General features: G+C 37.8%; 1 protein-coding gene across 2 annotated transcripts; it reads right to left on the bottom strand.

Annotated features, from left to right (window-relative positions):
* Positions 1 to 26219: 26219 nt before the first annotated feature.
* Positions 26220 to 46659, bottom strand: LOC137251096 (aminoacylase-1-like). 2 transcript variants are annotated; one of them, XM_067785083.1, is made up of 7 exons: positions 46640 to 46659; positions 43639 to 43734; positions 34700 to 35044; positions 32066 to 32212; positions 31714 to 31997; positions 28591 to 28724; positions 26220 to 26776 (listed from the first exon to the last, which is right to left on the bottom strand). In XM_067785083.1, exons 2-7 carry the CDS (start codon positions 43721 to 43723, stop codon positions 26572 to 26574), a joined length of 1200 nt encoding a protein of 399 aa, XP_067641184.1. In that variant the 5' UTR covers positions 43724 to 43734; positions 46640 to 46659; the 3' UTR covers positions 26220 to 26571. The 2 variants fall into 2 exon arrangements, with proteins under 2 accessions (XP_067641184.1, XP_067641183.1); XM_067785082.1 differs by having other exon boundaries at positions 46629 to 46653.
* Positions 46660 to 72089: the final 25430 nt, after the last annotated feature.

The following is a 72089-nucleotide window of genomic DNA, read 5'->3' as shown; positions in this document are numbered from 1 at the left end:
TTATTTGCTCAAAATATTTACCAAATGTTGCCTGAAAACGTATATAAGTATGCGATAAAAAGCCCAACTTTCACAGTTATATATTAACCACTTCCGCGCTATACTTACTATCAACAAAAATAAACAAATAAAAATAAAAATGAGACAGTTTTTGATCACTCTGCTAATTTCATTTTTGGTCGCGCAAGAAGCTGCTGCACAAATTAATACTGAAGGAGGCGCGGGTTTGGATTACATTTATACCCAGGATAACCCAGATGGTCTTGATTACATTTATACCCAGGATAACCCAGATGGTCTTGATTACATTTATACCCAGGATTACCCAGATGGTGTTGATCAAAAAATAAATGTTGATACACTTGAGGTTGAACGCGGCGCTCCTCCAGCTTTCCCGAGTATAGCAAGGGATGCTCCCCCCAGTGAAGAATGAGAGATGCTACCCTCTTAAAATCTGGCTCAACAGTGTTCCAATCGTATTTATATTGTCTTGTTTTGCTTTCAAAATTTGGTGCTTTATGAAGTGAAATATTAATACTTCAAATATAAAATTTTTAAATGTTTTTCAATTTGTTTCATGTTATTTTAAGCAAGGATTTATAGATTTTTTCCCAGTAGTTTGCAATTGTTGGTTAAAATGTCTCACACATTCATAGAGTTGGATCAAGTCTGTAACGTTACTGCGAAACAATAAACAGTAAATAAAAATAGTAAAACGTATAAAATTCTTGTCATTGTGGATGATCGCTTAGTGATCTTCAAAGATGTCTGTCCAATTTCGTGAGCAAAGAGATCTTCTCAAACTTGGTGAAATAAAACTTTTATCGAACTTACTTCAAACCGTATGAGTGCCCTCAAGTGTAGAAAAGAAAGAAGAAATCAGAAAGCAGCAACCGTATAGGTAAACAAATTATTTAGCCACAGCCACTTTCTCATACGAATAGCAGGAAAAGAAGCTAACTAAAAGCTAACTACAAGTTGGGATCATATACACCAACGTCATATATGTAATCATCATATGTGACCCGGTCTATGAAAAGGTGGCTTATGACTCAAAAAAAAATTACTACTACTAAGAAACTGAAGAAATGCATTGTTTATCTTTAACAGCTGTTTATCGCAATTTCTTTTTTGAGTCATAAGCCACCTTTTCGTAGACCGGGTCACATATATATTATTTCTTATTGCTGTTTTTATGTACGGGTCCCTTTTTCGCTCTTATTTGGAATCCAAATCTATAAATTAAGTTTTGGTTGTAAAGATGGAGGTTCGGGCTATTAGCGAGCTTTGGGCAATTTTGGTCGTAGAGCTTTTGTTTAGCTATATTTTGTTAAAATAATTTGTTGAAAATAAAGGATTATGAGCACAGAAAGAAATCCATTTGTCCTATGACGCTATTGTCAATATTTGCACTGCATTACCGGCAGTTGCTGCCATACGCCAGATGACAACGCAAGCTGTAAGTTTTAATTGATTGATAGAACAGCTGATTTCTGTTGATATTTGAGAAGAGACTTTTATATTGGATGCGCAAGATGCGCATGGGTCCGGCTCGTACTCCTATATTGCTAATAGAAAATGCTAGCAATGTGTTTGACAAGACAACCTATAAAATTTTTGTGATTGTAGCAGTATAAGTGTGACAAGAGAAAATTTAAATTTATCGGCACTTTGATGTTTGGGAATGTACCTAGCCTTTTGTAGCAATATAGGAGTATTACATATACATATGACCAACGTGCACTATCTCAATCTTATATCTATATTTCTTCTGTCCTTGTGTTTGTGACTGAACCCCTCCTAAACGACTGGACTTATTTTGATGAAATTTTGTGTCTGTGTGTACAAAGGGATGGATGTACAAGGGTACCTAGATTCATAATTTTGTCAGTTTTATTTCTTACCTTGCCGAGGGCTGACCTATATTAAATCAAAATTATTTATGGTGCAATTTTCTTGAAATTTTTTTGACTAGGTTATTATCTGAGAAACAATTCTTTATGGAAATTGGACAAGGGACCGACCTCTTCCAAAAAATCTAATTTATAGGGGCGATTTGCTTGAAATCTGTGCAGGGGTACGTACCTCTTTGACTTTTTTATTAATTAAGAAGCTTTTCTTTCTGGAATGGGGACCTAATATTTTGTAATAAATCGTATTAATAGTGCGGTTCGCTTCAAGTTTAGTACAGGAGTTCCTTCTTCGCGGCGGTAAAGCACGTGCCAACTACTTCCAAGAAATATTATTCATGCTTCGATTTGCTTTCCTATCTATCCCTCGTACTTTCTTCATTTGTATCTACTCGCAGATTTTTCCTTCTCCCGCACTTTCCCTTATCTTTCTTCCCTCTCCAACTCCCACTCCTATCTCTAATTTTTCTCTTTCGAAAGGCTGCCAAAACAACACATTTCAAACTATTCGCTTTGAACCATAACAAGATTTTTTGGTATAGATTCGACCCTGTCGACGTACCGGAAAGCAAATTTTCCAAATATAAAGCTTGTGAAAGAGTAACAAGAACAGTATTCCTGCCAAGATTCCAAGGCCTTTTGATTTCGTCCTGCAGAAAATTTTCATTTTCTTCTACTTAATATGGCAGGTGTCACACCCATTTTACAAAGTTTTTTCTAAAGTTATATTTTGCGTCAATAAACCAATCCAAATGCCATGTTTCATCTCTTTTTTCATATTTGGTACAGAATTATGGATTTTTTTTCATTTTTCGTAATTTTCGATATCGGAAAAGTGGGGGTGGTCATAGTCGGATTTCGACCATATTTTATACCAAGATAAAGTGACTTCAGATAAGTACGTGAACTAAGTTTAGTTAAGATATATCGTTTTTTTGCGCCAGTTATCGTGGAAATTTTTTTTTTAAAGTGGGCGTGTTCGTCATCGGATTTCGCTAATTTTTATTTAACACACATATAGTAATAGGAGTAACGTGTCTACCAAATTTCATCATGATATCTTTAACGACTGCCAATTTACAGCTTGCAAAACTTTTAAATTACCTTCTTTTAAAAGTGGGCGGTGCCACGCCCATTGTCCACAATTTTTCTAATTTTCTATTTTGCGTCATAAGGTCAACGCACCTACCAAGTTTCATCGCTTTATCCGTCTTTGGTAATGAATTATCGCACTTTTTCGGTTTTTCGAAGTTTTCGATTTCGAAAAAGTGGGCGTGGTTGTAGTCCGATTTCGTTCATTTTAAGTAGCGATCTGAGATGAGCGCCCAGGAACCTACATATCAAATTTCATCAAGATACCTCAAAATTTACTCAAGTTATCGTGTTTACAGACGGACGGACATGGCTAAATGAATTTCTTTTTTCACCCAGATCATTTTGATATATAGAAGTCTATACCTATCTATCTCGATTAGTTTATGCCGTTACGGATTACCGTTATGCGAACAAAGTTAATATACTCTGTGAGCTCTGCTCAGCTGAGTATAAAAACTAGTCACCTTATTTTTAAATTGCAGTGTAATAGAGAGGTCTTAAACTAACTGGAAGTGAGTTCCAACGACGTACCGCATTAGTAAAGGATTGACGTTCAGATGTCAAAGTTCTGAGCTGAGCTGACCTTGATGATCGTAGGAACTGAAGCCTCTGGTATAAATAGTTAGGTTCCTTCGTATGAATAACTTTGTATATAAGCAACAGTGTTCGGACTTTTAACAAATTATCGAAAGAAATATTTAGCAACTTTTCAGCAAACGCAGACACATGATCAAGTCTTTTTAGCCCAAATACATATCTGGCAATGTTGTTATAAACAACATTAACTTTGTTTTTACATACAGAGTCACAATTAGCATACATCTCACAGCCATACAGTAGTGTAGGTATTAAGCACGCTTTTGCAAGAAGAATGTGTAAAGGAGTGAAATACTGAGCTAGCCACAGTGTACGAAGCATTCCATACACTTTACCAACTGCACTAATGATGTGGTTATTCCATGTCAGAGTTTTGTTAAATACTAAACCAAGATTTTTCGCTGTGTCAACATATTCAATAACTGCTCCGCCCAACAATACTGTTACGAATATTAGCAAAACTAAGGGGTGCTGCTATCTCTAAGCCGATGCTAAACAGTGATATCATGCACATCCATAGATCAATCATTATGTATCTACATAAACGAAACAATAATTGCGTATACACATATGTACCATGTACGTATACGAGCAGCGGAGAATCAATGCGCAAACACATGCATATATCTGAGATACTCCTGAAAGTATACAATGAGAAAAGCTATAAAATCGTGCAATTGTAGTTACAAATAGTTGTTTGTGAATTAAAATTACGATTGTTTGAAAAATTTCTTGATCTTGAAAAATTTCGAGATTTAGATCTATTTCTATCTTTAGATCTTGAACGGATTTGTAATTGATTAATATCATTAGAAATTTTATTTAAATTTTGATAAATAGCCGTAGTTAATCCAGTTAAATTTTTAACGCATTGTTCTAAAATATTATTATTTATAGTCGAAAATATAGGAGATTTGGAAGAATGAGGTTTGTTGATTAAATCAAAAAGTTTGTCAGCTAAAATAATTACTTCATCTTTATTTTGATTGTTACTAGAAGTTAAATGGATTTGTATTTCTTGTGGCAATTTACGAATCCATAATTTGAAAATTAATTCTTCACTTACAATGTAGTCAGTCCCTATAAGTGATTTCATAAATCTGAATAATTCAGATGGTGAACGATCACCAAGTTCAGTTTTTGAAAATAATTCTTCTAATCTTTTGCCTTCACTAAGTGAAAATCTTTCGCATAAAATCTTTTTAATTGTATTATATTTATTGAAAAGAGGAAGAGGGTTAATAATGTCAAAAATTTTAGAGATAGTATCTCGTTGAAGGGTAACTAGAACATTTTGAAATTTTAAATTATCATCAGTGATATTATTAATTTCAAATTGTCCTACAACAAGTAAAAACCAGGCATCAGGCCAATCTTGCCAAAATTGTGGTAATTTAATAGATTTAGTAGAAGGTAAATTTGTAAAGTTATCTTGTGTTATATTAGAGATGTTGTTTTGTGTTGTATTAATGTTAGAATTTTGAGTGTTATTTTGATTTTCACAATTTGTAAAATTACGAGTTCGTATTGGTGAACGCAGAACCATATGAAAAAAAAAAAAATTAAATGAATAATTTGAAAATTAGAAAATATTTAAGAATTTTTTTGGAAAGGGAGTTAACAATTTAAATAAAATATTTATTTTTATATACAAAAAAAAAAATTTAATAAATTTAAATAATTTATATAAAATTGTTAAAATATAAAAATAATCTTAAAATTTATTTATAAAAATAATTTGAAAATTTAAAAGGTTTAAAATTATAAAATTTTAATTTATATTATAGTTGCAAAATTTTTAATTTAATATTAAAATAAAAATTGTACTTACATAAAATTAAATTTAATAAAAAAATATTAAAATTAATAAATAGTTGATTGATGATTGTAAAGATTTTAAGCGAATCAATTGCGTAAATACATCGTTGTTGTTGTTTATGCAATGGCTTTGTTATGCAATGGTTTTGTTGTTTTCTCTATATATATCTTCATTTTCATGGTGGTGTCTTCATTTAAAATCCGTTTTTGTGTATTGCGCGCAAAATTGTTATAGTAGCTCTTGTTGTTGTGGCGTGGATGATCTAACCGTTGTTTTAAAGATAGATCATTATGTTGTAAACGTGGTTATAGCTATTATAAGATTTTTTGGCACATTAAATTGCACAGCTATAGTTTCGTTAAATGAAGCACAAGTTATTCACTATTTATTTTATTAATATTATTATTTAAGTCAGTCGGTCGTTGGTATATTTAGGTATCGCAAGGAGAATTCACTTAGGATTTGCAAGAAATTCCAACAGTTTCGAAAATATTTATTTGTTCTTTACAAACATTCTGTGTGTTTATAGCTTGCTTATTTCACTTCACTTTTTTACTTTAAAAAGCGTTTAACGTTGGTACTAACAACTAATGTTTATATTAAACTATTAAACTAAATGCATCTCATATGTTTTTAGTTTCGGCTGTAGTTCACTTAGACACCTGTGTTAGCGTTTCAAACTTTTCTGATTGTCTAACATAACCATTCACTTTCACTTAAAGTTTCTTATTAGTGGCGAAGGCTTTTGTGTTTTGCCATGGATTCAGAATGTACGTCGCTGCATCAAATAAAACTCTAACGTTTTGTATGTCCTTTCGTTAGCTAGGTTTTAAAGTTCGTAATGGTAAGATCGCCAATATATTTGGTAATAAACCAAATATTTATTTTATTTTTAAAAATTTATTTTTGTTTATTTTTGAGTTTAGATATTTTAATACTAATTAGAATTTTCTTTTTTTTGAAGTTATTCAAAAATTTTAAGTTAACACGAAAACTCAATAAAAATTATTTTAAAAATTAAAGTAAAGAGTACGAAGTAGTTAACACTATAGATGGCTGCTGTAGAACGACGTTATGGAAGCGAGCATAGAAAACAGATATTCCAAATTGAGTTGCAAAACCGCTACCAAAAAGCAAATGAGACATTGCAGGAGTTTGCTTCAGATATTGAAAGATTGGCTCATCTTGCAAATGCGGACGCACCCGTGGAATACACTGAAAGGGTAAAAATCCAGAGCTTCATAAATGGCATACGAGATGTGGAAACGAAGCGGGCTACATATGCGAATCCAAAACTAACATTTGCTGAAACGGTATCCCACGCACTGACTCAAGAAACAGCGTCACTTTTGAGTAAGCCCGCATACAAAGCTCATCGCGTGGAAGTGGAAAGGCCAGACTGCGTAGACACAATTTTGGAAGCATTAAAAGGAACGCAGCAGAAAAACGATGGTGCCGTCAAATGCTTTAAATGTGAGAAGCCAGGGCACATTGCACGTTATTGCAGTACCAATCCTAACAGTTCCAACAATGTGGGTGGTCGTAAACGCAGAGCAGAAGGAGATGAGCAAATCTCCAAGACCACTCAATCGTTAAACTAAAGCGAGTCCGCCGCAAGGGGCGACAGCTGCCTCCCTCAATTGAATTCCCCATAATCTCTATCTCGCAAATTGGAAGAAGGTCAAGCAATCTTTCTGTCGGAGGACATGTGGATGGAAAGGAACGGTTACTGACTGTAGATACGGGTGCATCCCATTCCATCATTCGATCAGATTAGTCAACAAAAAGATAAGACCGTTGCTTGGAGAAAGATTACGTACAGCCACGGGATAGGACACCCAGGTAATTGGAGAAGTAGAATGTGAAGTAGCAATTGGGAACGTCACGGTATTACACAATTTTATAGTGGCACGTATTGTTGATGAAATCATAATTGGAGTGGACTTCTTAATCAACCAAGGCATCAAAATCGACATGCAAAGCAAGACGATGCGCCAAAAGAACATGGATGTGCCACTTAATTTCGGCTACGAGAGAGGCTACAGCAGTAAACGAGTGCTGGTGGAAGAGAGTCAGCAAATACCACCAAAATCAGAAGCAGTCATCTGGGCAAAGGTTGATGGAGATTGTGGGACAAACAAATTGTGGGTTGTCGAAGCAGCAAATAAAGCAGCACTGAACATACTTGTAGGAAAAACCCTGGATATGACAAAACAAGATGGACCTATTCCGGTAAGAATACTCAATGAGTTCAAGTCACCATTCAATTTGACCAAAGGAGCTATTTTGGGAAGATGCCAAGAGGCCGAAGTAGTTATTAACTGTGAACAGCTCCAGGAACATGTTTCATCTAGTAATACTGATCTTTCAAATGACATCACGGCATGGACGCAGGGGCTAGAGGAAGCCTATCAGAGTAAGGTAAAACAACTGCTCCTAAAGTATGCGAACATATTTGACCAGGATGGTTCCAAACCAGGCCGCACCAATGTTGTGAAACATCAAATTGACACTGAAGATGCGAGGCCGATCCGTCAAGCACCACGTAGTGTTCCACTGGTGAAGCGGGAAGTTGTGAGTCAAATCATACAGGAAATTAGCAACAGCGGCGTCATCGAACCATCAGTCCATGGAGCTCACCGGTGGTACTTGTAAAGAAGAAGGGTGGAAAAATGAGGTTTTGCGTGGACTACCGGAAGTTGAATGACGTTACGAAAAAGGATAGCTACCCATTGCCAAGAATTGACGACACTCTGGACTCGCTCTCTGGTACGAAGTGGTTTTCCACAATGGACTTGAAAAGCGGCTACTGGCAAGTGGAGGTGAAGGAGGAAGACAAAGAGAAAACAGCCTTCAACGTCGGAGATGGTCTTTGGCAGTTTACAGTAATGCCCTTTGACTATGTAATGCACCAGCTACTTTCGAGAGACTCATGGATCAGGTATTGAAAGGACTACATTGGAAAACATGCTTGGTGTACCTGCACGACATCATCGTATTGGGCAAGAACTTTGATGAACATCTTAAAAACTTAGATGAAGTTTTCCAGAGAATAGTTGGCGCTGGTCTGAATTTAAGTCCCAAAAAGTGTGCGCTGTTTAAAAAGGAAGTAAATTATTTGGGTCACAAGGTAACGACAGAAGGTATCCGTACAGCGAATGAAACGATAGAGGCATTAAAGGACTGGCCAAGACCACAGAATCTGCATGAATTGAGAAGTTTCCTTGGGCTGTGCACATATTACCGCCGATTTGTACCAAATTTTGCCAGCGTAGTCCATAGTCTCCACGAGCTAACAAGACAAAATAAAGCTTTTGAATGGAAGAAGGAGCAAGAAGTAGCTTTCCAAACATTGAAAGAGCGTTTGTGCACTGCCCCAATGTTGGCATATCCGATCCCAGGAGCAACGTTTATTCTAGATACAGATGCGAGCGGATATGCTATAGGAGGCGTTTTATCACAACTGGTCGATGGACAGGAGTAGGTAGTTGCATATTACAGCCGTTCGATTGGAAAACCATAGAGGAACTACTGCGTTACGCGGAGAGAGCTGTTGGCATTGGTAGAGTGCATTAAACATTTTCACAAATACCTCTACGGCCAGCGATTCTGTGTCAGGACAGATCACGCAGCTTTAAAATGGCTTCTACAGTTTCGCAATCCGGAAGGACAATTGGCACGGTGGATCGAGCGACTACAAAGTTATGACTTTTCCATTGAGCATCGAAAAGGTAGTACCCATGGAAATGCCGATGCAATTTCATGAAGACCATATAGTTTGGAATGCAAGCACTGTTCAAAAGCCGAGGCTAAAGAAGACATTATAGATGTCCGGCTAATGACTATAACATGTACAGATGAATGGGACAAGGAACAGCTAAGAAAGTGTCAGCTAAGATACAGATCTGTCACATGTTATGCAAGGGCTCGAACGAAACGAAAGACCAAACAGAGAAGAGATGTCAGCAGAGAGTCCCATTGCGAAGTCATATTGGGTACAGTGGAACAGTTTAGAATTGATATCCGGTTGCCTTCATCGAGTATGGGAGAGTGAGGATGGTAAATGCAAGAAGAAACTGATAGTTGTTCCCAGAAAGAGGATTCCCGACGTGCTCAGCGAGCTGCATAATGGTCCAAGCGGAGGTCATCTTGGAATCAAGAAGACGCTCGAGAAGATTAAACAGAGATTCTATTGGGTTGGTTGCCGTCAGTCGGTCACTGAGTGGATTGCGAACTGCGAGGTTTGCAGTACAGCGAAAGGGCCCAGAACCCGAAGTCATGGCCAGATGAAGCAATATAACTGAGGTGCACCATTTGAAAGGATCGCTATGGATGTCGCCGGTCCATTTCCTATTAGCAACGGCGGAAACAAATATGTACTGGTAGTTATGGATTATTTCAGCAAATGGCCAGAGGTATACCCAATCCCAAATCAAGAAGCGGAAACGGTAGCAGAAGTGTTTATAAACAATTGGGTTGCAAGGTATGGTGTACCAATGGAGTTACATTCTGACCAAGGCAGGAATTTCGAATCAGTTGTGTTCCAGGAAATGTGTAAATCATTGGGCATTCGAAAAACACGGACAACTGCATTTCATCCTCAACCCGATGGTATGGTAGAACGATTCAATAGAACATGGGAGTAGCACTTAAGGAAAGTAGTAGACAAGTACCATAAAGAGTGGGAAACCCGCATACCATTATTCTTGATGGCTTACCGATCAGCAGTGCATGAGACAACGGGCCAAACCCCAGAAAAAGTAATTTTTGGCAATTACATTAGACTGCCAGCTGATTTGAAGTTTGGGATAGATGCCAATGCGGAGAGAAATGTCAAGAAATCCACTAGTGATTTGGAAGAAGAGCTAAGAGAAATACATGATCTGATAAGGCAACGAACAAAGATTATGAGTGACAAGATGAAAGCCAGATACGATAAAGCAATTAATTCGGAAGGTTTTCAGGAAGGAGATTTGGTGCTGTTATGCAACCCACAACGTAAAAAAGGTTTGTCCCCGAAATTGCAGTGTAATTGGGAAGGCCCATACAAAGTTGTGAAACGGATCAACGATGTAGTATACCGCCTACAAATCATAGGTAAAAAACCAAAATGTGTTACGAATATTAGCAAAACTAAGGGGTGCTGCTATCTCTAAGTCGATGCTAAACAGTGATATCATGCACATCCATAGATCAATCATTATGTATCTACATAAACGAAACAATAATTGCGACCACACATATGTACCATGTACGTATACGAGCAGAGGAGAATCAATGCGCAAACACATGCATATATCTGAGATACTCCTGAAAGTATGCAATGGGAAAAGCTATAAAATCGTGCAATTGTAGTTACAGCTGAGAAGTTTGAGAGCTGATAGACTTATAGATTCTGGAAGCGCCTAGAAGATGCTAACGTTGAAATCAGAGAGTATAAAAGGCAGCAAATGTAGAGGCGCTGGAATTCAGTTTGATTTGAGCTATCAAGCATTTTCGATTAAGACGCTATCTAGCGAGCCATAGCAGTATTATTTTGAATAGTAGTTTCATTTGAGCAATTAATCAGTTTGGTTGTTTAGCAAGCTAGTTGCAAGGTATAAGTGTTATTGTGAAGTACTTTAATAAAGGCCATTTTTCCATTATTCAATATTGGAGTTATTTATTCAACAGTTCAGTGATTCGAACTTAGCAGAAGAAGGGCAAATAAGAGGATTTGCTAGTCAATTCGTTACAATACTTTATCTAAGTCTAGTGTATCGAAAGCTTTTCTGCGAATAACAATGCACTTAGATTTGTCAGAATTTATTGATAAACCGTTCACAGATGCCCATGTACTTATTTGCGTCAGGTCAGAGTTAAGGTCGTAATACACATACTAACACGGTCAGTTGGACAGCACACATATAATTGAACATCATCAGCATAAATATGGACACTACAATGCCTTAAGGTATTAGGTAAGTCGTTAAAATACAACACAAATAGCAGAGGGCCCAAGACAGAGCCTTGCGGAACACCCCTGAGTACAGTTACAAAGTTAGACCTTTGTCCACCAGCGCACACGGCCTGAGATCTGCTAGCAAGGTAAGACCTGATCAAATCAATGGCATGACATGAGAAGCTAAACAAATTGTTTAGCTTGCGTCATAGAAGCTCATGATCGACTGAGTCAAATGCCTTAGAATGGTTGAGAAGAGTTAGGAAAGCTAAATTATTACCATCAACTTCCATCCGGACCAACGGTCACACCGGACTGACGGTCAGTAATGAGTTTGTTATCATGCTTACTTACTTACTTAATTGGCGCTTAACCGTCTAAACTGTTATGTTGTTATCATACACAAATTACATTATTTGCCTATGCAAAATACGCTCGACAACTTTAGAGAGAAAAGGTAAGATAGCAATGGGTTTGTACTCATTATTTTTCTTGAGTGCAGGAATAATCTTGGCAACAAGATGCACACGGGTCCGGCTCGTCTTATATATACTGATATAAAAATGAATGCAATTTTAAAAAATGCATTCGTTTCATATGATATATTCGTAAATGTATATACAAACAAAGATATAGAAATCGGTCGAACAGATGAAGCAGATATATCCATATTTTTTATAGAGATTCTATATATATATGAGAAGATTGTGGTGAGAGATGGAGAGAGAATGAAAGTGTAAGAGTTGTAGTAGGAGAGGGAATGGGAAGTTTAGTGGGAGCAGGAATGGTAGGTGAATTGGGATTGGAAATAGTGATGTGGGTATGAGTGAGGGTGGGAGTTGGAATAGGAGTTCGAGTGGGTGTAGGGGTAGGAGTTGGAGTGGGAATGGCAGTGGGAGGTAGGGAAATGGAATAAGGAAGTACAATCATAGTAAAAAAATGGAAGATTTAGTAGATGATAATGGGATAGATAGAGAAGAGTGGAATCATTTTTAAGTGTTGGTAAAGCAATTATTGGACAGAAAAAAGCCTGCTGAGTTTACTTTTTTCAGCAATAAATAATTTCTCTACCAGGGTATACAAAACAACTCTTAAAAACGTGTTCAAAAAACTTAAATTCGAAAATTCTAATTTTTTTCAGAAAAGTTTCGATATGTAGCTCCAAATAAAAAGTTTGAAATTTTCGTATTTCATATATATATTTTTTTTTTTGAATTTGGTTTGCGTACTACATTCATTTTCAAAATTTATAGACATTTTTTCTTAAAATATCGAAAATAAAAATAAACCGACGAAATTGTATAAAAGTTGCCATTGTAATCTTTTTTTGTTCGCCACTGTATCACTGCTGACCAGGAGGTTAGAAAACCTTTAGTAATTGCCGTAAGGGGTTTACCAATAACCGGCAAAGTACCAGCAGTATCTGCCCATGAAAGCAAACAAAATATTTTGTTGAAATTTGGTTTTTTTTTTTTTATTGCTCTCGATACTACTTGAAACTGATCTCGACACTTTGGAAGATTAAGATAATATTTTTTACACTTTATTATGCCAGCGGAACGGTATGCCAAGATTTTTTGTACGTTCTTGTTCCTGGCAAGTGGGCGACGCACAGTGGCATTTTTGCATGATTTAGACGGGAAAAATTAATAACACACTGAAAAATGAATATATTTCATTCAAACCAAGTGTATATGTTTGTATGCCTTACCCCCCTTCAGTGAGTGTAGGCGAAGGGGGTGGGGTTCTGGAGGTTGGACCGTCCACTCCAAATATTTTGAATTTACCCCAAACAAAAACATTCTTATAGCCTTATCTTGTTCTTTTATTCACAATTGAACATACCTATATTTAAAGTTTTTATCTTCTTCAAACCACGAAGCAAACTTTCCAAGAAAGTTAACTTTGGTGTAATTCACTTGAATCCATCTCATACAAAGTTTAATAAAAAAATTCGAACTTTACTGCAGCATTCATCATACAATCCCTCATCTCTATTCACTCCTCCCTAAAATAGGACACACGTAGTCTAAAACGGCTTTATCCTTTTGCTTTTGGCCACGTTCTGCAACCCACACCATTATCAAAAGGGGCGCACCTACGGGGATGAAGAATCATTTGAGTTATATGCAATAACAATGAATTATTGAAAAAATTATTCAAAAATTATTGTGGTACAGCGTGGTTCAAACGTTTGGCAGGCTTTTCTTTTCACGGTTTTATATATTTTCAGCACAAATAATATAAAAAGTGCTCAACCAAAAACTCTTGAACACTTGCAAAGTAATATAATTACGTGTAGATTTTAAATAACCAAAAAAAATTTTAGCTTTTATTTCACCACAAAGTTTTATCTAATTTTAAACCACGCGTTATTTCATTTCTGTAAATTTTACCCTTAGCGCGTCATCAACAACTCAAAGTTTGACAGCAGATTATTCAATGAAGAACAATAATTATAAGAAATGATAATTATCGTTATATACTGTGGACATTTTAAAAACAAACTGCATTCAAATTTCGAAAAAAAAAAACTTGAAAATTTTTACTTTTTCGCGTCTAAACCAAGCAAAATGCCACTGTGCGACGATATATATATCGTAAGTATAAACATCATAGTTATTTCAAGGAAATTGTGTTTACATACATATATTAGAAGTAAATAAATAACAATGCTATGCAAACATTTCTGAATTTTAAATAAATGTACACCTGTAAAAAAAATCTGCTTATCACGTAAATACAGGCAAGTTGAAAAGTTATTTTGATGTTAAAAATCTATAGGCGGAGGTGAAAACGATTTCTTGCGTGGCGACGCGTCCACTATAAAGATCCCTTGTATTTAAAGGATATAATCGCTTAAAACTTGATACTGGTAATTAACGAAGTGTTCTTCAATCAGCTGACTTATATTAAACCTTTTACTTTTTTAAATAAACACAAAACAAATAAATAAGTTGTTTTGTTAAATGCCTTACAGAAAATCATCCTACCTCATACAAGCTGTTTTTTTAAACGGTTTTATTTAGCTTCCCTTGACAGGCCAGCCGCAAGGCCGATGTGAACGAATTTTGTAATTAAAATTTAAGTAACTTCCCGATAAGCTACAAGCTTGAAACTTGGAATATAGTTCAGAACCCGATTACAATGCAATAATAGGAAAAAAAACTCCGATATGTGGCGCATGGATCGAAATATTTCAAAAAATCGTATTTGTAGACCGATTTGGTTCATATTTGGAACACATAATGCATACATGAATAGAAAGCGACTTATGAAGAAAAATCGCCGCTAGGTGACGCAAGGATCGAGATATTCAAAGCGACCTATGATGCCCGATTTGGCTCATATTTGGAACAAATATTACATACAGTCCGGTAGAAGTGACATCAAAATATTTTGTAGTTCGGGGAGGCACAAGCATAGGTGGCGCAGAGTCGAGTAAAGTCTTTGCAAGGATTATGTATTGAGAACTTAGATTGTAACAAATTATCAGGACAGAGTCATTGTAATAATGAGTCACTAAATGAACTAAATAGAATGAGAAATAATAGACAATTAAATAAAGACTAAAAACTTGAAAATAAAATAATTTTAAAAATTATTTTAGTTAAACCGTTTGATTGAAAACTATACTTACATGAAGTAATAATACTAAAAGCTAGAAAATAATTAGGTAGGTCCTAGGTACTAGTCATCACACTCCTCATCAATCTAGGGCGCTGATCAGACAATTAAATAAAGGCGTTTTTTGAGTATATCCTTCTCCAAGTGTATTTCATTTTAAGGACGGCACTGAAGTCAAAAAACTATTCCTGCTTCAACAATCTCATAGTGCCATCTGGTTGCGTCCTTCCCGTTGTGGGCATCTAAAACTGCCTGCCGAATGTTGTCTCCCACATAAAGCACATTTCTGTACGTTTGAACAGTTTCGCGGCATTACGTCTCTCCTGACCGCATTTCCTGCAAAGTTTTGACCTATCTATATTCTCTTTGCACTTCTGGGCTATATGTCCATAGCCCCCTATAAAAGTATCTCTCCTGTTTCACCTAATTCGACAAGATACCCATTCTACTTATTCTTTTCTATCGAGAAACCTGCTGTCAAATGCGGCTGGATAGAAGATATTACTGGTAGCGAACATAACTATACCCCCTTCCATCTTAATGACCCACCGTATGCAAACAAGATTGGACGCCTCTAAGGTTGATGCTATAGAGTTCTCCGCTATTGCACAGGCGAGCCACGACAGATAGTCAACAGTGACGAAGCGGCAAACACTGCGGTATAGGCGACCATGCGCTGCCCGAACTACGCATGCAACACCTCAATGCCACGAAAAGGGCCTTGGAGGTGTAAAAAACAAGTGAGCTCTAGAGCATGCGGAGGCTTGCAAAAGAGCAAGAAAGGCAAAGCAAACTTAATTGCTGGAAAAAACTTTGCAAAGAAGTTGAACGTGTTCCTTGGGGATAAGGAAACAAAATAGTAATGGGGAAATTCCACAAACAGAGCCAAACGATGGATGAGGACAAAATGTGAAATATAGTAGATGCTCTTTTCCCAACTCGAACAAACTAAGAAGTTGACCACGACGTGCAACCGCTCATCGAAGATGAGCTAAAAACGGCCCTACACAGAATAAAGCCCGGAAAATGCCAGGACCGGATGGGATACCAGCAGAAGCAATAAGACTGGCGGCTAAGAGCAGCCCTAATTTGCTGCTTTATATGTATAACAAAAACCTGGAAGTCGGGATCTTTCCAACAAGGTGGAAGACAGCGCATCTCGTGCTAATTCCAAAAGGCATGGGAGACCCGGGCTTCCCGTCTTCTTTTTGACCATTATGCATGCTCAGCACGGCCAAAAAAATGATGGAAAGCCTCCTTAAACAACTACTTATAGCGGCCATTGAAGACGGAGGAAGTTTGTTCCATCGGCAGCATCGGTTCCGGAAACCAGACCCATTTTGTTAATTTTCTTCTTTTAAATATAGTCCATGTCACGCCCATTTTCCAAAATTTTACCAAATTTCTTTTTTTATACACAGCGTGCTTTGCACACAGAGTATATTAACTTTGATCGGATAACGGTTGGTTGTACAGGTATAAAGGAATCGAGATAGATATAGACTTCCATATATCAAAATCATCAGGATCGAAAAAAAATTTGATTGAGCCATGTCCGTCCGTCCGTCCCTCCGTCCGTCCGTCTGCCCGTTAACACGATAACTTGAGTAAATTTTGAGGTATCTTTATGAAATTTGGTACGTAGGTTCCTGAGCACTCATCTCAGATCGCTATTTAAAATGAACAATATCGGACTATAACAACGCCCACTTTTTCGATATCAAAAATTTCGAAAAACCGAAAAAGTGCGATAATTCATTACTAAAGACGGATAAAGCGATGAAACTTAGTAGGTGAGTTGAACCGATGACGCTGAATAGAAAATTAGTAAAATTTTGGACAACGGGCGTGGCACCGCCCACTTTTAAAAGAAGGTAATTTAGAAATTTTGCAAGCTGTAATTTGGCAGTCGTTGAAGATATCATGATGAAATTTGGCAGGAACGTTACTCCTATTACTATATTTATGCTAAATAAAAATTAGCAAAATCGGAGAACGACCGCGCCCACTTAAAAAAAAATTTTTTTTAAAGTCAAATTTTAACAAAAAATTTAATATCTTTACAGTATATAAGTAAATTATGTCAACATTCAACTCCAGTAATGATATGGTGCAACAAAATGCAAAAATAAAAGAAAATTTCAAAATGGGCGTGGCTCCGGCCTTTTTCATTTAATTTGTCTAGGATACTTTTAATGCCATAAGTCGAACAAACATTTACCAATCCTTGTGAAATCTGGTAGGGGCTTAGATTCTGGGACAGTAACTTATTTCTGTGAAAAAGGGCGAAATCGGTTGAAGACACGCCCAGTTTTTATACACATTCGACCGTATGTCCTTCCGCTCGGCCGTTAACACGATAACTTGAGCAAAAATCGATATACCTTTACTAAACTCAGTTCACGTACTTATCTGAACTTACTTTGTATTGGTATAAAAAATGGCCGAAATCCGACTATGACCACGCCCACTTATTCGATTTCGAAAATTACCAAAAACGAAAAAAATGCCATAATTCTATATCAAATACGAAAAAAGGGATGAAACATGGTATTTGGATTGGTTTATTGACGCAAAATATAACTTTAGAAAAAACTTTGTAAAATGGGTGTGACACCTACCATATTAAGTAGAATGAAATGAATAAGTTCTGCAGGGCGAAATAAAAAACCCTTGAAATCTTGGCAGGAATACTGTTCGTGGTATTATATATATAAATAAATTAGCGGTATCCAACAGATGATGTTCTGGGTCACCCTGGTCCACATTTTGGTCGATATCTGGAAAACGCCTTCACATATACAACTACCACCACTCCCTTTTAAAAGCCTCATTAATACCTTTAATTTGATACACATATCTTACAAACACATTCTAGAGTCACCCCTGGTCCACCTTTATGGAGATATGTATATCGAAAAGGCGTCCACCTATAGAACTAAGGCCCACTCCCTTTTAAAAAGACTCATTAACACCTTTCATTTGATACCCATATCGTACAAACAAAGTCTAGAGTCACCCCTGGTCCACCTTTATGGTGATATCTCGAAAAGGCGACCACCTATATAACTACCACCACTCCCTTTTAAAAGCCTCAATAATGCCTTTAATTTGATACCGCTATCGTACAAACACAGTCTAGAGTCACCCCTGGTCCACCTTTATGGCGATATCTCGAAAAGGCGTCCACCTATAGAACTAAGCCCCACGCCCTTTTGAGATACTCATTAACACCTCTCGTTTGATACCCATATTGTACAAACGCATTCTAGAGTCACCCCTGGTCCACCTTTATGGCGATATTTCGAAAAGGCGTCCACCTATAGAACTAAGGCCCAGTCCCTTTTAAAATGCTCATTAACCCCTTTCATTTGATACCCATATCGTACAAACAAATTCTAAGGTCACCCCTGGTCCACCTTTATGGCGATATCTCGAAACGGCGTCCACCTATGGAACTAAGGATCACTCCCTTTTAAAATACTCATCAACACCTTTCATTTGATACCCATGTCGTACAAACAAATTCTAGAGTCATCCCTGGTCCACCTTTATGCCGATATCTCGAAAAGGCGTCCACCTATAGAACTAAGCCCCACCCCTTTTAAAATACTCATTAATACCTTTCGTTTGATACCTATATTGTACAAACGCATTCTAGAGTCACCCCTGGTCCACCTTTATGCCGAGATCTCGAAAAGGCGACCACCTATACAACTACCACCACCCCCTTTTAAAACCCTCATTAATACCTTTAATTTGATACCCATATCATAAGCACACATCCTAGAGTCACCGCTGGTCCACCTTTATGGCGATATCTCTAAAAGGCGTCCACCTATAGAACTAAGGCCCACTCCCTTTTTAAATACTCATTAGCGCCTTTCGTTTGATACCCATATCGTACAAACACATTCTAGAGTCACCCCTGGTCCACCTTTATGGCGATATCTCGAAAAGGCGTCCACCTATAGAACTAAGCCCCACGCCCTTTTAAAATACTCGTTAACACCTTTCGTTTGATACCCATATTGTACAAACGCGTTCTAGAGTCACCCTTGGTCCACCTTTATGCCGCGATCTCGAAAAGGCGACCACCTATACAACTACCACCACCCCCTTTTAAAACCCTCATTAATACCTTTAATTTGATACCCATATCATAAGCACACATCCTAGAGTCACCGCTGGTCCACCTTTATGGCGATATCTCGAAAAGGCGTCCACCTATAGAACTAAGGCCCACGCCCTTTTAAAATACTCATTAACACATACCGTTTGATAACCATATTGTACAAACGCATTCTAGAGTCACCCCTGGTCCACCTTTATGGCGATATCTCGAAAAGGCGACCACCTATACAACTACCACCACTCCCTTTTAAAACTCTCATTAATACCTTTAATTTGATACCCATATCGTAAGCACACATCCTAGAGTCACCGCTGGTCCACCTTTATGGCGATATCTCGAAATGGCGTCCACCTATAGAACTAAGCCCCACGCCCTTTTAAAATAATCGTTAACACCTTTCGTTTGATACCCATATTGTACAAACGCATTCTAGAGTCACCCCTGGTCCACCTTTATGCCGATATCTCGAAAAGGCGACCACCTATACAACTACCACCACTCCCTTTTAAAACTCTCAATACCTTTTATTTGATACCCATATCGTACAAAAACATTCTAGAGTCTCCCCTGGTCCACCTTAATGGCGATATCTCGAAAAGGCGTCCACCTATACAACTACCACCACTCCCTTTTAAAACACTCATTAATACCTTTAATTTGATACCCATATCGTAAGCACACATCCTAGAGTCACCACCTTTATGACTAAGCAATTTTCAATGTTTCGGGAGCAATAACTCGAAGAAAAATTAACGGATCGTAACAAAATTGGGTACACAGATTTTCCCTATAGGAGGAAATATTTCTAGAAAAAGTGGCCGAGATCGGTTAAAGACCACGGCAACATAGATATAAAATAAGTTTAAAAGGTTTAAAAGGGTCGTAGACTAGTGTAATAAGCTATAACTTAGCAAAAAAAGTTTTGAGTCAATGATATTTCACTTATCAAGTTTTATTGTCAGAGGAAATGGGAAGACATTTTTTTTAAACGGGTGGTGCCACGTGTTATGTAGAAAATTAATTTATCTGAAATGAAATGTACAATTGAAGCTCACGCTGAGTATATAATGTTCGGTTACACCCGAACTTAGCCGTCCTTACTTGTTTATTTTATAGACAACCAAGCTGGAAATATCCCACCTGAGTATATTCTATATATTACATGACGGGACTTTATGGCTAGTCGTTAATTCGTAGGCTTATCACTTATCACTTATTAAAAGTAGCGCATACAGAATCATCATAAGAATATTTAAACGATTTTACCATGGTAACAGTTGGCCTAAGTATGCAAACTTATGACATTGCAAATAAAAACCGAATTGGAGGGAAGTTTTTGATTAGATATAAATATCTTTTAGGATTAGGTATAAACATAAAAACAAGAATTTAACCCTTTGGTGAATTCCCATTGAAAATCGTGACCTGGTAACCCATGATGGCAAAACTCTCTGCCTTCTTAGCCGAAGGGAGCAATGAGGCACCCATGAACGAAGCGGCGATATTCAAGTAAAGGCCTCCAACTGATTGCACCTTTTGAATGCGGCTTCAGATCTGGTAAATCTTTCACGTGTCAGATTTTCCCTATGCCAGAAATTGAAAAAAGTGAAAAGAAATGGCAAACATCACCACGTCGTCGATTTTAAAGCCACTTTCGATAATGCGAAAATTACTTGCCTATGTGCCGCTTATCCTGAACTTTTTTATCATAAGGCTGTGCAAAATGACGTTAAGCAATGCCACAAACCAAGTTGGAATTGGGAAGCATCCCTCCGAGCCGTTCAAAACTAAACGAGAAGAATATTAGAAATGAAGCGGGGAATTACTCTTGGCAGCAATTTCTGTTTCAAATAAAGTGGGCGGTTCAGAAATAAAGCCATGTCTCCGCAAATGAAAATATGTCTCAAAAATACGGTACGGTACGGCGGTTATGGGATACGAGAGAAAAGCTCTACGGAAGATGTATGGACATTTGCACGTTTGCGACGGTGAGTAAGCTGTAGGAGCCTTTTGAAGACATAGTCCGCCGAATTGAGACACAGCGGCTATGCAACGTTATCATTTAAAGTTAATGAAAGGAGAAGAATTCTCCCTTAGCTCTTAAGCCTTAAGAGCCACAATGACCTTCGTTGTAACCAGAACTCTGAACATAATCATGGCCGGCACCATGATTCAGTTACTAGGGTTTGTTCTCCAGTTATTATTATTGTTATTATTAATAAGTCTGGAAACACTGCGACCTTTGTGCAGATCTATTGTGCAAGACCTTTCAGCCTAAGTTTGTATCTGGAGGCTTTTGATGTATCGAAGTACTTCTTCAGGATTTTTACTCCATATGACATAGGGATTAAGAGTCCCACCACCTAGATGGGCTAGTCTCTGCCTAGCTAGAGCGACGCATTCGCAGAGAATGTGAAACGGCGTTTCATCATCCAGCTCACAGAAACGACAAATTTGGGTATCCGATAGATTTAATTAATTTGGGTGGTGGGGAGGGAGGGATGGCCTGAAAGTTTAATGTGGCCGTAGAAATCGTTCCCGAGATGGTCGGGCTACCACCTAAATGGAGCTGTGTTACCGGAGCGTACCGGATCTGTATCCGGCAAAGGACCATCACATCGACAACACTCCCCAAAGCCTTCGGGGAGCAACCTTATCGCTACAACAACAACCATATAATGCTGATGTAGCACCCTGCTTTGCTAGGTAATCTGCATGTTCATTACCTTCATGTCCCTGATGTCCGGGAACCCATCCTAACAAAACCTTGTTTTTGGCTCCCAGGGCATTAAAGATTTCAGTACATTCATACACTAGCTTAGATGTAACCATTGTACAGGTTTACAAGTATGATATGTATGAGAGGGAAACAATTTCTTTCCCTTTCTAACACACGGCAGTTTGACACTTCGGTCAGTGTCAAACTAGCGTGGAACCCAGTGGAACCTGCGTGGAACATGAGTTTTGACACTGAACGAAGTGTCAAAATTACCGGGGTTGCTTCGTCGAAAGCGACACAGGGAAGCAAAAAAGGGATCGGAATATCAGATATGGTTGCTGTGATGGTAAATTTTTTTGAACGAATTTAGTAGGAAATTTTAAGTGCACCCATATGGGTCCTTCAGAAAATTATAAAAAAGTCTTCAATTGGGTATCTGAGGACGCGTAGTTATTCCAGTATTAAGAATACAAACACGGGAGTTAAGTTTTTCTACCCGTTCAAAAGTTATCCGCGAAAAACAGTTTGAAACCGAGGTCGACTGCAATAACCCGTCCAAAAAAGCGGAAAGAAAAATGAAAATACGCGTTTTGTCCTGTTATCAATAGTCCAAAGGCGGAAAAGTATTCGAATTATTCGAAGCGAGGCAAAAACGCGTCTATTAATACCTCCCCCGATGGTTTTGGTCGTGTTTTAGCAATCTTCCCCGGTAATAAAGTATCACAATTTGTTAATTAAAATTGTCCAAAATATATGGATATTAAAGAATGATGTAATTAAGTGCTCGTTTGAAAGTAAATAAGTATATTTCTTTGTAATATAACAATAAAAATTTTAAGCAGTTTTCGATAGCAGCTACTAAATTTTTTTTGGTCCTAAGAAGTACAACAGTGCCAAATAGCATCCACAAAAAAAACGAACAAGAACAAGCATTTTATCAGGTGAGCGTGGCTGTGTATGTGCGTCCTTCTACATATCCTACTTGTAGACCTGTACTATGGATGTAACTGTGTAGGATTGGAAGGCACGCAGGGCCATAGTACAGGTCTACAAGTATGATATGTATGAGAAGGAAACAATTTCTTTCTCTTTCTAACACACTGCAGTTTGACACTTCGGTCAGTATTGTGGAACTCAGTGGAACCTGCGTGGAACATGCGTTTGACACTGAACGAAGTGTCAAAATTACCGGTGTTGCTGTCGTGGAAAGCGACGCAGGGAAACAAAAAAGGAGCGGAATTTCAGATATGGGTTGCTGTGACGGTAAATTTTTTTGAACGAATTTAGTTTGAAAATGTAGTGCACCTATATGTGTCCTACAGAAAATTACACAAAAGTCTTGAATTGGGATATCTGAGGACGCGTAGTTATTCCAGAATTAAGAATACAATCACGGGTGCTAAGTTTTTCTACTCGTTCAAAAGTTCTCCGCGAAAAACAGTTTGAAACCAAGGTCGACTGCAACAACCCGTCCAAAAATGTGGAAAGAGAAATGAAAAGACGCGTTTTGTCCTATTATCAATAGTCCAAAGGCGAAAAAGTATTCGAATTATTGGAAGCGAGGCAAAAACGCGTCTATTAGTACCTCGCCCGACGGTTTTGGTCGTGATTTAGCAATCGACCCCGGTAATATAGTATCACAATTTGTTTATTAAAATTGTCCAAAACATATGGATTTTAAAGAGAGATGTAATTAAGTGCTCGTTTGAAAGTAAATAAGAATATTTTTTTGTAATTCTACAATAAAAATTTTAAGCAGTTCGCAGCTACTACACTTTTCTTGGACCTAAGAAGTACACAGTGCCAAATAGCCAATAGCAAAAAAAACGAACAAGAACAAGTATTTTATCAGGTGAGCGTGGCTGTGTATGTGCGTGCTGCTACATATCCTACTTGTAGACCTGTATTATGCGCAGGGCTGCCAATGTTCTCCAATGATGACCTTTGACACTCCCAAATTTAAAAATCTGGACGGGTTGCTTTTACGAAGTAAGGAAAATGGGGAATAATTCAACCCCCTTCAGGGAAAATTGTAGTAGAAAAGTACCTGTAGTAAGTAGTATATTAGTAGTGATAATAAATTTGTAAACGCCAACAGGTTTTGGGAAAATAATTCATTTTCTACTAAATATTTCATTTGACAGAGTTACCTTGGTTTGGTTATTCTTTCAGAATTTGTTTGAAAAATTCAAAAACTCCCTATCTGAGGAAAAGTTGAATGCATTTTGACATAAGATGGAGTTAATGAAAAGCATTCTGAGATAAGGCGTTCTTCAAACTAATTGTGATATAGAATGTTTTTGTGAAAAATCCTGAAATGCGAAATTTTTTAAAAGTATTTTGAGGTAGGACGATTTCGAACTAGCAGCCGACATGGGGTGATACTCTAGTCAGCAGCCGCATTGAACTGACAAAACAAAATAAAAGAAAATGGCTTATTGTCTTAGAACTTTATATTTCAGCCTTGACTTTGACAGTAGGGTTAAGCCTTTGTGCGGCCCTGCTACACAGGGAGTACTTACCTTTTTATTTTGAAAATTTGGAAAGGTTTTTTCCGTTTAAGTATTCGTGGAAATGGTCCGAATATTCCAAATATTCGAAATATAAAACGACTCCACAAATTCTTAAATGCAGACGAATGTTCATAACATACGGAATGAATAAGTTACCACGCTCAATGAGTACATTTCGTTATGGCATCTGCATTGTTTACTAAATACATTTTTACGTGAATCAATTTACTAGTCGAGGTTTACGAAAGTGCACGAATTTCTTGGTGTCCTCACTTTTCATAAAATTACCTATGTTCAGACACACTAATAGATCATGGCATGGTTAATAAATTCATCATAAAATTTAAAAAAAAAAAAGGTTCTAAGAAATTGTACAGTTCAGTACTTATCGGGTATTTGTAAACAAATTGCTTCCTGTTTCTACTACTAATATTTTTCCAAAAATCGCAAAGAAACAACACAGTTAACGGATTTCTTCAACTCGCTTTGGGAGCAAAATGGTTTCTAATAATTTTTTTTAATTTCTTTTCTATTACTAAGTTAAATTCATTTTTTCATTTACATATGTTCTGACTAAATAAATTTCTAAAGAGAAAAATAAACTCCAAAAAGAAAAAAACATAGGCATTTCAAAGTGGGATTTTTCAAAATTTCCCCCTACGACCCAAAGGGTGGGGGGGGGGGGGACATCAGAATTCGTTGTAGAGGTATGGTTCCTTCGGCAAAGTTTCTTATTTTGATCCCTGGAATATGATTTTCACAGAGCAATGGGCGACTTTTTTGCCTCCCCACAAATCGACCCGGCCTAACATACATACATGTTTTATCCCGACTCCGAGCGGCATCTGCGAGGCAGATGAGCTTTCACTGAGGAGCTTTTCATGGCAGAAATACACTCGGAGTGCTTCCTAAATCATTACCAAGGGGCGACACCTCCTTGAAAAACTTTCTTCTTATGGAAAAAACTGGTGTTCTAAAATTTTGATGTTGCTTTGGTCGGGCCCTGAACTCAGGATCTTCGACGTCATAAGCGGAGCACGCTACCACCTCACCAGGGCGGCGGCCGTAGATTTCACGTTAAATTCTTTCAGATGCCTAAAAGCCCAGGCAAAGGGGCCAATTAAACTTCCTTACCCTAACGCCATAGTCATAACCATATTTTTACTTATCCATATCAAACTGGCATCAGTTATTGGTGCCTTAACCTAAAAATCGTGAAAATTTCATAAAAATGAAAAAAACGCAAAAAATTACAAACATATACCACAAAAAATAAGTATCTTAGTCAAAACGTATCCAAAATAATAAATAAAATCTACAAAAAGTTAATAAATTCTCCAACTCAAATATTTTTAGGTTATGGATATGGCGCAAAACCAAAAACCAATTGGTTGGCTATGATATGGTTATGGCTAAGTCACCATTAATTGGCCTCAACGTTGACGTATCCATATCCATATCCATATAAAACAGCTGAGAATGTTCTTTCTTTACGATTGTGGGAGAATAATGTGGCAGTTACTCACGAACGTACGTACCAAAAACGTGTCGGCTGACACGACCTATCTTATGAGTGTGCCATGTAAACGAAAACTCACCGACGTGCAACGCCCGTACGTACGGAACGTAGAAATCAAAACCATTTTGATTTTTTTCGTAAAAGCAAAATTAAAACGACGTACGTCACACAGACGTACGTTATCTCACTAGGATTAATTGATCATGTGAAACTCTTGCCTCCTTTTAATCATCTACTATACTTGCTTCAAGGGTTGCACCCCGATCTGCCTTTTGATTACCTTGTGCCCGCGACCGTATCAACTCTACGACGCAGCTTCCTATAACAAATTACGAAACGTGGTATAAATGATTTTCTTGGATTTCCCAGGAAAAGCCACGAAACGCTTGGCTTCACTTGAATTTATTTACATTTTTGAAAAATAACTTCAAACACTGTAGTCGCGACACAATTCCGCTTTTGGAGCATTGGCACTATGATCGGCAACGGTACGAATCCATGAAAAACAGAGCGGTGGCGGCGACTTGTCGGGACTGTGAATGAAGTTACCTTCATAACTTATTTTCTATTTTCAAGCTAAAATTGTAAACACTCCCAAATGTTAAATGCGTTTTACAAATGCACAAAAAGTCAATTAAAAAAATTATATAATTATAAATATTTTGTGTGAAAAACTAGTATTAAATGAGATTTATCCTAAACATTTGTAACAGCAGGTATGATTTTTTTATAGTACTCAATCCCTTTCAAATAAACATCTGCTTGCAAAAATTCATCGTGGTCATGCAGCAACACAGGCGTATGATTCATAGGGGAGAATCCAATGGCTGGAATGCCAGCTTGACGTATGTAACGGCTATCGGTGCCACCAGGGAAGACAAGTGTTTTGATTTTCAGGCCACTAGATAATCAACGAGAACAGGAATTAAAAAATAAAAGTTAAAAAACGGGTATGTCATTTAAGATGTGTGCACATGTACCCATTGTGGATAACACAAGTGTGATAACCTCTGCATAGACGTCAAAATTACAAATAGAATGGATCACCTGATTTTTATTTTATTTACATATTGAACACCCTGTCAAAACGATATCACTCTTGTTTTATCCGTAATGCATGTAGCGACAGCGATATGACACTATAATTCGCCTATTTCATGGCGGAACCATACAAGACAAGACATCATGGTGACATACTTACAAACATAAATAAAAGTTCCATGTACTTTGTTTATGTAAATTTGATGGACTAATATCAAAATCGTACTGCGCCGGAATTTGATGGTTCATGTATCAAATGAAATAAAAAAGTTTATAATCAGCTGTCCCGTGCTGCCACCTTGTATAGTTCCGCCATGGCCTATTTGATCCACACACACAAGATTGCGAATTGCGCATGTAAACAAAAGAGGAGCTGTTTTTTATGGGCAATTTTTACGTAATTTTCCTTTAGCTCTTGTTTTTTTCTCTCTTTCTTTCATTCGCTCAAGCAGCAAGTGTGACGTAGATGCGCAGAACGAAGCAATTTTGAACTCGTGAATGCGCAATCTTCTGTGTATGATTTGTGTATTTGATCAAAATTCCTCGCATTCCACTGAACAGTGATATCGATATCCAGATATCGATAAAAATTCAACATGCAAATGCAACATATGTACTATCATCCGGTGGCAAAATCCTGAGCCAGATAAATAATTTTCCATGTAAATGCAACAACAACGATTTGAGCCAGATAAATCCAGATAGAAGTCTGGTTCAATATGTGAGCCAGATAATTTGTTAATTATTTCTTTTTAGTTTGGCAACGCTGCCTTTAATAAACCTACTTTTTCATAAATAGATGTCGCTGCTTAGCCTTTCGCCGTATGAGTTAAATGAAAACCAGCGGCGGCATTTGCCCATCACATTTCACGTGTGCAAAAATTTCACGACATCTGCTTCTCAAGCCTCTCAATGATCCAGAGTATTCCCGTGAGAATTGAGCGTGAGCCGGAGCTGTAAAACTCACTGGAAGACGGCAATGGATCACCTATGGATCAATTTGTTGTTGCATTTGCATGTTAAATTTTTATCGGGATCTGGACCACTGTTCATTGGAACTTGAGGATAGTAGCTCATTGCTGCGTCGCGCAGTGCTACTGCCGCTGAGTATCAATTGCATCATAAGAATACATGCGAAGAATATGCCGCGTAGTATAGTCGCGTTAAAGCTGGACACATTGAGTTCCACTACACTGCGCAGCAAAATATTGTTTTCGTGTATTCTTATGGAGCAATTAATGCCCAGCGGCAGCAGCACTCCGCGTTGCGGGCATGAGCGGCAATGTTGAACAAATAGGCAAAAAAGTCGAGCGGCGCTTCCACTACATGTCGCGCCGCTTAGTTTGCACGCGCCTTCAATGTGTCCTTAGCTCTAACAAGCCAACCTAATAAAACCGCACTGCGTTTTTTTAGCGCACGCAAACCGGCGTTTTTTGCCCTAACCCAAATAAGCATGCGTTGCGACAATGTAAAGCATGTGTGCAAACGTCAAATCTAAATGTCACGCAGAACAAAAATTGGAAATCGAGTTAGGTTTTCACGCAGCAAATTCAATTTGAGTTGCTCTCATACAAGTTGTATGTGCATGAGACATTTTTGACAGAAAATGACTTGCGTGCGTTTATATTAGGTTGGCTTGTAAGTAAATTAGTATAATGGTTAGTTCAGATTTACAGTTCTGTAGAAGCTTGCTTGAAGGCTGTCCAAAATGGGTTGAAGTTATCAATTTTTGTTGCTTCCACTTTGGGTTGTTTTTGCTTGTATTCGATTTTGATGCCACCGCCAGCTTCTTCACACCACTGACTAAGCTGAAAAAAAAAAATGTATATAAATTTAGTAAAAATTGTCATTCATTACAAACAAACCTTTGCACTATGGAGACATGGACTACATAGGTATGTGAAGTCTTTATTGACCGGTCAGTATAACTTAACAAAACTTCCACCGCTTCGCTGAGTTTTACCCTAATATTTATAAAAAAAAATCCAAAGTAATCTAAGCCACTGCATATTATGTAGTTCCTTCTGCCGATTTCTTTCCATCTACTACTCTGTTTTTTGAAGTTTCATTCTTGCCATATTCTCATTGTTTTTTTTTCTTCCTCTCCCTTACTTAATCTCTCTGCCCCGTATCTCTCCACTTTCTTTGGGTTTAACCTTCCACTTCACACTTTTTTTCCGTGCATCACATCTTTTTCTAGCTTTCTCAATCTCTTCACATGATATATTAATTCACACTTCCCTTCTGCTCCGTCTCCACTGTATTCTTTCGTTTCGCATTCCCGTCGTCTTCTTAGTCTTGTTTTCCATCTTTCCCTTTCCCTACTTTCAGTCCCGCTTCTGGCTTCCAAGCCCGGCTCCATCACTTTCTGCTCTTCATGTTTCACTCCCCTCCCTTCGACTTTATCTGATTATGTGCCTAGTCGATTCCTCTCCCAATTCTTCATCCTTTTAATACCCCTTTATTCATCTCTGCTTTTCTCTCTATCTTCCTCTCTCTCCCTTCACATGCTATTTCCTCTCACCCTTCCTTTTCACTTGCTTCGTATACTCTTTACCTTTTCCTTACCCTTCCCCTGCTACACCGCACCCTTTTTATCCAACAACTTTCTCACTATCCCTTTCCCTAACCGTTCTTTGTTGATGTAGAGAATTGATACTTCCAAAAAAAAAAAAAAAAATCTCAATATAAAAGAAGGAATTCATGTTTTCAGCGACGTGTTTATTCACTAGCCATCTATTGGTAGTTCTAGGAAACAAGGTGGGAAACTTTGTCGGGCATATGAAGAAACTGTTTGTAGTGTGGTGACTCTCCACATGCAGGACATACATTCCGACGACCACAGTATCTTAATTCACTAATTACCAGTCGAATACTTCGCCAACAACGGGTTTGTTGTTTTTCCCCAAGTACTGCTGGCAAGTGACTTCAGGATTTCTTGCCGTTTTTGTACCTTAGAGAGGGAGAGCAGAGTTATCAATGCTCATTTTAAGAAAGCCAAAAATATCGGGAGGGGTGTTAAAAGAGGAGTGTTGGTGTCAGCATCGCGAATCCGAAATTTTTCAGTTATTTAGAAATTATTCACGAAAACCCGAAAAATTACCCCGGGTTTCACCGAAACCGGGGGTTGGATCCATAGCATTTTTGCGTTTATTACCAACGATAGAAAAAAAGGACATGTTTCCCGTCTAGAAAGTCGTTATTTGATTGTCCATGATCTGTGCCTGATATTCGAGAGAGCTGGACACTCTCAGAGAAGCTGAATCATCGTGTTTATGCAACCGCTTTATCAACTTCTGACCCGTCATGGAATCATTGAAAACAGGCTGTGATTCTTAAGATGTAACTATTTTCTTAATCTGCTAAGCAGACGCTCTATTTAGAAGACGAATATAAAGCGTTACCTACCTATCGGGAAAACCCCTCCATATCGCTCCATTTTGGAATCATTTATAAAGTTGATATTACCTACCTTACACCCTTTCTCTCTTTTCCAGAGTAACCTCATCTTGAAATTTTGTATCATAGCTTGCGTACTTAGTCGGTGATAAATCAAGTGAAGTAAGTGCAAAAAACGGAGATTATCGGAAAAAGAACGGCTTATTTGAATAGGCATTATCCACCAGCCCTCGGAATAGGACTTATATTCACTCATTCTGGTGAAGAATGGAATTTCAAGAAATATAAACTAAATGAAAGTGTGGATAGACCAAAACCCTACGGTACCCGTTGCTTAGTTTTCCTTCATTTGCATATTTCATTTAATGAATTCTACTAATGTTTGTCGAACATTCAGATGGTTTGGTGGAATGCGGCCGACTGGCCCTCTTTTGACGGATATAAATCTATCTTTACGTTCTCGATCTAACTTGTGTTTCTTCGTGATCCTGGGAAACGCAACGTAGTTGACTAATTAGAAAACTTTCTATAATCAATTTGGTTGGTGTAAAAGTTCCTCAGGTTCTAGTTAAAGGATCATTCAAGTCATATTTCGGAAATATTAAAAGTGAACAAAGAAAGGTTGAATTTTTGTCAGGTCAGGAAGCTTATACATTTACATAAGTCCAAAATCTTTCAACATACGCATAGAAATACCGCTAAGGACAATTCGCTTATACATTTACATAAGTCCAAAATCTTTCAACATACGCATAGTAATACCGCTAAGGACAATTCGCTTAAATGCTCTAGCCTTCTTGATAGCTTTTCGAACTTCCGCCATGGAGCTCTCTGTTAGCGTAATGTACTGAGAAACGCATATTTAGTTAACGATTGAGGAACTCAGCGAATCATTTCGTACCCATTAATTAACATGAATCTGTGTTCATGTTTTATGGGAACCCAAAAATGTCAATCGCTCCTGGCGAAATTTTTGCAGTAGGTTCCAAACCTTAAAGGCTATATAAGTATTGGGAAAACTGGCAGAGTCCAGCCCCCCGCTTTATACATTTTATTTTGCCGAAAATTCGAGTCTGGCTCAAATTAATAAAATCATAAATAAATGATAATATCAAAATGTTTAGAATATGGTGGGTTTGGGAGTGGAAGTCGTCTTGGACGTTGAAATTTGAGAGGGAGAGGAAGTAAGAGTAGATGGGCGAATGAGAGGGGGTGTGGAAGAGTGAGATGGACAGGGAGAAGTTGACGGAGCGGGAGCTAAAGGGAATGAAGCAAGGTCGGGATTATGAAAGAGGAATGGAAGACGGAAGGATGGGATAGAGAGTGACTACTTAAGATTCAGTCCCATCTTACAAAGAAAAAGCATCCTTTAAAACATATCTATACCACATCTCATACCTGCTGCGCAAAGGCATCGTGATTTATACTTAAAGCCAAACGGATATCGAGCACAGCTTCCAATGTAGGTGGGACCACATTACTTTGCACGCCGCCATTCAAACAGGTTAAATTAATTGTTGTAACGTCACCAATCGTCAAAGAAGTATCACTTTCTAAACGTTGAACTTCATGTTGCCTAAACTCCATAACCTTATTGAAAAACTTCAGAAACTTTTCGCCCACGGTATTCTCTAGTAATAAAGATCCATGCCCAGCAGTGCCAGTTAATATAAATTTTACGTCTAAGTATGGTAATAAGAAGAAATGAAAGGTTATATTGAAAAAAAAAAACATGTAATACAAAACTTACGCCAAATGCTTCGCTCTGCATAATATACTGGAAAGGTTTCATCTGGAGACGCAATGCCCTCATCAAGAGAAAATCCAACATTTAATTTCTTAAATTCTTTGGACTTAACAAAGACGCGCATTCCTTCGTTGCCACCGACTTCTTCATCTGAAAAGAAAAACACAAATTAGGATCGGTGAATTTTCACTAAGGAAATGCCCATTGGAGCTAAAACGTAACGCTTTTCATTGTATCAAGCGCGAGGAGTTCAATAAAGGTTTGTAATAAAACTAATGAAAAAAGAAAATGGAAAAAAATTATTAAAAAAAAATGTTTAAGTTAAACGGTTTTATTGAAAACAATACTTACATGAAGTAATAATAATACTAAAAGCTATAAAATAATTAGGTAGGTCCCAGGTACTCGTCATCTACACTCCTCATCAATCTAGGGCGTTGATCAGACAAAAGAGTTGATTGATAAAAGCGTTGGGCGCGTGGAATTTCTAAAAATGTGAGGCGTAGAATAACCTTGTTAAAGTTCAGCTGGTCTTACTTATGGCTATCAATAGGAATTAATTTTTCTGATCAACGCCCTAAATTGATGGGGAGTGTGATGACTAGTACCTAGGACCTACCCAATTAATTTCTAGCTTTTAGTATTATTATTACTTCATGTAAGTATTGTTTTCAATAAAACCGTTTAACTTAAACATTTTTTTTAATTATTTTATTTTCAATTTTTAAGTCTTTATTTAATTGCCTATTATTTCTCATTCTATTTAGTTCATTTAGTGACTCATTATTACAAGGACTCTTTCCTGCAAATACGTTACAATCTAAGTCCTCAATACATAAACCTTCCAAAGACTTTACTCGCCTCTGCGCCACGTATGATTGTCCCTCCTCCAACTCCAAAATATTTTGATGTCACTTCTACCGGACTGTATGTAATATTTGTTCCAAATATGAGCCAAATCAGACCACAAATACGATTTGTTTGAACATCTCGATTTTTGCGCCACCTAGCGGTGATTTTTTTTTCATAGGTCGCTCTCTATTCTTGTATGTATTATGTGTTCCAAATATGAACCAAATCGGACTACAAATACGATTTTTGTGAATATCTCGATCCTTGCGCCACCTAGCGCCGATTTTTTTATAGGTCGCTTTCCATTCTTGTATGTATTATCTGTTCCAAATATGAGCCAAATCGGACCACAAATACGATTTTTGTGAATATCTCAATCCTTGCGCCACCTAGCGGCGATTTTTTTCATAGATCGCTTTCTATTCTTGTACGTATTATATGTTCCAAATATGAGCCAAATCGGATCACAAATACGATTATTGTGAATATCTCGATCCTTGCCCCACCTAGCGGCGATTTTTTTTCATAGGTCGCTTTCTATTCTTGTATGTATTATGTGTTCCTAATATGAGCCAAATCAGACCACAAATACGATTTTTGTGAATATCTGCGCCACCTAGCGGCGATTTTTTTCTTATTATTGCATTGTCATCGGATTCTGAACTATATTCCAAGTTTCAAGCTTGTAGCTTGTCGGGAAGTTACTTAAATTTCAATTACAAAAAAGGTGCTGTCCAGCCTGTCAAGTCAACCTAAATAAAACCGTTTAAAAAAGACTCAAATGGGAGCTGGAATGGAAGTGAAAGATGACTAGAAGAGGGCGATAAGGTAGAAAAGGATGGGAAAGATACTGATAATTAGGGAGAGGGAGGACCACTTTTCAAATGTACATACGTAAGGCAATTTTTGGGAAAGATAACGTTTGCCGGATATGTTAGTATGTTAGACTCTTAAATGGAGTGACTCTTGAACTTTCATCGGAGCTTACAGAAACAGTGAACTTAATTGAAACAAACATGTCCAGAACAGGTCCAATAAGATCATAACCTCGCACTATCCATGCAAGTGGCTGTGGGTAATACTTAAAGCCACACAGAGAGCGGCCGCCGTGGTGTGAAGGTAGCGTTACCACACCGAAGATCCTGGGTTCACGCCCCGGGCAAAGCAACATCAAAATTGTAGAAACAAGTTTTTTAAAATTTTTCTAAGCGGGGTCGCCCCTCGGCAGTGTTTGGCAAGCACTCCGAGTGTATTTCTGCCATTAAAAGCTCTCAGTGAAAACTCATCTGCCTTGCAGATGCCGTTCGGAGTCGGCATAAAACAAGTAGGTCCCGTCCCGCCAATTTGTAGGAAAAATTAAAAGGAGCATGACGCAAATTGGAAAAGAAGCTCGGCCTTAAACCTCTTCTGAGGTTAGCGCGCCTTTCATTTATTTTTTCCACATAGAACTTACTGTAAACCGCGGTAGTAACACGAATCCTATACTGCGAATTTACAGCATGGGGAACAGCACCTTTCTAAATCTTTAAATTATCCTAAAAGGGTAGAATGGGAGGGGGTAGTAGATTTCGAACCCAACTCCTCCGCGATGAAAGGCTAGCACTTATTGGATAACCACAATAAACGGAAAAACAAACACGGCTGCTCTAAATAATGTGGGCAGAGATCATAAACCGATTACAATAAGATAAGCTGAAAACGATGTGTCCGCATGAATAAATATGTATGTGCGAGTACAAACATATGTCTACAACAATAAATGGATAATATTATGTAAATACTTACCCGGTACGAAAGTCATATGAATGGTACGTTTCAATGTCACACCATTTTTACGGAGCGCTCTAATCGCTGCCAAATATTGCATACCCACACATTTCATATCTTGTGAACCACGCGCGTATATTCGTCCTTGATCGTCCATATGAGCAGAAAATGGTGGGTAAGTCCATTTTTCAGGGAACACTGGTACCACATCCATGTGTGAATTCAAAATAATTGTTGGCAAATCGGGCCTCTGTCCAACCCATGTTATAACGACGACTGGTTTAGTTGGGCCCGCACAGTAAAAGACTTCAATAGGTAGTCCCAAATCGATTGCTTGCCGTTTCAGGAACTCAACGCAAGGTTCTGCGATGAAATAAAAAAAGGGACAATAACTAGGGCTTCCGATTATACTGTTATATATGAACAAATACGGGTGAATCAGTACGAGTGTAAGCGGATATTTATAACCTATGCAGAGAAGATGGATATGGCCTTGTTCACTAGGAGGTATAAGGTCCGGAGTTGTGCAAGGCCGAAGCTAGAAGGGGTCACCCTGCAGGAGAAAGCTTTTTAAAAATATCTATGAATTCTTATAGACAGTTGTCGTGGAAGCACAACGTGAAGGAGAGAGTGAAGAAGGCCTTGACGGAACATGCATGCTCTCTGAAAACAACCTCGACGGCTGTACCGTGTGCCATTCTACACATTTCACCTGGAGAGCTGGTGGCAGAGCACATAGCGTTAACAAGTGCAACGAGACTCAAAGCCTCGGGGCAGCTTCAGCGCAGACCATACGGCCGTAGTAGTGTAACACCATCAATTACGGAGCGAACAGACTACCCAATACGCTTCGGGCTATTAGAGCCATAATGGAAGTGGATGGCTGGCGCAAGGATGCCCAAATGGCGGACGAGGCGATAGACGTGTACACTGATGGTTCCAAAGTAGTGGAAGGAGTAGGGTCTGCGGTAAACTGCACTGATCCGGAAATAAACAGATCCTACAAGCTGCCAGACTACTGTAGCGTTTTCCAAGCGGAAATATTTGCCGAAACCAAAGCAGTAGAAACACTGGAAGATAATAGCTTGAACTACAATCGTGTTAACTTTTATATTGACAGCAAGGCAATTAGGGCAATTATCTTGCATAGTACAGCATCCAAAAGTGTGGTATAGTGTAAGCAATCTCTGGAAAGAATCGGGACAGGGAGAAGCATACATCTATATCTCGTCCCAGGGTATACAGGAATAGAGGGGAATGAAAAAGCGGATAAACTAGCTAGAAAGGGCGCATGGCTTGAAGCTTGCTCCGTATACGTCCCAGTTAGATTGGGCGAGATTAAGAGAACGCGAGAGGCGCACATGATCGACAAAGCGTGAAAGGCGTAGACCTAAGCACGGAACTCTAAAGTGTCAAGGATCGTGTGTAGATATTACATTACACTAGCATGTATGGTGGCTATTTTGACCGGACACTGTCTTATGGCGCCACATGCATTTAAATTAGGCCTTGTCAATGATAGAAGATAAATGAAGTGCGGGTTGAAGGAAGAAACGATTGAGCAAGTTTCGTGCTCGTGCTCTACTTTCAAAAGGCTAAGACTCCCGCTGTTTGGAGTGGCGCAGCTATCAGATCTAGAAGCAGCATGAAGTATAGGTCCTAGAAAGCTTCTAGTATTTGCCAAGAGGACGGAATTTTTATACTCAGTTGAGCAGAGCTCACAGAGTACATTAAGTTTGATTGGATAACGGTTGGTTGTACAGGTATAAAGGAATCGAGATAGATATAGAGTTCCATATATCAAAATCATCAGGATCGAAAAAAAATTTGATTGAGCCATGTTCGTCCGTCCGTCCGTCCGTCCGTCCGTCCGTCCGTCCGTCCGCCCGTTAACACGATAACTTGAGTAAATTTTGAGGTATCTTGTTGAAATTTGGCACGTAGGTTCCTGAGCACTCATCTCAGATTGCTATTTAAAATGAACGATATCGGACTATAACCACGCCCACTTTTTCGATATCGAAAATTTCGAAAAACCGAAAAAGTACAATAATTCATTACCAAAGACAGATAAAGCAATAAAACATAGGTGAGTTGAACTTATGACGAAGAATAGAAAATTAGTAAAATTTTGGACAATGGGCGTGGCACCGCACACTTTTAAAAGAAGATAATTTAAAATTTTTGCAAGCTGTAATTTGGCAATTGTTGAAGATATCATGATGAAATTTGGCAGGAACGTTACTACTATTACTATATCTACGCTTAATAAAAATTAGCAAAATCGGAGAAGGACCACGCCCACTTTTAAAAAAATTTCTTTTTAAAAGTAAAATTTTAACAAAAAATGTTATATCTTTACAGTATATAAGTAAATTATGTCAAAATTCAACTCTAGTAATTATATAGTGCAATAAAATACAAAAAATAAAGAAAATTTCAAAATGGGCGTGGCTCCGCCCTTTTTCATTTAGTTTGTCTAGGATACTTTTAATGCCATAAGTCGAACAAAAAATTTCCCAATCCTTTTGAAATTTGGTAGGGGCGTAGATTTTATGACGTTAACAGTTTTCTGTGAAAATGGGCAAAATCGGTTGAAGCCACGCCCAGTTTTTATACACAGTCGTCCGTCTGTCCTTCCGCATGGCCGTTAACACGATAACTTGAGCAAAAATCGACATATCTTTACTGAACTTAGTTCACGTACTTATCTGAACTCACTTTATCTTGGTGTAAAAAATGAACGAAATCTGACTATAACCACGCCCACTTTTTCGATATCAAAAATTACGATAAATGAAAAAAATGCCATAATCCTATACCAAATACGAAAAAAGGGATGAAACATGGTAATTGGATTGGTTTATTGACGCGAAATATAACTTTAGAAAAAACTTTGTAAAATGGTTGTGACGCCTACCATATTAAGTAGAAGAAAATGAAAAAGTTCTACGGGGCGAAATAAAACACCCTTGAAATCTTGGCAGGTATTACATATATAAATAAATTAGCGGTATCCAACAGATGATGTTCTGGGTCACCCTGGTCCACATTTTGGTCGATATCTGGAAAACGACTTCACATATACAACTACCACCACTCCCTTTTAAAACTCTCATTAATACCTTTAATTTGATACCAATATCGTACAAACACATTCTAGAGTCACCCCTGGTCCACCTTTATGGCGATATCTCGAAAAGGCGACCACCTATAGAACGAAGGCCCACTCCCTTTTAAAAATACTCATTAACACCTTTCATTTGATACCCATATCGTACAAACAAAGTCTAGAGTCACCCCTGGTCCACCTTTATGGCGATATTTCGAAACGGCGTCCACCTATAGAACTAAGGCCCACTCCCTTTTAAAATACTCATTAACACCTTTCGTTTGATACCCATATTGTACAAACGTATTCTAGAGTCACCCCTGCTCCACCTTTATGGCGATATCTCGAAAAGGCGACCACCTATACAACTACCACCACTCCCTTTTAAAACCCTCATTAATACCGTTAATTTGATACTCATATCGTACAAACAAATTCTAGGGTCACCCCTGGTCCACCTTTATGGCGATATCTCGAAACGGGGTCCACCTATGGAACTAAGGATCACTCCCTTTTAAAAATACTCATTAACACCTTTCATTTGATACCCATATCGTACAAACAAAGTCTAGAGTCACCCCTGGTCCACCTTTATGGCGATATCTCGAAAAGGCGACCACCTATACAACTACCACCACTCCCTTTTAAAACTCTCATTAATACCTTTAATTTGATGCCCATATCGTACAAACACATTCTAGAGTCACCCCTGGTCCACCTTTATGGCGATATTTCGAAACGGCATCCACCAATAGAACTAAGGTCCACTCCCTTTTAAAATACTCATTAACACCTTTCATTTGATACCCATATTGTACAAACGCATTCTAGAGTCACCCCTGGTCCACCTTTATGGCGATATCTCGAAAAGGCCACCACCTATACAACTACCACCACTCCCTTTTAAAACCCTCATTAATACCGTTAATTTGATACTCATATCGTACAAACAAATTCTAGGGTCACCCCTGGTCCACCTTTATGGCGATATCTCGAAAAGGCGACCACCTATATAACTACCACCACTCCCTTTTAAAACCCTCATTAATACCGTTAATTTGATACTCATATCGTACAACAAAGTCTAGAGTCACCCCTGGTCCACCTTTATGGCGATATCTCGAAACGGGGTCCACCTATGGAACTAAGGATCACTCCCTTTTAAAATACTCATTAACACCTTTCTTTTGATACCCATATTGTACAAACAAATTCTAGGGTCACCCCAGGTCCACCTTTATGGAGATATCTCGAAACGGCGTCCACCTATGGAACTAAGGATTACTCCCTTTTAAAATACTCATTAACACCTTTCATTTGATACCCATATCGTACAAACAAATTCTAGAGTCAAACCTGATCCACCTTTATGGCGATAACCCTAAATGGCGTCCACCTATAGAACTATGGCCCACTCCCTCATAAAATACTCTTTAATGCCTTTCATTTGATACACATGTCATACAACCACATCCAGGGTTTCCCTCGGTTCATTTTCCTACATGGTTATTTTCCCTTATGTTGTCACCATAGCTCTCAACTGAGTATGTAATGTTCGGTTATACCCGAACTTAACCTTCTTACTTGTTTTTAACATAGGTCCATTTTTCGGTTAGTGGGTTTTAAGTTTTGTTGTAGAGCAAACTTCCGGGTACACTATGCACTTCTTCAGTCTATGTGAGGTCCTCAGGCTGACCAGTTCAAGCTAATCGTACCTAACCATCTCTTAATGCGATGGTTCTGCGAGAGAACGCGAGAGGTGCACATGATCGACAAAGCACAAAGAGTATCATGTGTAGATCTTACATTGCACTGACATGTATGGTGGGTATTTTGACTGGACACTGTCTTACGGCGTCACATGCTTTTAAATTAGGCCTTGTCAATAATAGAAGTTAAATGAACTGCGGGTTGAAGGAAGAAACGATTGAGCAAGGTTCGTACTCGTGCTCTACGCTCACAAGGCTAAGACTCCAGGTGTTAGGAGTGGCGCAGCTATCATATCTAGATGCAGCAAGTAACATAGCTCCTAGAAAGCTTCTAGTATTTGCCAAGAGGACGGAGTTATTTTTTAACATAGGTTAATTTTTGGGTTAGTGGGTTTAAAGTTTTGTTGTAGAGCAAACTTCTGGGTACACTATGCACTCTTTCAGTCTATGTGAGGTCCTCAGACTGACCAGTTCAACCTAACCTTACCTAACCATCTCTTAATGCGATGGTTCTGCACTAGCTAAGAACTATTGCGATTCGCTGCAGAGCAGGGTTTTTGTCCAATTTTCCTAGTTTCATGAAAGGATCCAGCAGAGAATAGGTTGATTGTATGATCATTCAGCCAGAGGTCGCCACTAAATATATGACTTTTCAGTACTCTTACATTTAGGGAAATGAGCTACTTCAGGATATAAATTATCCAGACCACAGCCCACAACGGCATTCCTATTAACAGCTATATAGTAAATTACCTTGGCCAGGAAACCCGGATTCGGGCTTCAGTAGCATGGGAAAGCATTGACATGACACCCTCTCCTGTATAGTAGCGAGAAACCTCAATTGAGGGGATGTGTGGAATAACGGTATAACTCAAGAATCAACCCTTTGAGAAAAGTGAAAAAAAACTTAACAATGCAGGTAAAAATAAATTTATAATAATCCTACTTGGTTGGATTTTAGATAGTATGATTCTTTGATAAGAAAAAGTAACAAATTTTATATATACATAATTTTATTAGAAAATGGATGATTTTTTTTTTTTAGTTATACCGTTATTCCATAGATCGAATATCAAATATTTTGATTGAGATACTTTATTAAACAAAATAGTAGATACATTAATAACCATTGTTAAATACATTATATTCTATTATTCAGATGTGCTTATAACTATTTGTTATCTCCTTTTGTTATTTTTAGCAATCTTTTTTTTACTACTTTTATCATTTTTAAATCTTTTCTATTTTAGATGTACTAAGACATTTTTTTTTAATTCAGGAGAATCTTTAGTTGTTCCATGTGCAAATTTTAAGCCGAATTTCAAAAGCAACGAACATTGATAATGATTTTTTGCCTGGGCCTTCGAACAGTGAGGAGACAATAAAAACATCAAACAAAAATGTATGTTTACATGAATCCGAAATCGTAAAGTTTTCGTGGTGACACTGATGAAGGTTCATCTTCAAAAAGTCTTCCAACAATACCACCAACTCTGTATCAAAGCCGGATTATTTAAGCGACTTCGATATCTGTACCGTGAATAATGAGTTTTTGTGATCTGAAGAAGTCAACGAAATAATTCGTCAAGGACGTCAAAAGTGTCCTGTTATTTTTCCACGTGATTGTCATGAGGCATTTCCTACCTCGTTGTTAAACAGAATCTTGCCAAATGGAGAGAAAGTGGAGCGTGACTGGTTGGTGTGGAGTGCCAGTAGTAATACTTTGTATTGTCTACCATGTCGTCTGTTAAGCACCAATACTTTAAATCGACATAAAAGTTCTTGTCCTAGCGGATATTCGAAATTGCAGGTGTGGAAGAAGCTATACGATAAACTGCCATCACACGAAAATACTCAAGATCACATTAAATGTTATATTCAATGGCGATCTTTACTAAATCTAATTCAAAAGGAGGCTACAATTGATGCACTTATCAATCACCAGCTAATCACTGAAACTAAAAAGTGGAAATAAATTTTATATAGAATTTTGGACACTATTTAATTTTTGGGTGAAAGAGGCATAGCTTTCAAAGGCGAAAGTGTATATCTTAGTGAACGAAACGATGGATCTAAGATCTCATAAGCCAATATGATCCGAGACTTAGAGATCATTTGGAGAAAGTTAGGATTTCACAACAACAGCACAAACGTTTACAAGTTCACTATCTTTCCCCAGATATTCAGAACGAGTTTATAGAAATTTTTGCAAAGCAAGTGAGGGAAACTATATTAGATTAAGGCAAGAAAGCCAAGTATTTTGCTATTATCGTTGATGCTATGCCTGATGCTAGTCACGTTGACTACGTTCATTTTGCGCTAACTCCCTTTCAATTCGAAAGCAACAAATTTTACAATTCAAGAACGGTTTTTGGCTTTCGTGAATTGTAACCAAAAAACTGTTCAGAAAATCGCTGATCTAATCTGCCATACTCTAGGTAAACACGAAATCCCATTAAAAGATTGTCGTACACAAGGGTACGATAACGGCGCCAATATGAAAGGAGCTTACAACGGAACACTACGTCACATTCTCGACAAAAACTCGAATGCTGATTACTCGCCTTGTGCAACCCACAGTCTCAATTTATGTGGTGTTGATGCTGCAGAATGTTGTACGACTGCAATTACTCTCTTCGGAGTTGTACAAAAATGTTTTACTATTTTCAGCAGCACTCCACAACGATGGGAATCCTCAAAAAAAATGTACCGAGCTCTCTTCATAGTCTTTCAGACAAAAGCCAAATTTGACTGCGCAAGCATACGGCGATCTTACCGGCATTCTGAAGTATATCAACAAGTTCGAATATATCTTGCTGTCCTCAATTTGGTTGAAAATACTGACTACCATTAATGAAAGAAACGAGGTCCTCCAAGCTAGAGACGCCACCATAGATGTTGAGGTCCGACATCTAGGTGTCTTATTAACTGATTTGAAGTTGATCAGGAACCAATGGGAAACAATTTTAAACGAATGCAAAACAGTTGCTATTCAATTGAACATCTCGCCGAAGTTTCCGGACATTCTAAAGAGAAAACCCAAAAGACGTTCTGAAGATAATTTAAATGAGATGATTACGGATGATTCAGAGTCTGATTTTAAAAACAATACATTCCTGGTGATCGTTGATGCGGTAATCATTGGCATTACTCAACGATTTGCAGCTATGAGAAATTTGAGCGAGACGTTTTCCTTTTTGTGGCAATTTGAAGATATGGATGAAACTACGGTTCGGGCGAGCGCAGCAAAATTTGTCGAAAAATGCAAGTCGGACATTTCTCAAAGCTTAGAATGCGAAATATTTCACTTGAAACACATTTACGAAACAAATTTTGATAGAGGTCTGTCACTATTGGAATTGCTAAACATATGTTCAAAATCTGTATACAATTTTCCCCAATATTTGTGTTGATTTACGTATATTTTGCACTATACCTGTAGCTAGTGCAGAACGTTCCTTCAGCGTCCTTTCAAGGATCAAAAGCTTTCATAGATCGTGTTCATTTCAAGAGCGAGTTTCAGGACTTGCCACGCTTTGTGTTGAATCCGTTTTGGCAAGACAGTTAAATTTTGATATTATTATAAAAATTTTGCAGCGAAAGAAGCAAGTAAAGCCACTCTTTGATATCCGAACTTTCTATATTGAATAATTAAAATTTATAATCATCATTAAATTTATCAGAAATGTATTAAAATGTTACCAAATAACTATAAAAGATTATTTGAAACAATATGAGGCTGTTAAAAGATAATTTTATTTCTACATTACAATAAAATAGTATAAATAGTAAATATTCTGTGTTAATTTTATTGTCAGCTCTTAGTCCAAAAATCATTTAGTTGATGTGGCAAACATTTTTTTTTGATGTAATGCATCAATAATGATTCATGAACGAGACGTCATTAATTCAAGTTAATTAAACGTATTAGTGGATTTTTTATAGGGGGCCCGGATTTTCTCTCTACGGCCCGGGATATGGGTATGGTCACGGCGTTAGGGCTAAGGAAGTTTAATAAGCCCTTTAATTGCATTCTGGTTCTGTGTTAAAAAGGGTGAACGGCCTGAATTGACAGAACAAATCACAGACGTTTTATCGCTTACATAAAAATAATAATAATATAAAGATATACTCACCATAATCAATGTCTGGATGCACGCTTGGTATACGAAGATATTCCCGAAAGAATTCAATTTCTTGATTATCTTTCCATGCACTCATTTTAATTTATTCTATGCGCAGAAATTATAGCCCAAGCATGGAAAATATAAAAAAATGAGTTTAAATTAATTTTCGAGGAAGAAATAAATACAAGGAATGTAAGTTATTGGCGTAAATATGAATATTGACAAGTCCTTCCAAGCTATTGAAGTTTCAAAATGGCACACCACATCAGTCAAAAAAATGTTGAAACCTGCGACGTTATATTGAATTCCTCTTGAATCATATGTATATGTCTTGGAATCATGGAGGCTATCAGCATCGGACAATGTGCCTCTTGGGATATTCGAATGGTTCGTCTAAAGCATCTGTTAAGGTAATTGGCCCAAATTAAGTATTTATGAGTATATTTCTGCCGTGGTTTGAACCTGGAACTTCGGTATGATAGCTCACAGCCGAAAATAAAAAATCGGCAATGCTTTATCCGATACTTGGCACATTTACCATATGCACGTATCTGTGTGCATGATTGCCACTTTGTTGTTTGGTTACCAAAATTTGTATTTTTTTTTACTTTGGTAATTTGGAATTTTTTGCTTGAAATAATTTTTTTGTTATTTATCATCATTGGCGGCCGCCGCACAGTGGTCTGGATTTGGCTTTCAGTGGACTTAGTGAAATGAAAAAAATCTTTACTTAATAACACAAAAACTTTGATGCGGATCGATTTCAAATCTCATTACATGACGTTTTTATATATGAATATTTTTTCATAAAGTCTTAAACAAAAAAGTTATAGCTAATAAAAAATTGTATATATGGGAAAAATCACATTTTTACGGTTAACTAATTTTCCTCACATTCAGAACTTGATTAATTTATTTATATAGTTAGGGTTATATGCTATGCAATGTACTCGGTTTCATGGTTCGAAAAGGTTCGCGTTTTTTTGTTTTTTTTTTTTATTTTACTTTAGTATTGCGAATCGCTTTTTAATTTTGGGTAGAATTTAAAAACAAAAATAGTTTTTGTTTTTTTTTTTGGTTTTTGTTTTTTTTTTTTAATGTTAGTATTGCGAATCACTTTTTAATTCTGGGTAATATTTAAAAACAACAAGTAAGGGAGGCTAAGTTCGGGTTTAACCGAACATTATATACTCAGCGTGAGCTTCAATTGTACATTTCATTTCAGATAAATTACTTTTCTATATAACACGTGGCACCGCCCGTTAAAAAAAATGTCTCCCCATTTTCTCTTACAATAAAACTTGAAAGGTGAAATATCATTGATTCAAAACTATTTTATTCTAAGTTATAGCATATTATTCTATTCTACGACCCTTTTAAACTTGTTTTATATAAAAGTGGGCGTGGTCTTTAACCGATCCCGTCCATTTTTACTAGAAATATTTTCTGCTATAAGGAAAATATGTGTACCCAATTTTGTTACGATATGCTAGTTTTAATATTATAATTATTAATAATAATATTATTTGTAAAATTGATTTTATCACAAGTGGGCGGTGCCATGCCCATTTTAAAAATTTTTTACAAATTTTTATCAAGAGTCTCAATATCAGTCCACATGCCAAATTTCAACATTCTAGGTGTATTATTTACTAAATTATCAGGTTTTTTGTGTTTTCCAAAATTTTATATATATGAAAAGTGGGCGTGGTTATCATCCGATTTCGCTCATTTTCAAAACCAATCTATTCTTGGTCCAGATAAGCTAGCGTGGATAATTTGGTGAAGATATCTCAATATTTACTCAAGTTATCGTGCTAACGGACGGACGGACGGACGGACATGGCTCAATCAAATTTTTTTTCGATACTGATAATTTTGATATATGGAAGTCTATATCTATCTCGAATCCTTTATACCTGTACAACCAACCGTTATCCAATCAAAGTTAATATACTCTGTGTGCAAAGCACGCTAAATATAAAAATATTTGATAATTCATATTATACATTTAATTTTTTTATATTGAGTGGTGTGGTGGTAGCGCGCTCTGCCTACCATACCGAAGATCGAGGGTTCAACTCCCGGTCAAAGCAACATTAAAAATTTAGAAATTTGGATATTTGAGCTTGGCATGGAATCGAATGCACACGGGTCTTCGAAATAATTCTATGAACCAAGTGCTTAAAAAGTAAAAGTCGCCGAAGATCCTCAGTTCAAGTCCGAAGAAAAGCTACATCAAATACCTTTTGCCCCTCGGCAGTGATTTGAAAACACTCTAGGTGTATTTCTGCCATGAAAAGCTTCTCAGTGAAATTTCATCTGCCTTGCATATGTCGTTCCGAGTCGGCACAAAACACGTAAGTCCCTTCCCGCAAATTTGTGAGAAAAATTAAAAGGAACAGCGCACAATTTGAAAAAGAAACTCGACCTTAAGCTTTTCCGAGTTAAATCGCGCCAAGTTTTTTTTTTTAATTTTTGTTTAAATTAAAAAGTAGCAGTGCGCAAATTGGAAGAGAGCTCGGCCTAAGCCTCCTCGGAGGTATATCGCGCATTGCATTTACTTCAGTTTTCTTAAATTTATTTTATTAACTCCGTTTGAACATTTAGTTATTTGTTTTGGATGTTTTAGACATTTTTTTGTATGCGTGCGACAACCACGCGCTATGCACACCTCAACCTCATTCGTACCGATCTTCTTATCTACATACATACATATTCAAGTGTATCATACGCATGGAATAAAATCGAATCCAAAGCTATACAAACAACAGGCAGGTTCTTTTAAAATATATCTAAATCATTCGCCATAAATTTCATGGATAAATTTTATATCTGGATAAGAATTCATCATAAGCTGATCTTCGTTTACTTTTATCAGCAAAACTTAAAATCCATTAAAAATATGTTCTTTGGAATCGATTACTTTGGCGTGGGAAATACGTATTTGTATTGCCAATTAAATAATTTTAAATCACATACTAAACCACACACTTTACCTAATACTCACAAACTGAGCACAATTTGAATACTAAAGAGTAAACTCAAATCAACAGTGTATTTAAGTATTTTAAAAACATTTCGATATGGTGGCCACGGTTGCCACTTTTGGTACATTTGGACCAAAAATGGTCCCTTCCAACCCTATTTGGTCCGCTGGTCCGTTTTTTTTTTTTTCAATTTTGGTCCTTTTTAGGCAGTAGCGACGATTTTGGTACTTCTCTTCCTTTTTCACTGATCAGAACTTCACAACTCTGCCCACAACATTTTGCACACTTTCATTACACATATAATTTTCAATTTACTTATGTATATGGAAATCTTTCCACAAAAATTGCTCAGCCAATAAAATGTAGCAGACCAATGATATTTAATAGGAGATATTTTAGAAAAGTGATGGATCTAACAGCAAACACATTACACGGACGCCTCTAAGAAATTTGGCAAGGCTTTCCACTGGTGGAGCCATTATGATGGCCGTCGAGTTAAGATTTGAATTGAAAACTAAGTAAAATAATGAAACTAATTGGTTTTATGTTTGGTAACACTTTCAAAATTTGTTACAAAGAAATCCTATGTAAAAATTGCAGCAGCATTGTGGTGTCCCAGGAGTTTTGTGGTGTTAGGGCACGCCGAATACTTGAAAACTAAGTAGCATGGCATAAGAAATATTTTAACTGTAAGTAAGGCCGGAATACTTCCTGAAAGCGGCAACTTTATAAATTAATAACGAATCGCGATTGAACAAATTTACTTTTATATTCAGATTTTGAAGCAAATGTAAAAAAGATTTGATTTCGAAAGAAGTGTTTTGTGTTTTATTCTCGTAGGTACAGAACCCCATAAACTTCAATAACAACGCTGTTAACTCATTTTTAGTACCTACTTAAATGTAATCAGGTTCAGTTATTGCACAGTTGAAACTTTTAAGACGTTTGATTTTTAATCTGAAGCCTGGGGCTAGATTCAGTAAATATGAGTTTTTCAAAAATCACACTTACTAAATCTAGGCTTTGGTATGAAATTTCAACATTCAGCATAAGCAGTTAAAGCATCATTTATGTTTTACTGAGTTTGCTCATAATTCGGCTACACCAAACGCAAATTTTTGGGCCTTTTCTTACTAAAACCTAACTGCGTTATACATTTTATTTCTTTCCAATCAACAACATAATGCTAGAACTAAGAGCTTTGTCAGCAAAACTACATTCAAAACGTATAGTTATGAAGGCAGCCTTATCCTAGAAATTTGAAAATATAATACCTAAAAGTAGCGTTTTTGTTAGTGCAGTTTGAATTAAGTCTTCTATTCGCTAAGTTTATTAAAATTTTTTACAGGAAACCATGGAAACATCTTGAAATTTTTTTATTTAACAACGACTACGACACTTTTGTCAATTGCCTGTATCACAATCAAATAAAACAAAAATTTGGTCCTTTTTTCTCAGATTTGGTCCTTTTTTCGATGAATTTTGGTCCCAAATGAAAACATGGTGTGGCACCCGTGATGGTGGCATTTGTTTTATGAATGACTTTTGTTAGCGTAGGTACATAGATATGTGTATGAATTGCATGTATGGGTGTATGCATATACATGGACAGCTCCCAACAGAGGAGTACCCCGTGAGGTCACAATACCCTCTTACTTGCTTACGTAATTTGCGTTCAACCGTTTAAATGAGGCGCACCAGTCGCTTCCTCGGTGGCCTTGCTGGCGCCAATCAGGCACACTAAGTGAATATAAGTCCTTTTCCACCTGGTCCTTCCAGCGGAATGGGGCCGACTTCTTTGTCTGCTTACATAATCGGGTTCCGATAAAAATACTTTTTTGGCCGGAGCATCAGCTTTCACTCGAATAACACGACCGAGCCAGCGTAGCCTTCGTATTTAAAGGCGCTGAAGTATGTTGGTGTCAGCATAAAGCGCGAACAGCTCATCATTAAATATTTTCAGGTATTCGCCGACGCGTAAATCTTTCGTAACAAATACCCTTATTTCAGTCCAATGTTTTAAAAATAGTTCAGTACAAATTTTATAAACAAAACAAAAAAAAACAGTTTCGTTTTAAGCAAAACTAAATAATTTGGGTTCAACACATTCACACATGTGTTACATGAAAGTTGAGCCGATTCAAAATACTTCATTTTAAAAAATGTCACTAAACGTACTAGAGCATCTAAAGTCTGATCTGAAAGGCCAGATGTTGTTGTTGTTTATGCAGCTATAAAGACACTCGCCGAAGGTTTTGGGGAGTGTTATCGATGTTGGTGGTCGTTTTCCGTACGAGTATATACATAAATCCGATACGTTTAGGTAATAAGCACCATTAAGGTATCAGCTCGACCATCACTGGAACGATTTAATATGACCACATTGAATCTTTTGCCCATCCCGCTTCCACCCCCTAGTTTAATGAAGAACTTGGAGTCACCAGAGCCTCTGATGCCAAAGAAACAGGCTTCGCCACCGGTAGGTGAGGTTGACAATTGGGTTGGAGAAGCTATAATATGCTCTGTTAACCTCTTGAAAGGGTTCTGCTACACAATTCCTTGAATCATTTGGGTATTGCAGTCGCCTCTTGCAACAGGCATACCTGCCCCCTGACCCGCTGGGTGCTGAAAATATAGATCTTAACAGGCAGTTGAGAAATATCTTTCACACTCCAAACTAGTAGGGGAATTTATTGAGCGCATAATATACCCCTTTTAAATGCAAATGTAAACCACGAGATCCACCGGATACAAAAATGTCTGTTTCCTTTGAAATCAGATAATTGAAATTTGTAACGTCTGAAAGGGCTGTACTTTACCAGGAAAGGAGGGCTTCCTGTGATTTCAATTGGAACTTGCAAAAATAAAATAAAAACAGGGATATATATAAAGTTTTTTTTTAACAAACATAATAATCCCGGTATTTTGGGATGGAAAAATCTAGGGAATCCGTGGATTCCGCGAACTCGATGCCTTTAGCAGGAGGGATACGATAAGTGACTTATAGAGCATGCTCTTCCTTTGCCGAGAGAGGACTTTACTTTTCAATTGCCTAGGCCCACATGTCCTGAGTCTTTGCTTGATAGAAGCAGGTGGTTCGTTTTGCTCTCATTCACCATCAAACCCATCTTTTCCGCTTCTTTTTCCAGTTTTTAGTAAGCAGAACTTACGGCTTATGTGTTCAGATCATTGTTGCACATTCCCATAGAATATTGTTCCAGAGCGGTTAAGTTCTGCCGCTAGTATAGTTTTTTCCAGCACCAAACCAAACAAGTCGCACGATGAGTGATCACCCTGTCTGAGAACTCGTTTAGTTTCTAAGCATCTTTGGACATCAGTTACCAGGTCAAAAAATTTCTTCATACTTTACAGGACAAAATAATGTTAAAAACCCTAGTTCTCTCATTATTGAATTGAAAAAATGTTTGTTTGGACATATTCTATTATATTTTCGGGTGAAAGCGAAGAAAAAATATCGTAAATTTTTGGCACAACCTAATGTACATAGAATGCATAAATGATTAAGGGTAAAGATGGTATGACTAAAGGCGTTTTCTTTTCTGAAAGTAATGTCGCTCAGCTGTTTCTTCTCAGATCTCTTGTAAGTTTGTGTGTTCCTTTCACAAAACATTTCTTATTTAATAAGAAAAACGGGGCCCTTACCTAGAAATCCAAACATTTTGTAGAGCTCTGGGTGATCTAGTTCGATAGTTCGAATTTAAGAGTGTAACATGAAGGTAACATTTTTTCCAGAAAAGAAAACGCTATAAGTATAAAACGAGCCGGACCCGTGCGCATTTTGCGTAACCAATATAAAACTATTTTATCAAATATCAACAGAAATCAGCTGTTCTATCAATCAATTAAAACTTACACTTGCGCTGCCATCTGGCGTACGGTAGCAACTGCCGGTAATGCAGTGCAAATATTCACAATAGTGCCATAGTACAAATAGATTTCTTTGTGTGCTTACAATCGTTTATATTTAACAAATTATTTTAATAAAATATAGCTAAACAAAAGCACTACGACCAAAATTGCCCAAAGCTCGCTAACAGCCCGAATCTTCATCTTTACGACTAAAATTTTATTTATAGATTTGGATTCCAAATAAGAGCGAAAAGGGACCCGTACATAAAAACAGCAATTAGAAATATTATATATGATAATTATCGTAACAACCAAATACAATTAATATCAAAAACATTCAATAAATTCAAATATATATGCAAATAACCCATGGGACACTAACGTGTTTCTGGGCATCGGCGTATCTGCTTAGGTAATTTTATTATATTGTAACGAATTAAGGGAAATTCTGGTTATCCCAACCCTTCTTCTAACGTTCGGATCGTTATACTGTCGAATAAATAACTCCAACACTCAATAATGCAAAATGGTCTTTATTAGACTACTTTGAAAGTAATTCACAATAACACTTATACTTCAAATCAATAGCGTGCTTAAATCAAAATTGATTACTGACTACTCAGCTTTTGCTGCTTTTATACTCTCTGTTATCTCTTCCACCCATATCTCCTAAGGTCTAGTAACTTCGCGAACTCCTGCTTGTTTACCAGCCATATATGTACATGTATATTTGTAGTTTATAGTCTCTTGCATATCCATATGCGTGTGTATGCGTGAGTACTACTTCGGCTGATGACTACATCTGTGTGTGAGTTATCTCTTCGTTGCCTTGTATGTATGTGGGTAAATGATGATTAATGTGTTTATGTAGCAAGAGTGGGAGCTTACTTTATTGTTGTTGTGCCTTTATTTACTTAGTATCAGATTAGTGATGTGAGTATCACTTAGTGATACTAATATTCGTCACAATAACTTTCATGAAAATTAAATTGTATATGTATTAAGTTTGGCACAAATTTCGGTGGCCGCCGTGGTGTGGTGGTAGCGCGCTCAACCTACACCGATGGTCTTGGGTTTAATTCCCGGACAAAGTAACATTAAAAATTTAGAAAAAAAATTTTGCAATTAGAAACAACTTTTTTTAATCGGTGGTCGCTAAACAAAAAATCCGAGTATATTTCTGCCATGAAAAGCTTCTCAGTGAAAACGCATCTGCTTTGGGTATGCCGCTCGGAGTCGGAATAAAACGTGGTACGTCCCGTCCCGCTAATTTGTAGAGAAATTTAAAAAAAGAGCAAAAAATCTTCTCGGAGGCAAATCGCTCCAAGTATTTATTTATTTTTATTTTCACGCAGCTCGTAAATTGTAAGTCCTTAAAACAGAAGAGATAGACCCACCAATAAGTATGACGAAATGATCAGAATGACGAGCTGTGCTGATTCAGCCATGTGCGTATATTTGAACGTTAACTAGTCCCTCAATTTTTGAGAAATCTTGATGAAATTCAGTAAGCGGTATATTTGGGTGTCCGATTAATCATTTGTGGTAACCGACCGGATCGGACCACTACATCATACCGATTTTTCCGATAAAAGGGGGTTTCGTCATGTCTTCCTGATTGTATTAGGTAGAAGCTTGAAATTTTACAGGATGGGTAATATAAGGCATAAATTGTTTAAAAACAGTGGTTGTATATATAATATTCATATGTCCCACACAACCGATGGCTAAGATTTTATGAATTTCATATTATTGCTTAGCTCCATTCATGAAAGGTATTAGTTCTTCCGCACAGATTAAGTTCGCGTGAAAATAATTGTTTTCTATGGCTGTTAAGAATGTCATATACATAAGTATGTAGCCTAGATTATTCCAGCCAATGCGAATAGGAGTTTCAGGATAGGATGTGAATGCCTAGAAAGGCCACTCAAGAACTAGTATAGGCAAATATTTTAGTAAATATTTGTCCAAAAATTAAAATTTCATTTCAATCGATTTTTGTTTGAAGGAAGTGATTACTTTGCTATAAGATATAAAAGTCGTGCTTGGTAATGCCAGGGTGGCCAAAGAAGGTGTTTTTGAACCCACGGTCGGAAAGTTCAGCCTCCACAGCGAAACCTCCTTTAATGGACTGAGGCTGATCGACTTCGCCGGTGTCTGAAACATGGTCATAGGCAGCACCAAGCTTAAGCATAAAGATGTATACATATGTCAAGCTACATGACTGGCCCCTGATCAAAATATATGTTACCAGATCGACCACGTTATGATAGACGGAGGGAATGCTTTCAGTGTTTTAGATGTACGAACGATACGAGGACATAGCTCGAATTCGAGGCGTCCGTTTCTGTGTAGCTAAAAGCAAGGAATAAAAAACACGAAGAAAATTAGACGTGGAAAGGGTGATTTCGCAACTCGTCTCTCACATCCGCTCTCTGAGAGTACAAATCAACACAACACAATAGGTAGCAGTGAAAAAAGTTGTTTACCAAAGACCCCGGAAAAACAAATGATACGGTGATGAATGCCGCATTGCAACCAAAATAACGGACGTTCCCTAAAAGCGAATGCAACAAGAGGAGTGAGTGAACACTACCGCGAGTTGAAAAGGAAAGCGAGACGCCTTTACAGGACAGACAGAAGGTTTTAGGCCCGGCGTAAACACCTGTAAGAACGGAAACGGCGACCAAGTAGTCGATGTCTTAGATTATGAAGGGAAGACTTCTCTGTGCTCCCAAATGAAGAAAAATCCAGGAAAGATTAAGAACCCGATCCCGCAATCGATGATGATGGAATTAATGCCCCCACCCGATTATGACGAAGTCTGAATAGCAATAATCAGATTAAAAAATAACAAGGCGGCGGACATTGGAGGCGGGGAGTTGGTAAAACGCATGCATCAACTGCTTGCAAAATATGGTCGGCCGAGTGCATGTTCGACGACTGGAATCTAAGTGTTCTTTGCCCAGTCCACAAGAAGGGGGATCCTCCAAACTGCGCCAACTATCGCGGAATCAGCCAACTTAGTATCGCATGCAAGGTAATGTCAAGCGTGTTGTGCAAAAGATTGAAGCCCGCCGTTAATCGGCTAATTGGACCTTATCAGAACGTCTTCAAACCGGTCGAATCTACCCGCGAAAAATTAATTGGCACGCAGCGCCTCTTCGTTGGTTTTAAAACCGTCTTCGACAGCACGAAAGGAAGCTGCCTATAAGTCGCTATGTCTGCATTTGGTTTTCTCACAAAACTTATATGACTGTGCAAAATGGCGCCGAGCAAGAACATCAGCTCAGTCAGAATTGGGAAGGCCCTTCTAGTCGATGGCTACTAAACGAAATTTCAGACAGGGTAATACCCTATGGTGCGATTTCTTTAATTTGATGCTAGAGAAAATTATACAAGCTGAGGAACTTAACCGCTCTGGAAAAATAATCTATAAGGGCATGCAATTACCGACCTACGCTGAAGACATTGACATCATCGGCTTGAAAAGTCGCGCCGTAAGTACCGCTTACTCCAAACTGGAAAAAATCGGAAAAGAGGGGTTTGATGGTGAATGAGGACAAAACAAAGTAGCTGTTTCACCAAACACAGAATCGGCGCACTTGCGTCTTGGAAACCACACCATAGGTTTTTATACCTTTCATGAACATGAAATGGTATATTAACTTTTGTCCGATGTTTATAACGTTGAGAAATATAGAAGATAGACTCACCATTAAGTATACCGAATTGATCAGGTCGACGAACTGAGTTGATATAGCCATGTCCGTCTGTCCGTCAGTCTGTCCGTCCGTCTGTCTGTTTGAACGCAAACTAGTCCCTCAAATTTTGAGATATCTCAATGAAATTTGGCACAAGGATGTATTTTTGTATTATATTAGACATTTGTCGGATTCGGTAGGATCGGACCACTATAACATATATCTCCCATACAACCGATCGTTCAGTTAAGACGATTTTGGTCATTCCTGCCGCAATTTAGAAAGTATAAACGTGAAACTCGGTAATATATATTCTAATATATCATAGAAGATATCCTGAAAAAATCACTTTGATCGGAGCTATATATAGTATATATCCCATACAACCGATCGTTCAGATAGAAAGACTTTTGGCAATTTCTCCCTCAATTTCCAATATAAAAACGTTAAACTTGGTGACATTTATTCTAATATATCATAGAAGATTTCATGAAAAAATCATTTCGATCAGAGCTATATATAATATATATCCCATACAACCGATCGTTCAGATAGAAAGATTTTTAGCAATTTCTCCCTTAATTTCCAATATAAAAACGTTAAACTTACTTACTTACTTACTTACTTACTTAATTGGCGCTTAACCGTCTAAACGGTTATGGCCGTCCAACAAGGCGCGCCAGTCGCTCCTTCGCTCCGCCAACCGGCGCCAATTGGTCACACCAAGGGAGTTTAAATCGTTTTCCACCTGGTCCTTCCAACGGAGTGGGGGCCGCCCTCTACCTCTGCTTCCATAGGCGGGTTCCGATAGAAACACTTTCCTGGCCGGAGCATCATCTTTCATTCGCATAACATGGCCTAGCCAGCGCAGCCGCTGCGTTTTAATTCGCTGGACTATGTTGATGTCTGCGTATAGCTCGTACAGCTCATCATTAAATCTTCTTCGGTACTCGCCATCGCCAACGCGTAGAGGTCCATAAATCTTTCGAAGAACTTTTCTCTCGAACACTCCCAAAGCCGCTTCATCTGCTGTTGTCATGGTCCATGCTTCTGCCCCATATAGCAGGACGGGTACGATAAGTGACTTGTAGAGTATGATTTTCGTTCGCCGAGAGAGGACTTTACTTTTCAATTGCCTACCTAGTCCAAAGTAGCATTTATTGGCAAGATTGATTCTTCGCTGGATTTCAGTGCTGTTGTTGCTAATGTTGATGCTGGTTCCCAAATACGTTAAACTTGGTGATATTTATTTTAATATATCATAGAAGATTTCATGAAAAAATCATTTCGATCAGAGCTATATATAATATATATCCCATACAACCGATCGTTCAGATAGAAAGATTTTTAGCAATTTCTCCCTTAATTTCCAATAACGTTTTTAAACTTGATGATATTTATTCTAATATATCATAGAAGATTTCCTGTAAAAATCATTTCGATCGGAGCTATATATAATATATATCCCATACAACCGATCGTTCAGATAAGGGGGTTTTTGCCATTTTTATACTCAGTTGAGCAGAGCTCACAGAGTATATTAACTTTGATTGGATAACGATTGGTTGTACAGGTATAAAGGAATCGAAATAGATATAGACTTCCATGTATCAAAATCATCAGTATCGAAAAAAAATTTGATTGAGCCATGTCCGTCCGTCCGTCCGTCTGCCCGTTAACACGATAACTTGAGTAAATTTTGAGGTATCTTGATGAAATTTGGTATGTAGATTCCTGGGCACTCATCTCAGATTGCTATTAAAAATGAACGATATCGGACTATAACCACGCCCACTTTTACGATATCGAAAATTTCGAAAAACCGAAAAAATGCGATAATTCATTGCGAAAGGCGGTTAAAGCGATGAAACTTGGTAGATGGGTTGACGTTATTACGCAGAATAGAAAATTAGTAAGATTTTGGACAATGGGCGTGGCACCGCCCACTTTTACAAGAAGGTAATTTAAAAGTTTTGCAAGCTGTAATTTGGCAGTCGTTGAAGATATCATGATGAAATTTGGCAGGAACGTTAATACTATTACTATATATGTGCTAAATAAAAATTAGCAAAATTGGATGAAGAACACGGCCACTTTTTAAAAAAAAATTTTTTTAAATTCAAATTTTAACAAAAAATTTAATATCTTTACTGTATATAAGTAAATTAAGTCAAAATTCAACTCCAGTAATGATATGATGCAACAAAATACAAAAATAAACGGAAATTTCAAAATGGGCGTGGCTCTGCCCATTTTCATTTAGTTTGTCTAGAATACTTTTAATGCCATAAGTCGAAAAAAAATTTACCAATCCTTCTCAAAGAAAAGGCCTTCACACTGATGTAATTTACACCGATTTCAGTAAAGCTTTCGACAAAGTATCACACCCATTATTTATTCATAAGCTCAGTCAACTCGGTTTTCAACCCCGTCTTATATGTTGGATTTCTTCGTATCTTGGTTATCGTACGCAAAAAGTAATCTTTAAAAATACACTTTCTGGGGTCATCAATGTTTCTTCTGGTGTTCCTCAGGGCAGCCATCTTGGTCCGATTCTGTTCTTGTTGTTCATAAACGATATATCTGGTACAATTAAATACTCAAAAATCTTGATGTACGCAGACGATGTAAAACTTTTCAAATCATGTGCCTCGGTTGAGGAACATTCCTTGCTTCAAATGGATTTAAATCACTTGGTTACCTGGTGCAATGTAAATTATATGCCGCTCAATCTCAAAAAATGTAAATTCATGTGTTTTTCTCGGAGAGTTTCGCCACCAGCTTCATATACAATTAACAACTATAGTCTAGAAACTGTAAATAATTTTATTGACTTGGGAGTCATGATGGATTCCAAACTTAGTTTCAATCTTCATATTAATGCTACAGTGAATAAAGGCAAAGGTGTTTTTGCATTTGTTAAACGGTGGTCAAAAGAATTTAACGACCCTTACATAACTAAAGCACTTTTTACAACATTAGTTAGGCCAATATTAGAATACGGCTCGATAATTTGGAATCCGCGTTATCAAGTCCATGCAGACAGTCTCGAATCAATACAAAAACAATTTTTACTATTTGCCTTAAGAAATTTCCAATGGGACTCTTTAACTAATCTTCCACCTTATACTAATCGATTAAAGCTTATCAATCTTCCAACTCTTGCTAGTCGAAGGGAAATGCTTGGTGTGATATTTATGACAAAACTTTTAAATGGATCAATTTCGAGCCCATTCCTTCTGAATGAAGTGAACTTTTGCGTTCCCTCTCGGACATCGAGACACTTCAAACCTCTTCTGCTGAAACAATGTAGAACGAATTTCGAACAAAATGAACCTTTTCGGCGTTTATGCCAAGATTATAACTCTCACTCAAACACATTTGATAGCTCGGACTCCCTTTTTTCTATAAAAAAGATTGTTCTCACCTCTCTAAATTAATGTATAATACGTTTGCTTCTGTTCTCTTTAAGTATTACGCTTGGCTGATGAAATTTCTTCTGTAGCTGAGCAGTCTCAGATCGTGACGCTTGAAAAACCGCTGCCCATCAAAGACTCGGCAAAATAAAAAAAAAAAAAAAAAAGTTATTATATATATATATAAATCGATCGCGTGAACAGGATTAGCCTGGTTTCATTGGGCCACTTGAGGGCAGCGCGCTGCCACAACGTCCATTAAAAAAAAAAAAAAAAAAATTTGGTAGGGGCATAGATTCTATGACGGTAACTGTTCTCTGTGAAAATGGGCGAAATCGGTGGAAGCCACGCCCACCTTCCTTCCGCTCGGCCCTTAACACAATAACTTGAGCAAAAACCGATATATCTTTACTAAACTTAGCCCACGTACTTATCTGAACTCACTTTATCTTGGTATAAAAAAATGGCCGAAATCCGACCATAACCACGCCCACTTTATCGATATCGAAAATTACGAAAAATGAAAAAATACCATAATTCTATACCAAATACGAAAAAAGGGATGAAACATGGTAACTGGATTGGTTTATTGACGCAAAATATAACTTTGGAAAAAACTTTGTTAAATGGGTGTGACACCTACCATATTTAGTAGAAGAAAATGAAAAAGTTCTACAAGGCGAAATCAACAGCCCTTGGAATCTTGGCAGGAAAACTGTTAGTGGTATTGCATATATAAATAAATTAGCAGTACCCAACAGATGATTTTCTGGATCACCTGGTCCACATTTTGGTCGATATTGCGAGAACGCCTTCACATATACATCTAAGGGCCACTCGCTTTTAAAACCCTCATTAATACCTTTAATTTGATATCCATATTGTACAAACACATTCTAGAGTCACCCCTGGCCCACCCTAATGGCGATATCTCGAAAAGGCGTCCACCTATAGACCTAATGCCCACTCCCTCTTAAAATGCTCAGTAACACCTTTCGTTTGATACCCATATCGTACAAACATTCTAGAGTCACCCCTGGCCCACCCTAATGGCGATATCTCGAAAAGGCGTCCACCTATAGACCTAATGTCCACTCCCTCTTAAAATGCTCAGTAACACCTTTCGTTTGATACCCATATCGTACAAACATTCTAGAGTCACCCCTAGCCCACCCTAATGGCGATATCTCGAAAAGGCGTCCACCTATAGACCTAATGCCCACTCCTTCTTAAAATGCTCAGTAACACCTTTCGTTTGATACCCATATCGTACAAACATTCTAGAGTCACCCTTGGTCCACCTTTATAGCGATATCTCGAAAAGGCCTCCACCTATAGAACTAAGGATTACTCCCTTTTAAAATACTCAATACCACCTTTCATTTGATACCCATATCGTACAAACACATTCTAGAGTCACCCTGGCCCACCCCAATGGCGATATCTCGAAAAGGCGTCCACCTATAGAGCTAATGCCCACTCCCTCTTAAAATGCTCAGTAACACCTTTCGTTTGATACCCATATCGTACAAACATTCTAGAGTCACCCTTGGTCCACCTTTATAGCGATATCTCGAAAAGGCCTCCACCTATAGAACTAAGGATTACTCCCTTTTAAAATACTCAATACCACCTTTCATTTGATACCCATATCGTACAAACACATTCTAGAGTCACCCTGGCCCACCCCAATGGCGATATCTCGAAAAGGCGTCCACCTATAGACCTAATGCCCACTCCTTCTTAAAATGCTCAGTAACACCTTTCGTTTGATACCCATATCGTACAAACATTCTAGAGTCACCCTTGGTCCACCTTTATAGCGATATCTCGAAAAGGCCTCCACCTATAGAACTAAGGATTACTCCCTTTTAAAATACTCAATACCACCTTTCATTTGATACCCATATCGTACAAACACATTCTAGAGTCACCCTGGCCCACCCTAATGGCGATATCTCGAAAAGGCGTCCACCTATAGACCTAATGCCCACTCCCTCTTAAAATGCTCAGTAACACCTTTCGTTTGATACCCATATCGTACAAACATTCTAGAGTCACCCTTGGTCCACCTTTATAGCGATATCTCGAAAAGGCCTCCACCTATAGAACTAAGGATTACTCCCTTTTAAAATACTCAATACCACCTTTCATTTGATACCCATATCGTACAAACACATTCTAGAGTCACCCTGGCCCACCCCAATGGCGATATCTCGAAAAGGCGTCCACCTATAGAGCTAATGCCCACTCCCTCTTAAAATGCTCAGTAACACCTTTCGTTTGATACCCATATCGTACAAACATTCTAGAGTCACCCTTGTTGTTGTTGTTGTTGTTGTAGCGATAAGGTTGCTCCCCGAAGGCTTTGGGGAGTGTTATCGATGTGATGGTCCTTTGCCGGATACAGATCCGGTACGCTCCGGTACCACAGCACCATTAAGGTACTAGCCCGACCATCTCGGGAACGATTTATGTGGCCACATTAAACCTTCAGGCCATCCCCTCCCTCACCACCCCAAGTTCCATGAGGAGCTTGGGGTCGCCAGAGCCTCGTCTGTTAGTGAAACAGGATTCGCCGCGGATAGGTGAGGTTGACAATTGGGTTTGGAGAAGCTATATATTGCGCTGGCAACCTGAAGGGTTGCGCTACACACCCCTTGAATCTGGTATTTTAGTCGCCTCTTACGACAGGCATACCTACCGCGGGTATATTCTGACCCCCTTACCCGCTGGGCGAGAGTCACCCTTGGTCCACCTTTATGGCGATATCTCGAAAAGGCGTCCACCTACACTCAGAGAAAAAATCGTTCTAAAAAGAACGAAACAAGTTCAAAATTAAGAACATCCGTTAACAAAGGTCTGCTAAGTACGTTTTTTCTTAACTCGTGACCGATGGGCTTGTTTTAAGAACAGTTTTTCCAAGCACACCGTTCATATTTTATGACCACTTTGGTATTGATGTGTGAACCTTCAGTGCTCATTTCAAGCAATACTTGGGCTTGATTTAAGAATTTTCGTTCTCACGCTTCGAGAACGATTTGTGGTCGATTTAAAATTTTTCGGTCTCAATTCAAGAACGGTTTGTTCTTGATCTTTGTTGGAGGGGGTGGGGGGATGGAGAGGGAAGGTGATTTTTTCAATTAGTACTCGTTTATTTATTTTTATTAATAATAATTTTTTTGTAATTAATAAAAAATATTAATAACAAAAAAGCTATTATTAAAGACCAAAAGATGAAAAAACGTATAATATGCATTTTTTTATGTCTTTCTCTTATTGAGAAATTGTTCAATTTATTGATGCAATCTGAATATATACTTAAAACATTTCATAACAAGTTTGAGAATAAGCTGTACATATATGAGTGGAACTGAACGAAAAATAAGAGTTAAAAAATAGAATAAAAAAAATTGTTTTAAAAAACTTCAGAGTTTGGCGGTGGTCGAACTCGAGCCAGACGATTACAACCGCAACATCGTAACCGCTGAGCCACTACAACTGCTCAATAAATTGTGCCAAATGTTGTATTTAACATTTTAGTGCACACGAATTATACCGTTTCTTTTTTCTTGAACTTAATTTAAGAACATTGTTCTTAATTTAAGAACATTGTTCTCATTACTAGAACATTTGTTCATATTTTAAGACCAGCCGTTCTGTTTTCAAGAAAATGGTTGTCAGCTCAAGAACAAGGTTGTTGTTTTGAGAACAGGTCGTTCGTTTTTCAAGAACAAAAAAGTAAGAACATGAAAAGCTTGAAATGAGTCCGGTGGTGCTGGATTTTAGAACGGTGTTTTTCTCTGAGTGTATAGAACTAAGGATTACTCCATTTTAAAATACTCATTACCACCTTTCATTTGATACCCATATCGTACAAACTTATTCTAGAGTCACCCCTGGCCCACCCTAATGGCGATATCTGGAAAAGGCGTCCACCTATAGACCTAATGCCCACTCCCTCTTAAAATGCTCAGTAACACCTTTCGTTTGATACCCATATCGTACAAACATTCTAGAGTCACCCCTGGCCCACCCTAATGGCGATATCTCGAAAAGGCGTCCACCTATATACCTAATGCCCACTCCCTCTTAAAATGCTCAGTAACACCTTTCGTTTGATACCCATATCGTACAAACACATTCTAGAGTCACCCCTGGCCCACCCTAATGACGATATCTCGAAAAGGCGTCCACCTAAAGACCTCATGCCCACTCCCTCTTAAAATGCTCAGTAACACCTTTCGTTTGATACCCATATCGTACAAACATTCTAGAGTCACCCTTGGTCCACCTTTATGGCGATATCTCGAAAAGGCGTCCACCTATAGAATTAAGGATAACTCCCTTTTAAAATACTCATTACCATCTTTCATTTGATACCCATATCATACAAACACATTCTAGAGTCACCCCTGGCCCACCCTAATGGCGAAATTTCGAAAAGGCGTCCACCTATAGACCTAATGCCCACTCCCTCTTAAAATGCTCAGTAACATTTTTCGTTTGATTCCCATATCGTAAAAACACATTCTAGAGACACCCCTGGTCCACCTTTATGGCGATATCTCGAAACGGCGTCCACCTATGGAACTAAGGATCACTCCTTTTCAAAATAATCATTAACAGCTTTCATTTGATACCCATATCGTACTAACATATTCTAGAGTCACCCCTGGTCCACCTTTATGGCGATTTCTCGAAAAGGCGTTCACCTATAGAACTAAAGCCCATTCCCTTTTAAAATACTCATTACCACCTTTCATTTGATACCCATATCGTACAAACACATTCTAGAGTCACCCATGGCCCACCCTAATGGCGACATTTCGAAAAGGCGTCCACCTATAGACCTAATGCTCACTCCCTCTTAAAATGCTCAGTAACACCTTTCATTTGATTCCCATATCGTACAAACACATTCTAGAGACACCCCTGGTCCACCTTTATGGCGATATCTCGAAACGGCGTCCACCTATGGAACTAAGGATCACTCCTTTTCAAAATACTCATTAACAGCTTTCATTTGATACCCATATCGTACTAACATATTCTAGAGTCACCCCTGGTCCACCTTTATGGCGATTTCTCGAAAAGGCGTTCACCTATAGAACTAAAGCCCATTCCCTTTTAAAATACTCATTACCACCTTTCATTTGATACCCATATCGTACAAACACATTCTAGAGTCACCCCTGGTCCACCTTAATGGCGATATCTCGAAAAGGCGTCCACCGATAGACCTAAGGCCCACTCCCTCTTAAAATGCTCAGTAACACCTTTCATTTGATACCTATATCGTACAAAAAAATTCTAGAGTCAGCCCTGGTCCACCTTTATGGCGATATCCCTAAATGGCGTCCATCCATAGAACTATGGCCTACTCTCTCTTAAAATACTCTTTAATACCTTCCATTTGATACACATGTCATACAACCACATTCCAGGGTTACCCTAGGTTCATTTTCCTACATGGTGATTTTCCTTATTTTGTCTCCATAGCTCTCAACTGAGTATGTAATGTTCGGTTACACCCGAACTTAGCCTTCCTTACTTGTTTATTTTATATTTATCTTAAAAATCGTTTAGGTATGTACATCTGTTAACTATATATTTCCTATCTTATTCATCCGATTATTTGGAGATTACGAACGGGATAAGACTATTGTTCAACCCTATTCATGAAAGGTATGAAGTCTTCGGCACAGGCGAAGACTGTCCCGTCCTTACTTGTTTTAATAGTAAAAGGCTTAGTTTATTTGTCGGCCTTGAAATCCATCGAATAATCACTTTTGCCCATAACTGCTGCTTTGGACTAAGTAGGCAATTGAAAAGTAAAATTTTTTCTCGACAAACGAAAATCATGCTCCACAAATCACTTATCGTACCCGTCCTAATACATGGTGCAGAAGCATGTACACTTGCAAATTCTGATGAGTCGGCGCTGAGAGTTCTAGAGAAAAAAGTTCTTCGAACAATTACGGTCCTATGCGCGTTGGCGAGGGCGAGTGCCGAAGAAGATTAAAAGATGAGCTACACGAGCTTTATGCACACATCAACATAGTTCAGCGATGTAAAACACAGCGGCTACCCTGTTATGCGAATGAAAGATGATGCTCCGACCAAGAAGATATTCTTATCGGAAGCATAGGAAGAGGACACCCCAATTCGCTGGAAGGACAATTTAAAAAACTTTGGTGTGACCAATTGTATAACGAAGCTTTTCCGTGGCCCCGTTGCTTCTTCAATAATTGCTGGGGTATACTCGCCGTGTCCGGGGTTCGTTTACAATAAATTTGTATTTAAGGGGCACCTTACAAATCAATTTAATAGAATACTTCACTCCATTCATTGACTGCTTAAATAATATAATATAAAAGAAAACGTATTTGTTTACTTCATTTGCAAATTCACTTAGATTATTTTGCGGTATCCTCGACTGTGGTGGCGGGCCTTAACGGTCCGGCCGTATTCCGTTAGATGGATCACGTTAATATGTGGCGTCTGTGCCCTGTCCAGTTAGCCCAACAAAGACTGGCGCGACTTGTTGGCCGCCCAAAAGAGTTTAAGCGGTTCAGCGCCAATTAAGTAAGTAAGAAAGAATATGCCTCAATAATCTGGAATCCGCGCTGTCAAGTCCATGCAGACAGGCTTGAATCAATACAAAAACAGATTTTACTATTTGCCTTAAGAAATTTTCAATGGGACTCTTTATATAATTTTCCACCTCCTATAATCCCTATAATCGATAAAAGCTTATCAATCTTACAACTTTTGCTAGCCGTAGGGAAATGCTTGGTGTAATATTTAGGACAAACCTGCTAAATGGACCGATTTCAAGCCCATTTCTATTAAACGAAGTGAACATCAATGTTCCCTCGAGCTACAAATCTCCTTTTTATACTCAGCTGAGCACAACTCACAGAGTATATTAACTTTGTTCGCATAACGGTACCCTGTAACGGCATAAACTAATCGAGATAGATATAGACTTCTATATATCAAAATGATCTGGGTGAAAAAAGAAATTCATTTAGCCATGTTCGTCTGTCCAGCTGTCCGTAAACACGATAACTTGAGTAAATTTTGAGGTATCTTGATGAAATTTGGTATATAAATTCCTGGGCACTCATCTCAGATCGCTATTTAAAATGAACGAAATCGGACTATAACCACGCCCACTTTTTCGATATCGAAAATTTCGAAAAACCGAAAAAGTGCGATAATTCATTACCAAAGACGGATAAAGCGATTAAGCTTGGTAGGTGGGTTGAGCTTATGATGCAGAATAGAAAATTAGCAAAATTTTGTACAATGGGCGTGGCAACGGCCACTTTTAAAATAAGGTAATTTAAAAGTTTTGCAAGCTGTAATTTGCAGTCGTTGAAGATATCATGATGAAATTTGGCAGGAAAGTTACTCCTATTACTATAAGTGTTCTGAATAAGAATTAACAAAATCGGATGACACCCACTCCTAAAAAAACTATTTTTTAAAGTCAAATTTTAACAAAAATGTAACATCTTTACAGTATATAAGTAAATTATGTCCACATTCATCTCCAGTAATGTTATGGTGCATCAAAATACAAAAATAAAAGAAAATTTCAAAATGGGCGTGGCTCCGGCCTTTTTCACTTAATTTGTCTAGAATAATTTTAATGCCATAAGTCGAACAAAAATTTACCAATCCTTGTGAAATTTGGTAAGGGCATAGCTTCTATGGCGATAACCGTTTTCTGTGAAAATGGGTGAAATCGGCCACGCCCAATTTTTATACACAGTCTACCGTCTGTCCTTCCGCTCGGCCGTTAACACGATAACTTGAGCAAAAATCGATATATCTTTACTAAACTTAGTTCACGTACTTATCTGAATTCACTTTATCTTGGTATTAAAACTGGGCGAAATCCGACTATGACCACGCCCACTTTTCAATATCGAAAATTTCGAAAAATGAAAAAAAATCCATAATTCTATACCAAATAAGAAAAAAGGGATGAAACATGGTAATTGGATTGGTTTATTGACGCAAAACACAACTTTAGAAAAAACTTTGTAAAATGGGTGCGACACCTGCCATATTAGGTAGAAGAAAATGAAAAAGTTCTGCAGGGCGAAATCAAAAGCCCTTGGAACCATGGCAGGAATTCGATATCTCGCAAACGCCTTCACATATACAACTAAGGGTCAGTCCCTTTTAAACCCCTCATTAATACCTTTAATTTGATACCCATATCGGACAAACACATTCTAGAGTCCCCCCGGTCCACCTTTATGGGGATATCTCGAAAAGACGTCCACCTATAGAAATATGCCCCGCTCCATTTTAAAATACTCTTTAATACCTTCCATTTGATACCCATGTCATACAAGCACATTCCAGGGTTACCCTAGGTTCATTTTCCTAAATGGTGATTTTCCCATATTTTGACTCCAAAGCTCTCAGCAGGGTATGTAATGTTCGGTTACAGCCGAACTTAGCCTTCCTTACTTGTTTAAAATGATGTAGAACGAATTTCGAACTAAGCGAACCCTTCCGGTGCTTGTGCCAGTATTATAACTCTCACTCAAATACATTTGATAGCTCCGATTCCCTTTTTTCTATAAAAAAAGGCAAAGCGATAAATACAGGCGCGGATTATCCCCCCCACAGCCAAGCTCGCGATCCGCTGCTGTAAATATGAGACAGTTAAACTACATAGCACATTTTAAATCTAGAGATTTTGTGATATAAAAAAGGGGCTTTCGATAACGCATCGTGTAACACGGCCCCTGTGCTTATCTCTCTTAAGATTTAATGTAGTAAGTATATTATTTATGTTTCTAGTCTATTTACTTACGTATAACACTCAGCTATATTTCTTCTGTTGCTTAGTAGTTTTAGATCTTGACGCTTGACTACGCGTGTAGCTATCTTTTTAAACAAATACGCGTTATCAAATTTAAACCTTTATCTTATTTTTAAGCTATTTTATTTAAAGGTTTCTCATATGCATAGATAATCCAAATTCACAATTATTTTCATAATCCATGAGGTTATTTATATATATTTGGGATACCTGAGAAAATGTTGTTGCGAAAACTAGTACGGTTCCAAATCAAAGAATTCAGTCACATACGTGGTTATTATATGAGGGGGTATATACAATTGAGTAAATTAAGGTCTACTTACATAAGTATGTACATAATTTCAAATCTTGATGTGCTCGATCTTTTCCTCCTCTAACCCGCACTTCCTACATCTGCTATCACTGACAAGGCCTAATTTTAAAACATGTGACGCCAGAAGGGAGTGTCCAGTCAGAATACCCCTCATGAGGCTTCAGTCTCCTCTTTTCATTGATACGAGTAGCTTTTTTTATCCAAGGTTGTAAGACCTGCACGTGATCTGCGACACTTTGCAGCCCAGCGCTTGGTTCCACACTTTTACTGTTTGGTCGATCTTTTATAGCTCTCGCCTCCTTTTAATCTCGCCCAAACTGATTGCAACGTCTACGTAACAAGCTTCGAGTGATGCGCCCTGTTTAGCTTGCTCATCCGCTTTTCCATTTCCATATATTCCCACATGCCCAGGAACCAAATATAGATGTATATTCCACCTTATCCCGGATCTTTCCGGGGATTGTTTACACTCTAACACACTTTAGATATTGTGATATGAGAGAGTATGGCCCTAATTGCTGCTTGGTTATCAATGTAAAAATTTATGCGGCTGCAGTTTAAGCTATTTTCATCTAGTGTTTCTACTGTTTTACTGGAATAACTAAGAAAATGTTGCATGGGAAAACTAATCCGGGCCCAATACAAAGAACTCAGTGGCATGTGTGGTTATTATATGAAGGGGCATATAAATTTAAGCAAATTAACTAAATAAATTTGTTGATCAAATACGTCTTAATTTAGATGTGAACGTTGATGCAGCTTGCCTTGTCTAAGTATGTGTGAGGTAGAGGTTTACGCCGATCACTTTATCGGCGGCGGCGGCGTGGGGGGCGCGCCGGCGTACGCCGATGTTCTTACTTTAAAAAGCTTGATTTTTCTATTTAAAAAAATTATATTTTGGAATGGTTTCGTTTGTATGTATTTAAGGAAATCAACGTTTTGGCCATTTCGGAAAGATCCGGGGTTTTGTTTCAAAATCTCGCAGATCGTTTAATAATTTTCAGGAGTATCTCCTTGCGGAGGGATTGTCCCTCGTTCACTTACTCCAGAGAGGCTTCGAACATAACCCCGGTCTTTGGAATTGGTACTGCTGCGTCTGCTGAAAAGAAATAGAGATACATAAAATAGTCACACTTTTGTCTGTAGATCTCGTGCAAAGCGTAGTTTCACCTGGGGTTAACTCCTAATAATCATCGCGAACACAATTTCTTTAAATCATTTGTGGCTACTTGGCGGTCACGCACAAAGGCGGCTCACGGTTGCTATTAATGGTCTATTAATACTCATGACTCTTGTGGCACAGGGCGCCGCCAGTTTTTCGGCTGTTTTTAAGAGCTACAATTCCCGATGTGCGAACAGCAGCAATCCCGACCACCAGTCGCTACCACGCCTCCTGGCTCTCACACCATATGCCAGTACAGAAGCTATAGGACTGCGACTTCGAACTCATACCTTCGTCGACGTCACTTTCCCAGACGCTCTAGGTGGAGTTCCGAAGACTTTCTAACGGATGTTTTTGTCGCGCTATGCTGCCGAGCTACACCAGAGAAACACCATGAAACGTTAGTGAGTGACTATTCGGCCAATGATGCCGCCCTCGAAATCATAAGCAGTCTAAGTGGATGTTATTGCGTAACTCATGGGTGAAAATCGTATAATTGTCGGCGCATCTACATAATTAAAACTTTACAAGGACCCCAGATAAAATTTTTAAAATGTAGACCAACGCTTGCAGACGTTTGTGCTAAAAACATTGATTTCAATAGTCATCGTTAAATCAAAACGATATTTTAGAATGTAAGTCGACCGATTTTAAGTTGAAATATGTTCACTGCTATTTTCCGGCCTTATGATATAAGAGCTCATTATGGATGACCGCGTAGCTTCAGTTTTAAGACTAGTTCGACTGTCCACTCCTATAGGGTAGTAGCACACACAATCATTAGTTCCACTGTCTTGGGAAAGCTTTTGCTTCACCACTTTGAGTGTTCTTGCGAAGGACAAAGCCTCACCTGGTAGATATATGTGCCTACGTATTCACAATTTTAAAAGGAGCCGTAACGTGTAGGTGATATTTAAACTTGGTTGATAGGCTATAATCAATGTGATTCACTCCAAGGGACTAGTTTTGGATAGGGCCGCCAACTTTAGGAAATCCCAAACCGGGAGACTTGGGTGTTGAAGGATTAAGTGTGAAAATCAAAATTAACATTTCAGACCCCATTGTATAGTTTCGCAAATAGACAACAGATGTTTGAATGTAAGCCCAAGTGATTTTTCAAACCCTTATACGTACATATATCCTCAACTTAAGTATGAGGTAAGAATCATTTCAAAGGAGTGTGTATGCCCCTAGAACCTACTAAAGGATTTTGCGTCACTGATTTCGCGTATTCTTTCAGCCAATCGCAATATAAATTTTTTTTTAAATCGGCACCTTTTTTGGTTCATTTGCTTTCTTTAACAACTTGAGGACAATTTGAAAACATGTTCTACTTGGGTCATTTATTTGAATTCATTGTTCATTATTAATTTTTTGAAAAAAAAATATCCACAGTGAGCATATAAATTTATTATATAACTTTTCTTTTAGTGTTTTCTTTTAATAACTGGGTGAATTGGGTGACGCAAATTCCGTGTTAAGCTGACATCGAAAGCGCCTGTTTTTATACTCAGCTGAGCAGAGCTCAAGAAATCGGACTATAACCACCCCCACTTTTTCTATATCGAAAAGTTCGAAAACCCCAAAAAGTGCGATAATTCATTACAAAAGACGGATAAAGCAATGAAACTTGGTAGGTGGGTTGACCTTATGACGTGGAATAGAAAATTAGTAAAACTTTGGACAATGGGCGTGGCACCGCCCACTTTTGAAAGAAGGTAATTTGAAAGTTTTGCAAGCCGTAATTTGGCAGTCGTTGAAGATATCATGATGACATTTGGCAAGAGCGTTGCTTCTATTCCTATATGTGTGCGAAATAAAAATTAGCAAAATCGGATGAAGAACACGTCCACTTAAAAAAAAAATATTTAAAGTCAAATTATAACAAAAAATTTAATACCTTTACAGTATATAAGTAAATTATGTCAGCATTCAGCTGCAGTAATGATATGGTGCACCAAAATACAAAAATAAAAGAAAATTTCAAAATGGGCGTGGCTACGCCCTTTTTCATTTAATTTGGCTAGAATACTTTTAATGCCCATAAGTCGAACAAAAATTTACCAATCCTTGTGAAATTTGGTACGGGCATAGATTCTATGACGATAACTGTTTTCTGTGAAAGCCCAGTTTTTATACACAGTCGACCGTCTGTCCTTCCGCTCGGCCCTTAACACGATAACTTGAGCAAAAATCGATATATCTTTACTTAGTTCACGTACTTATCTGAACTCACTTTATCTTGCATAAAAAATCCGACTATGACCACGCCCACTTTTTCGAAATCGAAAATTACGAAAAATGAAAACAAAAAAATTTTATACCAAATATGAAAAAAGGGATGAAACGTTGTAATTGCATTGGTTTATTGACGCAAAATATAACTTTAGAAAAACTTTGTAAAATGGGTGTGAAACCTTCCATATTAAGTAGAATAAAATGAAAAAATTCTGCAGGGCGAAATCAAAAGCCCTTGGAAGCTTGGCAGGAATACTGTTCGTGGTATTACATATACAAATAAATTAGCGGTACCCGACAGATGATGTTCTAGGTAACCCTGGTCCACATTTTGGTCGATATCTCGAAAACGCCTTCACATACACAACTACCACCACTCCCTTTTAAAACACTCATTAATACCTTTAATTTGATACCCATATCGTACAAACACATTCTAGAGTCACCCCTGGTCCACCTTTATGGCGATATCTCAAAAAGGCGTCCACCTATAGAACTTAGGCCCACTACCTTTTAAAATACACATTAACGCCTTTCACTTAATTCCCATATCGTACAAGCACATTCTTGAGTCACCCCTGGTCCACCTTTAAGGCGATATCCCGAAATGGCGTCCACCTATAGAACTATGGCCCACTCCCTCTTTAATACCTTCCATTTGATACTCATGTCATACAAACACATTCCAGAGTTACCCTAGGTTCATTTTGCTACATGGTTATTTTCCCTTATTTTGTCTCCAAAGCTCTCAGCTGAGTATGTAATGTTCGGTTACACCCGAACTTAGCCTTCCTTACTTCTTTTAAATAACTTTTTTAGCAGTTAGAAAGAGTTAAATTCCGCAGTTAGTTTCTTATAACTGACAGTGATGCGCATCCGTTGATACCACTTTCGACCATATCGACCAATTTTCGAGATGAACAATAAATGACCTAAACAGTCTTAAACGAGTCGAAAATATAGTAACGCGCCGATATTTTTGACATTCGACGGCGGCGTGCGAAAAACGACAAAAATCGCGGCGGCGGCGGCGGCGTATATCTCTATTGTGCGGACGTGATAGATAACGTAGACACTGCAGTAAAACCATTTAGTTGTCAACTACTTCACCACTATGTAGTATGAATGTCAAGCCACCTAGTCAGGCTACTATCTTTATTTCAATATAAAGAATTTGCATTTTTAAAATGGGATGTTCTACGAGATGTCATTTGTCAGATTACTAAAGTAAATTCATAATATATCACATGGGAGATGTATTGGGTCGAGTCTTGACTTGGTGAAAGTGTCAAATCGATCAGTAGAAACCACCCTCAGTTCTGAATGAACACACAGCACATACACATAACTAAATATACACAAGCATCAATTCTGACAATAGCTGCTCGTGTACCTACGAACTATATGACCGCAATTGTCAGCTGTTTAAGGTTATGCCACCATTAATCGATCACAATGGAGATGGTTATGGATATGGGTATGGTTACGACTATGGCGGTAGGGTTAAGGAAGTTTAAGTGGACCTTTAATTGGCGCTTAAAGGTTTAACCGTTTAGTTGAGTTGCTCAAATTTTTGTTGCATAAATAGAAAGATCGTCCAATATTATTATTTTCACCAAAGAAACAGCAATATTGCAAAGTTACAAACAAGTAAAGTTCAATATGTCAGTTTCAATAAGAATACAACGCTGCGCAATAATACATATACATATGGTTCTATTCTGTACCAATTTTCGTTTAAAAGAAGCAACAAGGATACAGAATACAGTTTTCCTTCAGATATGGGGATTTCCCTATTGTTTATTTTAAAATAAAGATACATATAACAGAACAATAAAAACACGATTGGTACAAAACTATTTTTCGCTAAGATTTAACTTATTATTTTTGCCTACGACCCTTTTTAAAGTCATTTA

This window comes from Eurosta solidaginis, chromosome 4, assembly GCF_040869045.1.
Source record: "Eurosta solidaginis isolate ZX-2024a chromosome 4, ASM4086904v1, whole genome shotgun sequence".
Lineage (NCBI taxonomy): Eukaryota > Metazoa > Arthropoda > Insecta > Diptera > Tephritidae > Eurosta > Eurosta solidaginis.
Note: the sequence above shows the minus strand (reverse complement) of the source record. Positions and strands in the feature narration are given on the sequence as shown.

Coding starts and splice junctions, on each gene's coding strand:
- LOC137251096 (XM_067785083.1), bottom strand. CDS start 43,723: ATGAGTGCATGGAAAGATAATCAAGAAATTGAATTCTTTCGGGAATAT. Junction 31,998..32,065: donor TGCAGAGCGAAGCATTTGGC/GTAAGTTTTGTA, acceptor TACCATACTTAG/ACGTAAAATTTATATTAACT. Junction 28,725..31,713: donor ACGATGCCTTTGCGCAGCAG/GTATGAGATGTG, acceptor TTTTTTTTTCAG/CTTAGTCAGTGGTGTGAAGA.